At 42.0% G+C, this 70,727-nt stretch overlaps 5 protein-coding genes and 1 pseudogene across 6 annotated transcripts; 3 read left to right on the plus strand and 3 right to left on the minus strand.

The window, feature by feature from the left end:
• Positions 1-2,174: 2,174 nt before the first annotated feature.
• Positions 2,175-5,353, plus strand: LOC125220343 (cyclin-dependent kinase C-2 C-like). The gene is made up of 7 exons (XM_089066577.1): positions 2,175-2,816; positions 3,104-3,706; positions 3,904-4,131; positions 4,203-4,300; positions 4,377-4,440; positions 4,673-4,930; positions 5,003-5,353. Exons 1-7 carry the CDS (start codon positions 2,478-2,480, stop codon positions 5,051-5,053), a joined length of 1,641 nt encoding a protein of 546 aa, XP_088922703.1. The 5' UTR covers positions 2,175-2,477; the 3' UTR covers positions 5,054-5,353.
• An 18,887-nt stretch (positions 5,354-24,240) lies between these two features.
• Positions 24,241-25,623, minus strand: LOC148934175 (uncharacterized). Its single transcript, XM_089062220.1, has 2 exons — positions 25,516-25,623; positions 24,241-25,440 (listed from the first exon to the last, which is right to left on the minus strand). Exons 1-2 carry the CDS (start codon positions 25,621-25,623, stop codon positions 24,241-24,243), a joined length of 1,308 nt encoding a protein of 435 aa, XP_088918346.1.
• Positions 25,624-34,211: 8,588 nt separating this feature from the next.
• Positions 34,212-38,551, plus strand: LOC125220342 (SNF1-related protein kinase catalytic subunit alpha KIN10-like). The gene is made up of 11 exons (XM_089062842.1): positions 34,212-34,421; positions 34,824-35,014; positions 35,136-35,320; positions 35,400-35,582; positions 35,701-35,832; positions 36,654-36,839; positions 37,105-37,194; positions 37,310-37,393; positions 37,731-37,865; positions 37,930-38,172; positions 38,251-38,551. Exons 2-11 carry the CDS (start codon positions 34,828-34,830, stop codon positions 38,362-38,364), a joined length of 1,539 nt encoding a protein of 512 aa, XP_088918968.1. The 5' UTR covers positions 34,212-34,421; positions 34,824-34,827; the 3' UTR covers positions 38,365-38,551.
• Positions 38,552-43,422: 4,871 nt separating this feature from the next.
• Positions 43,423-46,303, plus strand: LOC125217532 (phosphate transporter PHO1 homolog 9-like; annotated as a pseudogene). Its single transcript, XR_016134679.1, has 11 exons — positions 43,423-43,693; positions 43,806-43,896; positions 43,977-44,025; positions 44,112-44,183; positions 44,249-44,378; positions 44,453-44,898; positions 44,986-45,090; positions 45,180-45,224; positions 45,295-45,723; positions 45,795-45,934; positions 46,052-46,303. The product of XR_016134679.1 is annotated as a phosphate transporter PHO1 homolog 9-like (transcript).
• Positions 46,304-49,453: 3,150 nt separating this feature from the next.
• On the minus strand, positions 49,454-52,043 carry LOC125217534 (SPX domain-containing protein 4-like). The gene is made up of 3 exons (XM_048119054.2): positions 51,519-52,043; positions 50,200-50,356; positions 49,454-50,091 (listed from the first exon to the last, which is right to left on the minus strand). Exons 1-3 carry the CDS (start codon positions 51,762-51,764, stop codon positions 49,625-49,627), a joined length of 870 nt encoding a protein of 289 aa, XP_047975011.1. The 5' UTR covers positions 51,765-52,043; the 3' UTR covers positions 49,454-49,624.
• Positions 52,044-66,630: 14,587 nt separating this feature from the next.
• On the minus strand, positions 66,631-68,211 carry LOC125220341 (amino acid transporter AVT1I-like). Its single transcript, XM_048122503.1, has 3 exons — positions 68,037-68,211; positions 67,348-67,955; positions 66,631-67,122 (listed from the first exon to the last, which is right to left on the minus strand). The coding sequence occupies exons 1-3, from the start codon at positions 68,209-68,211 to the stop codon at positions 66,631-66,633; spliced, it is 1,275 nt and encodes a 424-aa protein (XP_047978460.1).
• Between the last annotated feature and the right edge of the window lie 2,516 nt (positions 68,212-70,727).

Genomic DNA, 70,727 nt, shown 5'->3' on the forward strand with positions numbered 1-70,727 from the left:
CAGAGGCCCGATCGGCCAGCGATCGGCCAGCGCCGATTTTCGTTTTTTTTTTTTTTTTTTTTTTTAAATCATATATAAACGCGATTTTCGTTTCATTTTCATTTGCACCACTTGTTTTAACGAGTTTTCTCTCTCTCTAACTTTCTGTTCAAGAGCATCATCGAGTGATGGATCACAACAACGAGTCCAGTCCGGCGACGAGCGGCTCTCAGACTCCCACAGTACCCGTGGGATCTGGATGGGGGCAGATGGGCCCGGGATTTAACATCCCTTGGAATCAGATGATGGGGATGATGGCTGGTGCGCCGGGGGGGGCGATGGGGGGGAACCAGGCTGGTGCGCCGGGGGGTATGCCGTGGGGGATGCCGGGCGGCGGGCAGGGGAGCGGGGGGCAGTCAGCGCCCGGGTGGGGGGGTATGCCCCAGATGCAGCAGCAGATGATGTTGCAGCAGATGATGGGGATGATGTGGCAGGGGGGGATGCCGGGGGGGATGCTGCACGGCATGTATCCCGGGATGCCGGGGGGGGGGTGCAGGGGTCACCGGGAGGGGACGCGGTATATCGGCCCTCGCTTGATTTTTTGAATGCTTCGTCTCACACGTCGACCCCAGTGGAGACGCAGTTCTCTGGCGATGACCTTCTGTCATTGCACGATATGGGGATCGATCTCGGGGAAGATGATACTCCCGTTCCAGCGACGCGGGCCGCGCCGAAGAAGAAGACGAGGGGGAAGGGGAAGGGCAAGGCGGTCGGCGAGTCATCGCAGCCCGCTGCCCCTGGCCGGAGGAAGTGGACGGAGGATGAGTACGCCGGGGTGGCCAAGGGGTGGTTGGAGGTGTGCGACGATCCACTGGTTGCGAACAACCAGCGGGTCGTCAACATGTGGGTGAAGATCAGTGCTGCCTATAAGAGGCACTGCCCGCACGGTAAGGACTTCAGCAACGAGGAGGTCCGGAAGGGGTGGGAATGCACCAGGGCCGCAGTGGGCCGTTTTGCGAATTTGTACGCCAATGCCCTCCGTCAGCTCAAAAGTGGGCAGACTGAGGACGACGCCCGGAGGATAGCCGCAAGTCAGTTCCCCTTGGAGGGGAAGTATAAGGAGTTCACCTTTTGGGAGTGCTTCTTGTTGTTGAAGGACTCGGAGAAGTTCCGGGCGGGGTGCGACGCTGGGTGGCCGAAGAAGCAGCGACTTAACTATAGCGGCGACTACAGCGGCAGCAGCGGCGGATCCCACGACCTCCCCCCGGATGCTGAGGAGTTTCCATCCCCTCCTTCATTTACTGGTCGCCCCCGCCCGGTTGGACAGAAGCGGGCGCAGCGGGCTGCGAGGGGCGGATCCCCCCTATCGCCCCGCGAGGTCCAGTCCTCCACCCTCCCAGCCGCCCCACTCGCGTACACTCTCCATTCGCGTAACCAAACGCGGGCTCAGATGTTACAGGTCTTCCGAGAGTGGAAGAACGCCACTGACCCCACGGAGAAGAGGATTCTTTTCGAGATGCTCGAGAGCATGCGTGCTGATTTAGAGATCGCGACGAGGAGGCTGGGGGGTTCCGACGTGGGCTCAGATAACACGGGTGGCGGCAGCGGCGGCGGCGATGGCCACGAGGAGGGCGACGGCGACGGCGATGAGGAGTAGAGAGTGGCGGTGCTCGGGTGTTGAAGCCCTTTTTTTTTAAAAAAAAATCATGTACTTTTTTTTTAAAATCTTTGTACTTTTTTTTTAATGGAATGGATTATTTTTCCCGTATATGTGTCATAAATTTAATTCCGTATATCGCAATTTTAATTCCGTAAATGTAGTATATTTTGAATTGTTTTTATTGCGGCTGGCCTATGGCTAGCCTATGGCTGGCCTAAATCTGACGTGGCAGGTGGTTTTTTTAGTGTTGCTGACGTGGCAGAGGAGAGAATGGCTGGCCTATGGCTGGCCTATTAACCATTGCGGATGCTCTAATATGCTCCTTTCATTTCCTAAAAGTAAAATTTTTTGACAACAACCTATGTTTTAATATAAAATTAATAAAATAAGAAATAGATAAAACAGAAAAAAAATATGTTAGGTGGAAAATATAGATTACACGTCATGGATAAAAAGAAGTTTAATAAAAATGGAAAGTTCAATAATGATGAATTTCTCTTATAATAATGATGAATGTTACATTTCGTTAATTTGAAAATGAATGTCAAACACCAAAATATCGATTTCTCCAAACGTCCGTCCACATTCGAATCTAAAAAATTTCAGCATAACCAAAAATAGCATGAAATGATTTCGACCCACGAGCTGCAGTCTGCAGATGTGTGTCTTCCCCTCCTCTCTCGCAACAAATATATTCCACCCCTCTCTCTCTCTCCTCTTTCCCTTTTAAAACCTGTTGCGCCTTGGACTTCTACAGGGGTGTTCGCAAATCTCGCCCCTGCGGTATTCGACCCATTTCCCAACCTGGGTCGGGTCAACTTTCACCATTTTTCCGGCGATGGGTTGCGTCAGCTCCAAGAAAATAAGGTGCGATTCTCCGCCTTATGAGGATGTCCGCTCCATCTCCTGCATCGGCTCTAAGCGGCCTAAGCAGGAGGAGCTGGACGAGGCAGCCGCAGCGGTAGTGGTGAAAGCGGAGGCAGAGGAGGAATCAGAGAGGAAGAAGAGACGCGACCGCGAAGACACCTCCTCGGAGTTGAAGAAGCATGTTCACCGGAGGCAGTCCCAAGGGGAGCTGGTCGCAGCCGGGTGGCCCGTCTGGCTCACCGCCGTGGCATCCGAGGCTATCGATGGATGGGTGCCTTTGAGAGCCGATGCGTACGAGAGATTGGATAAGGTATATCACTACAACAAAAAAAAAAACGGCTAACAAGAATTTTGAACACTATTAAAGACGGAAATTTGTGTGTCCCCATCAACGCTTACTTTTGGTGTCCCAGACACAAAAATTAAGATAGACTCTTTTTTTTGCTTCCTAAATTATGGGTATTTATGAAAAGTATCAAGCACTAGTAATTGCATTTCAAATTTTTGTTTCCTTAAAATATTAGGTTTATGTAGTGTATCAATTTTGTTAGGTTGTGTTGTTTTGGTTAAAAAAATGATTTGGTGTAAAACATGTAGATTGGGCAAGGGACATATAGCAATGTGTACCGCGCTCGTGAGCTGAAAAGCAACAGGATCGTGGCAGTGAAGAAGGTTCGTTTCGACAATTTCCAAGCCGAGAGCGTGAGGTTCATGGCGCGCGAGATCATGATTTTACGCATGCTCGATCACCCAAACGTGATGAAGCTGGAGGGGATTATTACTTCCAGATTGTCGTCTACGATTTACCTAGTATTCGAGTACATGGAGCACGATCTCGCGGGCCTCTTGTCGTGTCCCGACATCACTTTCTCAGAGTCACAGGTGAAATGTCTGATGCGGCAGGTGTTGAGTGGGTTGGATCACTGCCATTCCCGGGGTATAATGCATCGGGACATCAAGTCATCTAATATATTGGTCAATAATCAAGGAGTGTTGAAGATTGCCGACTTTGGGCTCGCTTATTTCACCAGGCCTAAGACCCGGGACCCACTAACCAACCGCGTTGTCACTCTCTGGTACCGACCCCCTGAGCTCCTCCTAGGCTCCACCAACTACGGAGGCGAGGTCGATCTCTGGAGTGTGGGTTGTGTCTTCGCTGAGCTATTCATGGGAAGGCCTATTCTCAAGGGCCGAACTGAGGTTAGTTAAATACTTTTGTTCTTCTTGGTACGATGGAATGAAATCAGAATAGCAATAAATTGAAATTCCCACTGCAATTCCATTCCATGATGGCAAACAAATGACTAGAAAAAAAAGAAAAGAATTCAAATTCCATTCCATCGTACCACGAAGGGGGTAGTGAATCTTGAAATCATAAGTGGTGTTTGTGTGTTTAGGTGGAGCAACTGCACAAGATCTTCAGGCTATGCGGGACACCACCGGAGGAGTACTGGAGAACGTCCCGGCTGCCCCTGGCGAGTATGTTCAAGCCACAGCATCCATACGACAGCACGCTGAGAGAGAGGTGCAGCGAGCTTCCCAAAGGCGCTGTGGATCTCATAGAGTCACTGCTTGCCATACAGCCGGCCAAGCGCGGGACGGCTGCATCTGCTCTCGACTCTGAGGTTTCTGAAATCATAATTCGAAACTCGCTCTTGTTCATCAGTTTACTCACTCTCTTAATTTTCCGGTGCAGTATTTCAAGATGCGGCCGTACGCGTGTGATCCGTCTAGCATGCCGAAATTCCCCCCAAACAAAGAGATGGATGCTAAAGCCAGAGAAGACGAGAGAAGGTCCATGTCCTTTTATCAAAAATTCGAATTCTGATTCCAATTCAATTTATTTATCTAGCATGATTAAATTTTTCAGGATGAAAGGATTTTCATCAAACTCAAGGAGACTGCGAAAGGAATCTAGTGACTTGTGCAAAGCGGTATCGTACTTTTTAATTTACTCCATTCGTCCCGCTAAGATAATACACTTCTTATAATCCACATCTGAGTCAATATAGGACTATAATACTGAAAAGAGAGAGTACTCTTTTATTTCCAAACTAGGAATGTGTGAGACGGGCTAAAAAAAAAGCGTCATCTTAGTTGAGAAGGAGGAAGTATGTATTTGTGCGTCTTAACTTAAGAAAGAGAGTAATTTGATGGCACGTGCAGGTCGGGCGCAGGAACAATAACAAACAGGCATTGGACACGAAATCGGACGTCTCGGCAGCATCCAACAGCACGCAGGACTCAATCACCAGCACTAAATCCGTGCCCGTATCCATCGCTCAACACAGCATCTCCGTCTCAATATCCCAGAAATCGCTTGAACCTTCGCCCCTCCTATCCGCTCGGTCTCAAATAAGACTGCACCGCCCCGGAGGATCCTTGGACTCCGCTGAAATATCAGATATGCCCCAATTTTCCGAGGTAAAAACATCAGACTTAGCTTATTAGCTTCATTACAAATTCCATAACTTACTTCTCATGACATCTGCGCAGAATGATCAACCTCGTCTTACACTTCGTAGATCGCGTTTCCACAAAGATTAATTCTCTCTCCTCTCCATTCCAAATACGAACCCCCATTTTTTGCTGACAACTCACACAGAATGAACTTGTCCCTATTTTCATCTTCTGCATTTCCAACTCAACTGTATATTCATTCCTTTCATTTTTCTTCTTGTAATCACATAACATCAAATGTAGTTTAGCTGAGTCTTTTTAACTCAGTAATGGTTAGTGTCTCAGATAAATTTTTGGATACAACATGTATTTGTGAATTACTCCTGTATATGTATGCAAACATTATCTATATCGGTATTTTTGTTAATACTAAAAATACTTTGGAAATTAACTTTGGTTCACGGAGGAACACCACTTCTCAACCAAATAAACCAACTTTAACATCTTTTTAATATCAGCTTCTAGCGATCCTCATTCGATTAAGTGGTGTATCATCTCCCAAATCAAATAGTATAATCTTGTTTAATCATATCCTTATGAAAATGGGGAATGGAAGAAATCCTAGTAATAACAATAAAATTATATATTTATACTCCCCTCGTCAACTAAAAATAGAAACTTTCCTTTTTTAGAAATTTATTTTTTTCTAATGAGGTGAGATCCATTTTCCATTCACAAACTTTTCTTTCTATATCTCTCGTACTTTACAAATTTTGAATTAAACAAGTACAGTTTCAAATGTTTCTATTTTTGGGGGACGAAGATAGTACTATTTTTTTTGCGACGCACTCTCTATTAGCTTATAATATTATTCCAAGTGTACAATACTATAACATACATATGACAAACAAGAGTATCGTATGTAATAATAGACCGGGATAGTGGAATGTGAGGTCTATTTATTAAAAATATACCTCACCTTCTACTATTGTATATGCAAATGAGGCTTATGTCCACGAATAGGAGTACCAGTTCATTGTTACTATAAATGATAATATGGTCTCACATTCCACTTACATTTCATTTAACACTAATATATGCAAGTGAGCCTCATATTCTACTAACTTTTTTTCAATCACTTTTCTTAACAATTCTTAAAACATATGCCGCTAAGGATTGAGACTCCAAATGACGGACGGGGGGAGATTTAATAGAGACCGGTGAGAGTACTATCTAGTCTAAAGATGGTGATTAACTGGAATTAAATATTAAACTTGTGAAATTAATGAAATATTAAAAAGGACATATGAGATGTGCCATTTAATCATTGAATAATGATTTCGTTAACTTTATTAAATTAAGGGATATTGGTCTCTAAAATCATCAATTTTGGCCAAAATTTGGTATTTCACACAAACTTAAAAATTGGTTCAAAATATCATACAATTTACATTTTGTTTGTTATTTTCCATAGCAGGTCAATCACCATATCCGCCCAACTTCCATGCATTTTTTGTATTCTACCTGGCACTACTAAATCAACATGATTTTCTACGTAGCTTTTATCCTACTTGTCACGAACTTAAAAAGTTATCTAAAATATCATAAACATTTCACGGTTGCCCATGTATAATAAGATTTTTTCCGAAGATATCTTATTTGGGCTGGTTTGAAAAATAATAAACAAAATATAAAGTTTGTGATATTTTAGACCAATTTTAAAGTCCGTGAGAAATACTAAATTTTTGGCCAAAGTTCATTATTTTTGGGACCAATATCCCTTGAATTAACTAACGACTATTTCAATATTCATTTTTAGAGCTATCACTAAATTTACTGATAAGTGGATAGAGCATAATGTTGAAGATGTCATCCAACTCAAGTTTTATTAGAGCTATCACTAAATTTACTGATAAAATATACTCTCTCAGACTATTTCAATATTCATCCAACTCAAGTTTTAGGAGATTTTGTCACATATTAAGTGGAGAGAGAAAGTATAGTTTTTATATTAATAAGAAGAGAAAATTTTTCAAAAAATGGAAATATGACATCTTTAATGAGACAAACTAAATAAGAAAGTAAGACATCTTTTGTAGGATAGATGTCTCATAGATGGAGTAGTAGTAATACTCACTCCATTCGCGAATAGGAGTCCCCATTTTTTATTTTAGTTTGTCTGCGAGTAGGAGTCCCGGTCCTTTAACTCATCTCACTCATATTTCATTTAAAACTAATATATACTAGTGAGACTCATATTCCATTAACTTTTTTCATCCACTCTTCTTTATGTTTTTAAAAATTTGTGCTGCCAAGAAATGAGACTTCCAATAGCAGACGGATGGAGTATTTTTTCAGTAATTTGTTACTTTGTGTGGGACATATAGTATTAACAATATTATGCTACCCACATTATGTGTAACTACTGTTCTCGTTTAGTGTGTGTTTGTAGAATTATAGGCTTTGCTTTTACTAAGGCTTTAGCATTCGCCACATGATGATCTGGCACAGTGTTAGGGCTTTACCCCTAACTATGATCGAAGAATAGTTCTGTCGATCAAGAATTCTCTCCGGCGTCCAGTCGTAGGATCGGCGGAGGCTAGATTTGGTTGTGCGCGGAAGACTTTTCCGTCGGGCAACTTGCTATCTAGAGTTTTGAAGATAATCAAACGTATGCTTGGGCAAATTAATATTTCATTCATAACCGTATTAATGAACAAAAGCCCTATTTATAGACTAAGGACCCTAGGGTTGATTCGACCTAATCCTAATCATCTCGGGAAAAAATCAACAAAGAAAACCTGAAACGTGAAAGTAAAAATAAATGCCAAAAAATACTAATTACTCAAAAGGAAAGAAATAAAAGCAAAAATAATAAAAAGACTCAAAATAACTGAAAAGATGTCGATCTCTACTTGGGAACGTATTCGCCCAATCTTGCGGGCGGGCAAACGTTCCTTTTCCCTTTCGTTGTCGCGATCGACGGCAGCATCTCCGGTTGAGCGCGACCCTCCTCATGCCCCTGCTCCGGCTGAACGCTCGACTCCTTGCTAACGGCGCGTGCCCGATGTGGGTCCGTATCAACCCCCCCCTCGATAGCAACCTCCTTGTCCTCAAGGAGCACATTTGGGAATAAGCGTTGAACGACCTCCAGTGGTTCCCAAGTCGGTGACTCCGACCCATCCGACCAACGTACTAACACATGCTCCAATGGCCTATTCTCATGCCACAGCACGCGAGGATCGAGCACCCTTACCGGATACACAACCGGGCGATCTCCAAAAAATTCCGAGGGCAGCGAGACCTGTGATCCACAATCATCTCCATCCACAAACGGCTTAAGGAGGCTCACATGAAAAACATTGTGAATCTGACTTCTGAAAGGTTGGTTTTGTCTCTACGCGTGTTCAAATAGGAAATAGCAGGTTCCCTAGATCCAGCAAGTCCACCAGATCACTCGGTCTAGGAACTCGTGGGTCTCGAGGAATCCCGGTCGTCGGACACACAGAGCACTTTTTCTTTCAAAAACCCTCAACCACTTTACTAAACCTAGTATAGGGAAGTAGCGATCGATCCCACAGAGAAGAATGCGTAATACTCATGTTCAAGGATTTGGGAGTGTTTTTGGTGTTGGCTGCTGCCACGCATTTTCTTGGGTTGAGGAAAATCAAAATTAACTTGACTTGGGAACTTTTAAAAATTCTTAAACTAACAGCTAGACCTAGGAAATAAACCTACTGTGGGGACCATGTCTGAAAAAAGCAAAGTATGACTGAAAAGTTGGCAGAATAACTAACTCTCGTACCGACTGACAGTGACATCGTCTTCTACAACCAAAAGTGCGTAAAACTTCTTAAGAAAAACAGCATGAGCAAAATAAAAACAGAGCTACTGACTTGAAATCAAATTTATGCATAATAAGCGAAGAACTTAACAGATCTGCATACCCTAGACGAAGTAAAATAGAAACCAAGAAGAAAAAAACAAGATCTATCGAACTACTATCTTTTCACACGTCGAATCCAACCTCAGACGCTAAATCCACTCCGGATCCAAGCGTCCGACATAAACTCCAAACAGCAGAAACTCTCCATCACGTCAGATTTTTTTAAAAAAAGAACTCCGAATATTCAAACAACCACAGATCTGTCACCAAATTCCACATCAAACACCTCAACATCAAAATAAACAGAGATCGACATAACAATTGAAGAAATAAGCTAACAACAGAGAGATCTATGCAAAATGACTTGAAATTTAACCACTAAACGCAGATCCACGAACGGTAAAACAATTAAGCATCATCAACATCAAGGTCGACTCCCAAAAGTGAAGTTTGACGGTGAAAACAAGCAAAACAACTGAAATTAAAGGTAATTGTATCTTCGCCCTCACTCGGACGGTGTTGCCAAACACGAGATTTTCTAGAAAGTACCCTGCCGATCACGACCACCCCAGATCAATTCCCAAGTGTGTGTAAAGTGTGTGAGCTAAGAAGAGTGAAAAAAAACTATCTATCTCCTTTGCGTTGCATGCTCTTCTATATATATAGGCGTTTGAGTGGGCCCAGCGAGGTATAGATAAGACTTTGTTGCCCTCAGCTGTAGACTCCTCTGTCACGCCAATTTCCTTGTAAATATAATCCTGCTCACTTCGTTCCTCTCCCTCGCTAGACCATCTCCTTCATTACTTCCTTGATCTAGCGATTTTCTTCACACACCTGGCTTAGGAAACGTGTTAGACCCAGCAAATTATAACATTTTTCGCACATTACCGATGCATGAAATTAGCCTTATCAAACTGCTCACACTTAAACCATACTTGTCCTCAAGTATAAAGACAAGAAAAGAAAAAGAATAAGGCAAATTTCAAGCAAGGTTATCTCTTGACCGACTCCTAGACCTAGACAAAAAAGAAAAAACTAAGAAAATATATGAAAATCATACAAACACGTAAAACACATATACATGAGCTAGTTTCAATTTTAGGCATCTGTCCCCACAAGATTAAGGTCAATCCAATAGTTTGCACTCCTCCAAATAGGCCCTCTCCCTTCCTTTACCTAGCCAATCTGTCAGCTTGTCAAGATAGCTTTCTACTTACCCAATTGTTGGGTTCACTCGATCACTCATTCCTCACCAGGGATGTTAGGATCGATTCTCTCTTAAGTTAATGCTACACCACTGAAGCGTTGGGTTATGAGAGTTTCTCCTTCTTGGGTCAGGCTATTATCATTCCTGTTTTTAGACCATTTTCCCCCCCTGTACTTCGTCCAACTTATTCCTCCTCTTTTCTATTATATTTTTTTTTCTTCTCTTTTTTTTTTTTTAAAAAATTTTCCTCTGGACTTTGTCCAGCTTATTCCTCCATTTCTCCTTTCTTCTGGACTTTGTCCAGCTTATACCTTCATAACCCAATTCCCAATTTTTTTTCTCCTTCATAGCTCTTCTCTCTAAGCATTCAGTGGTGGCCCTTAAACATGTGTTAGCTCAAAGTTATCTGAGGTCTATAACTCACTATATAGTAGGGCTTCACAACTAAGTAAGTAGAGGCATTCTCCGTCGTTCTTGCTTCACTCAAATTAACTAGGCTTATTTAAGGAAAAAGCTTCTAAGTTGAAATGCCTCCTATCTTCAATTACTTTCACTAAGGGGATCATGCCGTATTATATCCACTGGCTCATATGACAACACTTAAGACTAACAGACTCTTAATATGCAATACGGGTAATGCATTGACTCCTCTCCCCCTCCCACTTCACTCAAGTTTGACCCTAAGCCATCGTCGTGAAGGGGGGAACAGAGAGATCAATGCAAAATAATAAAACAAAATAATAAAACTTCTCACACTTAGACCAAACAATGGGCTAAGTGGGAGAAGAAACACAGGAAACATAGGAAAACAAACACAACAACAGAAAACACAAACTTCTCACACTTAGACCACGCAGTGGGCTAAGTGGGAGAAGATATAACAAATATTAAACACATATATAACAGGTAAATGAAAAAAAAAAAAAACGAAAAGAACGGCATATTAAAAGTTACTTGGTCAAGAGATGATTGGTCATTTCTGGGGCTGGCTCCCTCGAGAGCCAGACTGGGGTGGGATTCCGGGTCGGGTCACTTTCACTTTTTTCTTGGCTGGCTGCTCCATCTCTTCTTCCTCCTGTGTTGTTTGTTTAGGTACTGGCTTTCTCACGATAGATTTTGATTTTGGTGGGGCTGGAACTTGCACGGGAATGGTCGGGGAGATCAACTGGAGCGACTGCTGTGGTCGCTTGACGGAGGGACTGCTCTGAGTGGGCTGCCTGACTTCACTGCTGGACCCAGGAGTTGTCCTCGACTGGGTCAAGGGGAGCGTCTGCTGCATCCACTTCAACATTTTCATTGAAAGCTCCACCGCTTCCGTCATCCTATCATTCTGTTTGGCACACTTCTCCGCCAAATCAGCAATATTTCCCCTCAGGGTCTGTACTTCCTCCCGATTTCCCATCAATTCCTTCCTTATCCCACCGAGCTCCTTTATCATTTCTCTCCTCATCATCTGCATCTCCTTTTTCACGTCCTGGACTTCCTTGCACAGCTCTTCAACCTCTTCACTCGGCATGGCTTCCTCGGCTTCCTCCGGCTCTGCCTTCACCTTGTCTCCCAACGAATAGAAGAGAGTCCTGGTGCCTTGAGTCTGCAGCAACCCCTTGTTGAAGAAATAATCAACACTAAACACCTCTGGGGGTTCGCACATGACTACTAGCGGAGCGGCCTTGGCAATTCTCATGTCTATATTTCTCTGGAGGTAAGCGCCGATGAGGTGGCAGGTGTACATATGACGCCCCGGGTTGCTCGTCATTTGGTGGCACGCCTGCGCCAACCAGTATCCGAGGTGTACCTTAACACCCTTCGCCATGCACCATGTGAAGTAGAGATCGGTAGTAGTGAGAGCTGAATTCGCAATGCCCATCAAATTATAGCTGACAAATGTTTGAGCAAAACGGAGGACCCGGTCTTCGATGTGGGAGGCTTTGGAGTAGCTGGATTTAAACGCCCCTGATTTAGGGTGCGTGACCAGTTCCCATGCTGTCTGTACTTTGAAACCAGGCGTGTTCTTTGGCATCCCGACCATCCTGTCATTCCACGCCCCCTCTTCATCTTCTGCCTGGGTGAACAACCCCATCCGCAAAGACCACTCCCTAATGCTCAACTCGTACTCCTGATTAAAAAGTCTGAATGTGATAGAATCCGCATCCAAGTCAGTGGTATTCTTCAACCGAAAAGTGGAGAAGAACTCCCTTGCTAAATCCACTGGTACCCTCTCCTGGCTGTGCTGCAACAGCCACTCGAACCCTATCGCTCGGATACAGGCGCGGAATTCTTTGTCACATGCGATCATTTTGAGCTCCCTTGAGCTGTACTGCCTTCCTGACTTAGCCATCTTCCCGGCGCTACACCTCTCCTTGTATACCGTGATCCTCTTTTGATCGTCGAACTGCCTCATCTCCTCTAGCAAACTTTTAGTCAGCCAAATTACCGGGCGTCCTAGAATCGGCTCTTCTTCAGCCTCCTCAGAGTTATAGCTGGGCTCAGGGATGGGCTCGTCGTGCTCCTCGATAGAGGTTTCCTCGGTCACAGGGGAAAGGTCTCCTCGACCTCCTGGACGGAGGGAGCTTTCCTGGACCGGGTGGATGTAGTCGCCGGCGCCTTCCCTTTTCTTGCCTTTTCCTTGGCCAAGCGCGCCTCTGCCTCTGTTGCGTCAGGCACTAAGTCATCGACTTCATCAAGGAGGCTTCTCCTGGTGCGCCTCCTTTCTGCCCTCTCATCAACCTTGGGCTCACTTTCTTCCTGGTCATCAACCAGGTCCACGATCCGTTTCAGCCCTTCTTCGGGCTCCGGTACTTCAGTTGAATGTAGATCTGACTCCGCCAAAAGCTTTTCTGGGGTTTCCCCCTCTCCAACCAACATTGGGGTTGCCCCCTCGATATAAATGGGGTTCTCCCCCCTGACATCTCCTGGGGTTTCCCCCTCCTCCACGAACTCAGGGGTTGTACCCATGAAATCAACCGGGGTCCCATCCCCCGTCTCCAGAATAGGGGTTTCCCCCTCAACGATTCTCTCCAAAGTAGGGGTTTCCCCCTCAGTAGTCTTTTCAAACATAGGGGTTTCCCCCTCAGCAGTCTTCTCAAACACAGGGGTTTCCCCCTCAGCCACTCTCTCCACCATAGGGGTTACCCCCTCCGCAACTTCATCTAACACAGGGATTTCCCCCTCACGAACTTCAACAGAATAGGGGTTTCCCCCTCACACATTTCCCTACCCTCAAGATTAGGGCTCTCAGTTCCTTTCCCTTCTGTCTCCACCAAGGTCTCGTCATGAGTCGGTTCACCATCCTCTGACTGTTTGTGTGATGCCTCCTCTTCTTCCGCCTCTTGCGAAGCGGTTTCTGCATGCGGTGGTGTAGTGACTCGTGATCCTTCTTCAGAGAGATTCGCCGATTTCGCAGTTGAATCTGCCGGAATTGTCAGTGACGGTGCAGTCAGCGCAGACGGCATTAGACTGGCGGCGAATAGGGCATACACCTCCTTTGCTTTCTCTATACTTCCCACCTTCTGCGTCAGTTCGGCCAACAAGGTTGGGTCATACTCAGTGCCCTTGGTAGAGTCCATCGGTGTAGATCTTAAAAAAATGAAAAGAACTGGGCAATTTTTGGTTAGGGTTTCATCCGTTTTTAGAGAGAGAAAATGAATTAAGAGAGAAGGAAGAGCAAACAAAAATTTTGTCTAATTAGGAATGACTGGAGAGAGAAGGACGACGGTTGCTTTTCTGGTGAAAAGATGGTGCGGTTCCAGGCGTGATGTAAGCAACCGTACGTCTCCCATAATTATCGGCCAGAATTTGAAATTCAAAATATCTTTTCCCTCCTTGACTCCTTCCTTCAGATTCTCCTCCTTGCTAATTCCCTCGACCATGCCCTACAAAATAAAGAAAATGAAGGTTCCAGACCCCTAGGTCGAGGTTAGGGCATAAAATATCGATTCCCCGTGGAGACTGGTGCTTCGAAAATATTTTTTTTTTTTTTTTTGAAAAGAAATCAATTAAACTATTTACATCTGTGTTGCATTTCCGAGATTCCCTGGTTTAGTTTTGAATTTTCAAAATTATTAACTTACTCCTTGACCCAGGAATTCATCGGAAATTACCCCCGTCCCTTTAGGCAATAATAGGGAGTGTGTGTAGTGGAATCTCGTCCACAACACACAACTCGGAATTATCCCTATAGACTTTCACTCTATGACCGTTTACAAGGAAAGGAACAGAGTTTGGAGTACTTCCCTGGATCTCCACTGCTCTATTTGCTCGGATGCCAACGATGGTGTATGGGCCGATCCACTTAGACTTCAGTTTCCCTGGCATTAGCTTAAGCCGAGACTGAAAAAGGAGCACCTTCTGTCCCACATGAAGTTCCTTGACCAGGAGGTTTTTATCATGCCATAACTTCGTTCTTTCTTTGTACCACATGGCAGACTCAAACGACTCCAGCCGAAGTTCCTCCAACTCTTGCAATTGTAACTTCCTCTCTTCTTCGCAAGCTATCGGCTTCATGTTCATTTCTTTCACTGCCCAGTACGCCTTGTGTTCAATACCCACAGGTAAGTGACACATCTTACCAAACACAAGTCTGTAAGGTGACATTCCAATAGGCGTTTTAAAAGCAGTTCTGTAGGCCCACAATGCGTCCCCGAGTCTTTTGCTCCAGTCCTTCCTTGACGGATTAACTATTTTCTCCACTATCGCCTTGATCTCGCGATTAGAAATCTCTGCCTGGCCATTAGACTGAGGATGGTAAGGAGTTGACACTCGATGATGTACATCATATTTTTTCATCAAAGCCTCGATGGTGCGATTACAGAAATGTGTTCCTTGGTCTGAGATGATGGCTCTAGGAACTCCGTATCTATTGAAAATATTATCCTTGAGAAATTTCGCCACCTCCTTCGATTCGCAAGTTGTGGTGGCCTTAGCTTCTATCCACTTAGATACATAATCCACTGCAACCAATATGTAAGTATTCCCACAGGATGATGTAAACGGTCCCATAAAGTCCATTCCCCACACATCAAAAATTTCGCACACGATCACTGGGATCAGAGGCATCTCATCTCTCCTTGAAATCCCTCCCGTCTGCTGGCATCTCTCACAACACTGGCAGAACTCAAAAGCATCCTTATTCAATGTTGGCCAATAAAATCCGCTGTCGAGAACCTTCCTCGCTGTTTTCCTTGGCCCAAAGTGGCCTCCACATGCTAACGTGTGGCAATGATTTAACACATCTCTTTGTTCCCATTCGGGAATGCAGCGCCTAATCACTTGATCTGAGCACATTTTCCACAGGTAAGGATCATCCCAAAAATAAAATTTGGATTCGCTTCTAATCTTCATCCTCTGGGCCCGGGAAACTTCTTCTGAAATTGGCATCTCTCCCGTGACCAAGTAGTTGGCTAGATCAGCAAACCACGGTTCTGCATTCAGCGTGCGCTTCCCCTTATCTGATTCCCCTAGACCGGTCAAGGCCAAAACTGCTTCCCAGTCAGGTGGTCTAGGAAATTTCTCCAAAAGGTACAAATGTTCCTCGGGAAAGGCATCGAGTATGGCCTCTTCTGTTTCTCCTTGGAAGATTCTACTCAAATGATCTGCTACCCTATTCTCCGTTCCTCTTTTATCTCGTACTTCCCAATCAAACTCCTGTAAAAGTAACACCCAACGGATTAACCTTGGCTTCGACTCCTTCTTAGCCAGTAAGTATTTTATCGCTGCGTGATCTGTGAAGACTATAACCCTTGACCCAAGAAGGTGGGGTCGGAAATTTTCAAAGGAATACACGATGGCTAATATTTTCTTCTCCGCGGTGTCATAATTCTTCTGAGCTTGATTTAGTGTTTTGGAAGCATAGAAAATCACATAGCTTTTTCCATCAATTTTTTGTCCTAAGACGGCTCCCACAGCGAAATCGCTTGCATCACACATTATCTCGAAAGGATGGTTCCAGTCTGGTGCCCTGATTATTGGTGCTGATACTAACCTGTACTTAAGCAGCTGGAACGCCCTCTCGCATCCTTCGTCAAAGACGAATTCCACATCATTTTGTAACAACCGAGTGAGTGGTTGAGCGATTTTTGCAAAATCCTTTATGAACCTCCTATAGAACCCTGCATGGCCTAGGAATCCTCTTACCTCTTTTTGGTTCGTGGGGTTTAGGGATACCCCTCTCAGAAACCACGTGACCCAGGACAATGCCTTCAGTCACCATGAAGTGGCACTTCTCGAAGTTCAACACTAAATGCTTTTCCTGGCATCTCTGCAACACTAAATCAAGGCTGGCTAAACAAGTATCAAATGAGTTCCCATAAATGGTGAAATCGTCCATGAATATCTCAATGCATACTTCCAACAGATCCGAAAAAATGCTCATCATACATCGTTGAAAAGTCCCCGGTGCATTACACAATCCAAATGGCATTCTTCGGTATGCATATGTACCAAAAGGGCACGTGAATGTGGTCTTCTCTTGATCCTCTGGATTAACGTAGATTTGGAAATAGCCGCTGTATCCATCAAGGAAACAAAAATACTGTTTGCCTGCCAATCTCTCCAGCATCTGATCAATGAAAGGTAAAGGAAAATGATCCTTCTTTGTGGCTTCGTTCAACTTCCTGTAGTCGATGCACATCCTCCATCCTGTCACTAATCTGGTGGGTACCAATTCATTCTTCTCATTTTTGACAAGTTGTATCCCATACTTCTTTGGCACCATATGGACATGGCTGACCCACTCACTGTCAGGAATGGAGTAAATGATTCCTATAGCAAGCAACTTCAATACCTCCTTTAGGACCTCCTCTCGCATATTCGGGTTCAGCTTCCGTTGTGCATCTCGATGAGCCTTTGCACTTTCGTCTAAACGGATGTGGTGCATGCAAAGATCCGGACTTATTCCCACCAAATCTGAGAGAGTCCATCCTATTGCCTTTTTGTTCCTTTTGATGACCTCCAACAATTCCTTCTCTTGTTCCTTGGTCAAGTTGTTGTTGACTATTACTGGAAATGTCTCGTCCTCCTCCAAGTAAGCGTACTTAAGGCCTAGTGGAAGTGTTTTCAGCTCTTTTTTCGTTCCATTCGTCTCCTGGGGCAAGGGATTTTTGTCTGAAATTTCCGGTAAAGTCTCTTTCCCCGACCCAGGAGGTTTTTCCAAGCTGGCCACATAAGCTGATCCCTTGGACCTAGCTGATTCCGGGCTTCTGCAAAATTCCATAATGGCCTCTGTGAGCTCTTCATCTGTCAATTCTTCTGTGTTCACTGCTGCACACCATCCCACAACTTCTTTGTCAATCGAATGGCTCAACTCCGAGTTGTCGATTTGTTCCTGTATCAATTCTGTCTCAAGATATTCTTGGACTAAAGGGTTAATAACATCAATAGCGTAGAGATTCTCAACATCTAAAGGTCTTTTCATCCCCTCATCTATGCTAAAGGTATATTTTTCCCCATTATAGTCCAAGCAAATTGTTCCATCAAACACATCGATAATGGTCTTAGCCGTACGCAAAAATGGCCTCCCTAAAAGTACCCCACTAGACTCAGCAGACTCATTATCATTCATCTTGATCACGTAAAAATCAGCAGGATATAGAAATTCATGCACTTTGACTATAATATTTTCCAACACTCCTTCAGGGCAAATGCAAGTTCTATCTGCTAGCTGGATCACTACCTTGGTATCAACCATTCTTACCCCAGTTAACTTCTTATAGATCGAAAGTGGCAAAACATTTATTGATGCCCCTAGATCACACATGGCATGCTCAACTTTGATATCCCCTAAAGAGATGGGTAATGTGAACATACCTGGGTCGGTGCATTTCGAGGGCATCCTTCTTTTCTGTATCACAGCAGACACAGTTTCTCCAATCACAATCTTCCCATCTAGCTTGGTTTTCCCTGCAATAAACTCCTTGATGAACTTACTGAAGGTGGGCATTTTCAAGGCCTGCAAGAATGGCAGATTGATTTCCAACTTGCTGAAAATCTCCATGAGATCCTATGTATCATCCTTTTTCTTCTTCGCCTCCCCACGGTATGGAAATGGTTTTGCCCGCTTTACTGCATTTGTGGAAGTCCCAGCCTAGGTTTCATCAGCTCCCTTGTTTCCTTCCTTACCTACTTCCTCAGGTTCGGGGTCTAGGAAGAACGGGTCCCTTGATCGAGGTAGAGATCCCCCTAAATCTTCCTTCTGGAGGTCTCTCTGAACAATGATCTCCCTCGGTCCAGCGCCTTCCTCTTGCTGTTTCTGACTCTGTTTCCCTTCTTTAGCTTGCATAGGCACTTCCTCATCAGTTTCCAACGTCGGCCCTTCGTAACCCCGCCCAGATCTCAAGGTGATTTGACTAATGTTTGCTCGGTCTAGCGGTTTGACGGTAGCAGGAAGTTTGCCTTCATTCCCTCGCATCTCATTCAAGGAAACTGCGATCTGGGAAAGTTGTTTTGCCATCATGTCCATGGCGGTGTTCAGGCTGAGCATCTTGTAACTTGTGCACCATGTCATTGTTGGAGTGTAGGTTACCTTGCATGAACTGCTGTGAATTTACCAGATCATGGACCATGTCATCCAAACTCTGCTGTGGTCTGAAGTGGAATTGACCAGAATTTTGTCCTTGACCTTGGTTCTGTCGATAGTTGCCTTGATGATTGTTGTATTGGTTACCCGACCCTTGATTCCCTTGATGATTCGGTTGGGAGTTCTGGTAGTTTCCTTGATTGTTTCTCTGATGAGGTGGCACATAGGAGCTTCCTGGGTTGTTCTGATTTTTGTTTCCCCAATTAGCTTGGTCCTGATTCCTATACCCCAGCTGTAATTGTCCTTCTTGACCTTTCCCTGACCAGTTGGACTTGCCTCTCCGGAGGGTGTGCAAAATTCGTGAGCTGAAAAGGAAGTGGCTGGCTTTGATCGTGGTCAGTCCATCTAAAGATTGGGTGAGTCCTCCATGGAGCGTCCCTCTGTCTTCCTTGATTCCAACTTCCATCGGGATTCCAACTTCCCATCGAATTTGCTTGAGCTTGACACTCCCCTTCGCAGGGCTGACTGTAGTATGGTTGCAGTTGCCTTTCCTCTTGACCAGGGGATTTCTCAATTTCCACTGGAGCATGCGGATTGTATTTCTCGATTGCATTTAGCAAGGCCTTTTCCAGTTTATCGATCCTATCTTCCACCTTCTTGTCTTCTTGATCCATCACTGCATTAGCTGATCCTCTCCTCAATATGCTTCGCGGGTTATCATAGGCCTTCTTTGCCTCGATCAGCCTCCCCAAGGTTTCCCGAGCTTCGCTTGCCTTATTCTTGGTAAAATTTCCCCCGCTCGAGGAGTTCATCAAGTCCTTCGATTCAGGGTTTGCACCTTCGTAGAACAGATAGTACGTCTCCGCTTCTATCATCCTGTGGTTTGGACAAGCATCCAGCAGCCCCTTGAAACGGGACCAATAAGAACTCAGAGACTCATCGTATTCTTGTTTGCACTCCTGAATCTCCTTCTTCAAGGCATTCGTCTTGTTGGATGGAAAAAAGTAGTCCAGAAATTCCAGTTTAAAATCCTTCCACGTGTTGATCGAGTCCGGTGGAAGCCTTAGTAGCCAAGTGTTCGCCTCCCCTTTTAGGGAAAACGGTATTGCACGCAGACGGTAGTCCTCCTCCGTCGCCTCATTAGGTCGCTTCTGAATGCTACACAATTTGCTAAATTCATTTAAAAACTCATAAGGGCATTCGTTCCTCCGTCCAGAGAACGTGGGCAGAACTCCGAGCACATTTGTTTTGATATCGATTGACCTCCGGCGTGGGTTTGAGACTATAGCGTGAGCGGGTTTACCATCAAGATGAGCGGTGAGCGACCCTATCTCCGGATCGGGATCTACTAGATGGGCCATATTCGGGTCTTCCTCCTCCTCGGTCTCGGAATGCTCTGGTTCTGTTGACGATCCTGGGTTCTCCTCGGTCGACGAATTCCACTCCTTTTCACTCTCTGACTCGAACGGGAATGGATCCTCCGTTCTCAATCCTGATCTAGTGGTGATGGTAGATGTAGATTCCTTGACTCGCCACTCGTACTGGCCACTCCCTGATCTAGATGAGCTTGCCCAACTTCCAGATTGGAAGCCTGTTCTCATAAACTGTCAAGGGAAAAGGAAATAACAAAAATTAAAATATTTACACCAAATCCTTAAATGAAATAACAACAAACGCCATCCATCCCCGGCAACGGCGCCACTTGAAAGGTTGGTTTTGTCTCTACGCGTGTTCAAATAGGAAATAGCAGGTTCCCTAGATCCAGCAAGTCCACCAGATCACTCGGTCTAGGAACTCGTGGGTCTCGAGCAATCCCGGTCGTCGGACACACAGAGCACTTTTTCTTTCAAAAACCCTCAACCACTTTACTAAACCTAGTATAGGGAAGTAGGGATCGATCCCGCAGAGAAGAATGCGTAATACTCATGTTCAAGGATTTGGGAGTGTTTTTGGTGTTGGCTGCTGCCACGCATTTTCTTGGGTTGAGGAAAATCAAAATTAACTTGACTTGGGAACTTTTAAAAATTCTTAAACTAACAGCTAGACCTAGGAAATAAACCTACTGTGGGGACCATGTCTGAAAAAAGCAAAGTACGACTGAAAAGTTGGCAGAATAACTAACTCTCGTACCGACTGACAGTGACATCGTCTTCTACAACCAAAAGTGCGTAAAACTTCTTAAGAAAAACAGCATGAGCAAAATAAAAACAGAGCTACTGACTTGAAATCAAATTTATGCATAATAAGCGAAGAACTTAACAGATCTGCATACCCTAGACGAAGTAAAATAGAAACCAAGAAGAAAAAAACAAGATCTATCGAACTACTATCTTTTCACACGTCGAATCCAACCTCAGACGCTAAATCCACTCCGGATCCAAGCGTCCGACATAAACTCCAAACAGCAGAAACTCTCCATCACGTCAGATTTTTTTAAAAAAAGAACTCCGAATATTCAAACAACCACAGATCTGTCACCAAATTCCACATCAAACACCTCAACATCAAAATAAACAGAGATCGACATAACAATTGAAGAAATAAGCTAACAACAGAGAGATCTATGCAAAATGACTTGAAATTTAACCACTAAACGCAGATCCACGAACGGTAAAACAATTAAGCATCATCAACATCAAGGTCGACTCCCAAAAGTGAAGTTTGACGGTGAAAACAAGCAAAACAACTGAAATTAAAGGTAATTGTATCTTCGCCCTCACTCGGACGGTGTTGCCAAACACGAGATTTTCTAGAAAGTACCCTGCCGATCACGACCACCCCAGATCAATTCCCAAGTGTGTGTAAAGTGTGTGAGCTAAGAAGAGTGAAAAAAAACTATCTATCTCCTTTGCGTTGCATGCTCTTCTATATATATAGGCGTTTGAGTGGGCCCAGCGAGGTATAGATAAGACTTTGTTGCCCTCAGCTGTAGACTCCTCTGTCACGCCAATTTCCTTGTAAATATAATCCTGCTCACTTCGTTCCTCTCCCTCGCTAGACCATCTCCTTCATTACTTCCTTGATCTAGCGATTTTCTTCACACACCTGGCTTAGGAAACGTGTTAGACCCAGCAAATTATAACATTTTTCGCACATTACCGATGCATGAAATTAGCCTTATCAACTTCCCTCCGGTAACTTTAACCTGTACGCCACTTGTCCTATACGCTCAATGACCATAAAAGGCCCATAAAAACGCCTAGCCAGCATGGCTGATAATGGTCTGGCGACGGAATGTTGTCTATAAGGCTGTAGCTTAAGCAGCACCTTATCGCCTTCCTTAAACTCCACATGGCGACGATGCTTATTTGCGGAATCTCTCATCCGCTGCTGTGCTCGCTCCAAGTTGTGACACAGCTGCACCAAAAATTCCCCACGCTCGCGGATCATCTCAGCTACGGACGGCGGCGTGGCTGCTGATGGCGGGGCGAAGATCAAACTCGGCGGTTCTCTACCATACAAAGCTTTGAACGGCGACGTGCCCAATCCGGCATGGTGAAAACAGTTAAAGGCCAGCTCTGCCCAAGGCAGAAAATTCGCCCACTTAGATGGCCGGTCTGACGTGAAAGCGCGCAAATACTGCTCAAGACCTCTATTTCGAACCTCCGTTTGTCCGTCCAATTGGGGGTGATATGCTGTGGAGAAATTCAACTTTGTCCCACTAAGGCGCAGCAAATCCTCCCAAACTTGATTCAGGAAGACCGAATCACGGTCTGACACCAAGGTTTTTGGAAAACCATGATGACGAACGACTGTGTTGATAAATAAATGGGCCACCCTAAAAGCGTCAAAACGAGTTGGTAACGTTGCAAAGTGCGCGTACTTGGACAAGCGATCTACCACCACCATAATGACCGTGTAGCCCCTTGACTGTGGAAGCCCAGTTATGAAGTCCATTGAAACATCCTCCCATACCTGAGTCGGTATAGGCAGGGGTTGCAGTAGTCCCGCAGGCTTTTGGGTACTATACTTCGTCGTCTGGCACACTATGCATGCGTCCACAAACCGCTTAACCTCCTTCTTTAGATTAGGCCAGAAAAAATTCGCTGACACCCGTCTAAGGGTTCTTTCGAATCCTGGGTGACCCGCCGATGGCGAACTATGGTACTCCGTTAAGATAGGCGCGCGTGCTGAGGACCTAGACCCCACAAAGATCCTCCGATGATAATATACCAGGCCGTCAACGAACGTTAAATGCGGCGGCGCATTGCCCTCCTTGATCGACTTAACAATCTCTCTCATTTCAGGCGAGGAGGCCGTCTCCCGCCGAAGCATCCCCAATAATTGCAGAACCGGATGTGCAACCACGGACAACAGGGAGCTGCACTGCTCCTCGCCGCGGTCCTGCGCCAAGGCAGCATCCATAACGGCCTCGGGACCTGTCACCGACGACCCTTCCCGCCGCGACAACGCGTCCGCTGCTTTGTTTTGGGCGCCCTTCTTGTACTCGATAACAAACTTGTAGCCCATTAATTTCCGCACATATAGTTCTTGATCCGGAGTCTGAATCACCTGTTGGAGCAGCTCCTTAAGGCTTTTCTGATCACTCCGAATAACGAACTCTCGACCCAGCAAATATTGCCGCCATTTCTGTACGGCTTCCACTATTGCGTATAACTCCTTATGGTACGTTGACGCCGCTCGACGTCGAGGGCCCAACTTCTTACTGAAGAAGGCGATTGGATGATTATCCTGGAGCAGTACCGCGCCAATTCCAGTGTCGGACGCATCCGTTTCTATGCAAAAGGGCTTATCAAAGTCCGGCAGGCGGAGGACTGGTGCACTCGTCATGGCCATCTTTAAATCGCCGAAACTAGAGTCCGCCGTTCCTGACCATTCGAAAGCATCCTTCTTCAGGAGGTCCGTTAACGGGGCCGCTATCAAGGCATAATTAGCAATAAATCATCGATAATACCCTGTTAAGCCGAGGAATCCCCTAAGCTGCTTCACATTTTTGGGTTTCGGCCATGCCGTCATAGCCTCAATTTTACTGGGGTCGGCCTTCAACATACCCTCCGTGATCAAATGGCCCAAATACTCGACCGATGTGCTACAGAAAGAGCATTTTGACAACTTCACAAAGAAACTGTGTTCCTTTAGGACAGAGAGTACTGCCGCCAAATGTTCACTATGTTCCTCCATAGTCGCGCTGTAAACCAGGATGTCATCAAAAAATACAATCACGAATTTCCGTAGCAACAGCTGGAATATCTCATCCATTGCTGCCTGAAAAGTAGACGGTGCATTAGTCAAACCGAAAGGCATGACGAGGAACTCGAAATGGCCATCATGCGTCCTAAATGCTGTTTTGAAAATGTCATCGTCATGCATCCGAATTTGGTGATACCCCGAACGGAGATCCAGCTTGGTGAATACCCTAGCCTTCCCCAGCTCGTCGAACAATTCATCTGCCGTTGGTATCGGAAAATGGTCGGGAACTGTCGCATTATTCAAAGCTCTGTAATCAATGCAAAAATGAAACGTTCCGTCTTTCTTGCGGATTAGTAGGACTGGCGATGAAAATGGACTGCTGCTCCGTTGAATTATACCTTGATCCAGCATCTCCCTGACCTGACGTTCAATTTCGTTTTTCTGAAAATATGGATAGCAGTATGGTCTCACATTGATGGGGCGTGAACCCGGTAGGAGGTGAACGCGATGGTCATAGGAACGCTTAGGAGGCATGCCCTCCGGTACTGTAAAAACCTGGCGAAACCCCTCCAAAACTGTCAACACTCCGGGGGCAAGGCTTGTGGGAAATCAGCCTGGATTGCGTCCGGCGGCGAAGATGGTGTTGGATCCAAAAGCAATATCTCATAACATTCCAAACTACCACCGGGGCTGATTAGGGAAGACAGCGACTGTAAGCTGACTCGGCTTGGCGGGGGAACAATCCCACGCAACGTGACCGGTTTCGATCCCTGTGTAAACTCGAGCGTCTTCCCGGCGAAGTCTGCCGTGACCTTTCCTAAGGACTCGAGCCAGTCCATCCCCAGAATAATGTCCGGGCCATGTATTGGTAAGATATAGAGGTCCACAACAAACTCATTCCCTTGGATAGTCAACTTTGTCTCTTTTGCCATATGCGTGCATAGTAACGCTTCGCCATTGCCCACATAAACCCTAAAAGGCCGAATAGGGGCTAAAGGTAGGTGTAATTTCTCGGCAATCCTTGGGTGAAGAAAATCCCTGTCACTGCCGGTATCGATGAGTATGCATACCTCCTTCTCCTGAATGAGACCTACCACTTTTAAGGGTCGTGATCTACGGTCTCCGTTCATGGAGTGTATATGAGAGATATCAGCTGCGATTAACTGGTCTGGCGTTCCTCCTTCGAAAGCTTCGGACTCGAAGTCATCATCATCATCCGCATAACGAAGCAGACGCTGTTTACACACGTGTCCAATGATCCACTTCTCCGGGCAATGCCAACAAAGGCCCAGTCGAGATCGCTCTGCCTTCTCTGCCTGCGAGACCAGGATCGTGGATCCCCTCTTCTCCTGCCCACGGCTCTGTGACGTGGATGGCTGGCCCATGCCCGCCGGGGGCTGAGGAGTTGGTGTCACAGCTGTGGCCGCCAATGAACCACGCCCGTCCCGATTCTGCCATTGGCGACGTGGGTATGATGAGTTTTGATTATGTGTGGGCTGGTGTGCTTGCGAATCTGCCAATTCCAAGGCCAACGCCATGGCCTCTGCGAGTGACTCCGGCCTGTGGAGGCGGAGTCGTTCCTGCATGTCGGGTTTAAGGCCCGCGACGAACAGGGTAAATAATTCAGACTCCGGGATCCCATGGACTCTGTTTAGGTACTTTTCAAACGTATCGTGATACTCCAAGACCGTCGCCGTTTGAGTTAGTTTTGCAATTAACCCAAAATAATTTTTAAAGCTCTGTCTGTCAAAACGATGGCGTACATCTACCAAGAAATCCTGCCATGTGACAAAGTCGGTGTTCGCACAATAGTTGAAAACCCATTCTGATGCCGGTGGGTCAAATAGCATTACCGCATAATGGAGGCGTTGTGCTTCCGGCAACATGAGGTGGTCGAAGTAGTACTGAACCCTCGATACCCAATTAGTCGCGTCCGTACCGTCGAATCGTGGTGGGCTCATCTTTACGGCCCGCGGCTTTTCATAACCCGGTACCTGGGGCTGATAGCGCTGGGGCGGGTCCGAACACGAAGCAGGCCGCTCAAATTGTTGGCGGGTGCCTGGCTGCTCCCAACCTGCACCGTATCGCCCTCTCCCGTCGCGACGACCCCTGTCCTCCGGTGGAGTCTCGCGGAACCCAAAAGTAGGGTTTCGATAACAAGGACCCCTGTCCCCAAGCCTTCGGCGACGGGGATCGCCATAATCGACGTCCTCCTCGTCGAATCCGAACGGGATGTCGGTCTCGCGCGTCGTAGTCGGGCCAAGATTGTCAATCTTGCGCTCGGCCTCGTCCCTCCAAACATCGAATTTGTCGAATCTGTCCAATAAACGATCCAGTTTGCTGTTCGTAAGATCGTCGTTGGCGTTGTCCTGGAATGGGCGGCCCTCGATGTCGCCCTCGTCTGCCGGCGTGCGGATGTGGCCGCTGCCATTGCCACGCCCCGCTGTAGTCTGGCGGCCCCCGAACCGATTCGTCGGGTAGGCATCGGGGCGCGGGCCTCCCCACACTGCCTTGCCGTTGTTGTAATTGTTTCGTCGCATGAGTACACGGATGAAAGCACCAGTTGTTAGGGATTTACCCCTAACTATGATCGAAGAATAGTTCTGTCGATCAAGAATTCTCTCCGGCGTCCAGTCGTAGGATCGGCGGAGGCTAGATTTGGTTGTGCGCGGAAGACTTTTCCGTTGGGCAACTTGCTAACTAGAGTTTTGAAGATAATCAAACGTATGCTTGGGCAAATTAATATTTCATTCATAACCGTATTAATGAACAAAAGCCCTATTTATAGACTAAGGACCCTAGGGTTGATTCGACCTAATCCTAATCATCTCGGGAAAGAATCAACAAAGAAAACCCGAAACGTGAAAGTAAAAATAAATGCCAAAAAATACTAATTACTCAAAAGGAAAGAAATAAAAGCAAAAATAATAAAAAAGACTCAAAATAACTGAAAAGATGTCGATCTCTACTTGGGAACGTATTCGCCCAATCTTGCGGGCGGGCGAACGTTCCTTTTCCCTTTCGTTGTCACGATCGACGGCAGCATCTCCGGTTGAGCGCGACCCTCCTCATGCCCCTGCTCCGGCTGAACGCTCGACTCCTTGCTAACGGCGCGTGCCCGATGTGGGTCCGTATCACACAGTTCGCAGAAGAGGGAATGGGAAGAGGGGGAAAGAGCATGGGAGAAGGCGACCATGGTGGGTGAGGGGGAAGAGAAGGAGGACAGGTGGAGGAGCTGATGGCAGTAGAGGAAGGATGGGAGGCGGTGAAAGAGGTTGCACTAGGGAAGAAGAGGCGTGTGGAAATATGCGCTCCTAGTAGTGGCGGACAAAATAACTGAAAATCAAATATCCGATCCGAATCAAAATGAAAATTTCAATTTTGTTATTTGATTTCTCAATTTGATTGAGTTCAGTTTAAACTTTTAATTAATTTTGATTTTTTAATTTATTCGGATAAAAAAATTGAAAAATCAAATTTCTTTTAATATTATTAGTACATGTGTACTCACTAAAATCAAACTCTATTTGCATTTATTTAGGTTAGTTAATAAATAATGATTTGATTTTATAAAGATGGTAGTTGTGTGTATATGTTAATTGGTTAATCTATACGGGGAGTTTTGAGAATATTCACAAGATCGCCGTTATGAAATTTTTGTAATATTAATGAAAAAAAAATACAGTTGGGTCATGGGGAGTCTTTGCCTCTTCACCTCTTTTGTAATTCTCATTCCATTACCATCATTTTGGGAATATTCAATAACCTAATTAATTATAGTATTAATATTAGATAAGTTGTTGTGTAGTAGGCGAGCCCATATTACACGTTCTTTTAGTTATAATTAACATTATTATCTATACAATATAGAAGAAACTGTATGGTGGATGGTGGAACTGAAGGATTTAAGGGTCATGCCATGATTATAATTCTAGGAACAATCCCATGTTTTGAGTGTACCATTCGGCTATTCCCACCACAAGTGAAATTCCCTTTATCATGCACTTTCAGAAACTCTAAGGAATGCTGCTCATTCTATTGAATATGCCCATTTGATCAAATGGAATGAGGTAAGCATATTACTTAATATTTGTCTATATTTTCCTGATGGGCTGGTGCTTTTGCATATACATTTTTCATCAGGATAATATTTTATCAGGTCCATGGTAGCAAAAGCTTTGATCCAGATAATCCCATAGACATGCTATGGGTTTATTCGGTGGTAATAAACAGTAGGAGTAGTAGTCTATCTTTCAATTGAACAAATTGAATATTTTGTTTGTTTTCTTATTTTTCCTATTTTTTGATTTATCTGTATCTCAATAGGCTGTCAAGAAGGCTGAACTTTTCAGAATTCCTAGTGTTACATATTATTTGCGTCTTCACCTCTTTTGTAACTCCCATTCCATTACCATAATTTTGTGGTTCACGGTATATTAATTTTACGACCGCCCATGTCTTTGTTTTAAAGGTATAAAAGACATAGAGTTGTAGATGAATTATACACCAATAAAATCATACTCATTTTTGGAGCTTTATAAAGTTTATCGGTGCCCAGCGGGTTTGAGATGCTTCAACACGAAGTCGTTTTATATTTGTGAACAATACATCAATCAGAGAGCACTAGATGTGGCGTAATTTTTCATGTTGATAGATGGTTTTTCTCGACTTGACTTATAGTTTGATTTGCCTTAATTGCATTCATGGTAATTTTCATTTCATTTATTGTTCATTTTTCTACTATTATAGTAATAGTTAAAGTACCATTTGTGCATGGTTCGAAAATTTTATCTCAATATTTTATCAATTGAAATGTGTGATTAAGTGGAGCGAGTGAGAGGTTTTACTATGTCACGTGTGATTAAGTGGAGTGAGTGGGAGATGTTAACTAACATTGATTCTAATTTTGTTAAATTAATTTAGAATTGAAATTAATGTTTTAAAAATATATTAATATGTAGGCTAATTTGATATAATTAGGGATGTCAATCGGGCCGGTCCGTCGGGTTTCGGGCCAACCCTACTCGGGTTGCGGGTCAATCGGGCGCGGGTTAATCGGGTTGTGATTTCTTTCGGGTTATAATTCAACCCTAACCCAAAAAGCTTGGGTTTTGGGCTAGCCCATCGGGTTAATCGGGTTGCTACCGATAATATTAACATGCAATCAATCCAATAAATAATGATTAAAATTACTAATATTCATACAATGTAAAATATTTAATTATTATATATTTGAGATATATGCTTAAACTCAATCATAAACATGATCAAATACTAATATTTGAGATATTTCGTGGAATTTTAATGCATGTTTTTTATATTTAAATAATTTTTTAGTGAATTTGAAGTTTTTAATTTATTTATTAATTATTATATTAATAAAAAATTCAATATATAATTTGTATATGTAATATAAAATTAAAAGTTATTTTTTAGTTAAAATTAATCAATGAAGTGTCGAATTAGGTGTAAAAAAATAGAATAGTAGAAATTTTATCGGGTTTTCGGGTCAGCCCATCGGATTTTCGGGTATGGCCCTAACGGGTTATGGGTTAATCGGGTGCGGGCTAATCGAATTTTAATTTTATCGAGCTAGAAAATTTCAGCCCTAACCCTATAAATTTGGCGGGCTTTTCGGCCCAGCCCACGGGTTACGGGCTACTTTGACATCCCTAGTTTGAGATAATTATAAGAAATTAATTTTTTGATTATTGAATTTTTTTTATATATTGTGCAATTTTGGTTTATCGGGTTTGGTTATGTAGTTTGGATTTCATTTTTTTTTTAATATATTTATATGTTTAGATTTGGATTTTTATTTTATCAAAAATTCGATTTTTTTGTTCGGTTTAGTTTGACAAAAACAAAGTTTAAACCGAATGCTCGCCCCTAGCATAGTGCACATATTATGATGTGTGCCGTGTGCGTCTAAGGTTTTACTATAACTTTTGTTCCAAATAGTGTGCAATGTTGTTTTTGTCCACGGATCAAGAATCAAGATGCATAACTAGAAAGTTTATCCGGCGCTTTCCTATTCAGGGCTAAAATCCCAGAAATAAAAAAATGCTAAAATAGGAATAAGACTTGATATTATTAGAAATGCCCAAAAAATATCATATTCGTAAAGCAAAATCATAGACGCACTCCTATGAACGTGGAAAATATACCGGATTGGTTGAGTCGAATTGAAGTTGTAAAGTCATCGATAACTGGTTAGTCAAAACAAGAATTCATTTTGACGAAAGTGTCTAGTTTCCTTTGATTATTGTAGGGCATATCTCATTTCAAGATTTATCGACTGACTTGATGGGGATCCTATTTCAAGTCTACTTCATTTTTTTAGTTCAATTTTATTTAATTGCTTTAGTTAGTATAACTCTAGATGTTACACTTAGACAAATTTTCTTGTTTTCGCCCAAGATTCTTCCTATAAAGAAAGCAAATAGAATTATTATTTTGTGTTTAAGATTATCGAATTTCTTATTCTTTTGATTATTTTAATTTTCTTTATCAAAAGGTGAGTTTGATATTTTAATTTTTGCATTTTTTAGGAATAGAGTCGGGGTTTTTTTCTTAGTAATTTAGAATAGAACAAGTATTCAAATGTACGAGAATGGGTAGGTATTTCCATCTCAGGATTTCAAATATCTTAATCTTAGTGTTGGTATATTCCGTCTATTAGATCTGGGTGAGGTTTTCTCTTGATTGAATACAGAAAAAGAAGACCACCCTCCTTTTTTGTTTTGGTCTGCTTCGCCGGGTATTGGTAAGGTATACCAAAGGAAAGGAGTATCACTGGCTTAACCCCTTGATTGTCGGCTTTGGTTTCGATGAACCAACCGGTTAGTTATAAGCAACAAACAAGAATGAAGAAATCAAAATTATACAATTTTTTATTTCAAATGAAAATATGAATTTTATTCATTTTTTTATAGGGCTCTAGGGCTATACGGACTCGAACCATAGACCTTCTCGGTAAAGCAGACCAAACTTATTATTATCAAAATGATATGAACTGTTTCAAAGACCCAACATGCATTTTTTTTGCATTGGGCTCTTTCATTAACTGATAGAAATATCAGTCAATCCGCCATATTTTTTTCTTGACAGAAAAAATAAGGAGATGGCTCCATGTGCTCTGATTCATTATTTTGGATTCTAATTCAGGAGCACTACCAAAGTGTTTCAAAGGTGAAGTTATTTTGACGTAGGTCTGCCTTTGGCCTCGAATTTGAAGTTAAATGAAGTCTCTATCGTTCGGCTTAAAAAATCCAATATGAAACTTCATACACCTTCAAGTTCATAGGACGAAAAGAGATTTTTTGAGGGCCTTATACTCATTATGCCTGGCATTGAATATACGGGTATTCACGTTATCAATATCTCAAGATGGGGTCTGTTTGATACCTAAAAGGGCACTCAAATAGGACCGAACCTCTCGTGAAGCTATTGTTCTCTTAAAGTTATTATAGAGTAAGACGTCGATTTTGAAATAAGATCCATTTTTTGGATTGGATGGTGGATTCCCCTGAAAAAACATTGGCGCGCGTGTAAACGAGGTGCTCTACCAACTGAGCTATAGCCCTTAGTGCTTGTGATGCATATTTTATCATGTATATAATTTGTTGTCAAGATGAATATTCTATGATTCAACATCCTAAATGTTTGAGTGGTATTGGTTCGATTATTATTGCTTATAAAGAATATGATATTTATAATCCATCGACGGGATGGGTTCCATTTTGTTCTTTTGGGGATGATAAATGACCTACTTAACTCAGTGGTTAGAGTATTGCTTTCATGCGGCGGGAGTCATTGGTTCAAATTCAATAGTAGGTAGAACTTATTAGATACCGGAGTCGATGGTATCTAATAAGTTTTTTGCCCCACCCTTTTCTCTTTTTATAGATTTTATAGTTTTATTTATTTCATTTTTGAATTGCGTTGTATCAAATTTGGATTATGTCGAGTGAATGCAATCAAAATAGGGTTTAGAAACTCTTTTGATTATTTGAGCGCACCAACTAGTTATGAAATTGCACTGACAGCCTCGACTCTTGTCCTAGCTCGTCGGAGAGCTAGATTTGCCTCAATTATTTGTCTCTTTCCTTCAGCTTTTCTCAAACTAGCTTCTGCTATTTTAAGAGTTTCCTGAGCTTCTTGTGGATCAATATCACTACCCTTTTCCGCATCATTTACTAAAACAGTGATCTCATTATTGCCTATTCTAGCAAAACCGCCCATCAGAGCCATCGTTAACCATTGGTCCTTAAGGCGTATTCTCAAAATCCCTATATCTACAGCTGTAGCAATAGGAGCATGATTTGGTAATACGCCAATTTGACCACTATTTGTAGATAAAATGATTTCTTTCACTTCTGAATCCCAAACAATTCGATTAGGGGTTAGTACACAAAGATTTAAAGTCATTTCTTCAAATTGCTCTCCATTTCTAAGTTGATAGCCTTCGCAATAGCTTCATCGATATTCCCTACTAAATAAAAGGCCTGTTCAGGAAGACCATCTAATTCTCCGGAAAGGATCAATTGAAACCCTTTAATGGTTTCTGCTAGACCAACATATTTCCCCGGAGAACCGGTAAATACTTCGGCTACAAAAAAGGGTTGTGATAAGAAACGCTCAATTTTTCGCGCTCTTGCTACGGTTAAACGATCCTCTTCGGATAATTCGTCGAACCCAAGGATAGCTATAATGTCCTGAAGCTCTTTATAACGTTGTAAAGTTTGCTTAACTCTTTGCGCAGTTTCATAATGTTCCTCACCAACGATCCGAGGTTGAAGCATGGTTGAGGTTGAATCTAAAGGATCTACTGCCGGATGGATCCCTTTGGCAGCTAATCTTCTTGATAGTACGGTAGTAGCATCTAAATGTGCAAATGTGGTAGCAGGGGCAGGATCAGTCAAATCGTCTGCAGGTACATAAACCGCTTGAATAGAAGTTATAGATCCTTCTTTGGTAGAAGTAATTCTTTCTTGTAAAGAGCCCATTTCAGTACTCAGGGTGGGTTGATAACCGACAGCGGAAGGCATTCTACCTAATAAGGCCGATACTTCGGATCCGGCTTGAACGAAATGGAAGATATTATCGATAAATAGAAGTGCGTCTTGTTCATTAACATCTCGGAAATACTCTGCCATCGTTAGAGCAGTCAAACCAACTCTCATACGAGCTCCCGGCGGTTCATTCATCTGGCCATAAACTAAAGCCACTTTTGATTCTGCAATATTTTCTTCATTAATTACTCCAAATTCTTTCATTTACATGTAAAGATCATTTCCTTCACGAGTACGTTCACCCACTCCGCCAAATACGGATACCCCCCATGGGCTTTGGCAATATTGTTAATCAATTCCGTAATGAGTACCGTTTTACCAACCCCAGCTCCACCAAATAGTCCGATTTTCCCCCTGCGTCGATAAGGAGCAAAAGATCTACTACTTTAATTCCTGTTTCAAAAATAGATAATTTTGTATCTAACTGTATAAAGGCAGGCGCAGATCGATGAATAGGGAATGTTGTACGAGTATCTACAGGACCTAAATTATCAACATGCTCTCCAAGCACATTAAAAATGCGTCCTAGAGTAGCTCCACCGACTGGAACACTTAGAGGAGCTCCCGTATCAATCACTTCCATTCCTCTCATCAGACCATCTGTAGCACTCATAGCTACAGCTCTAACTCGATTATTTCCTAATAATTGTTGTACCTCACAAGTCACATTAATTGGTTGACCAACAGTATCTTGGCCTTTAACTACCAGAGCGTTATAAATATTAGGCATCTGGCCTGGCGGAAAGGCCGCATCTAGTACCGGACCAATGATTTGGATAATACGCCCCAGGTTTTTTTTTTCAAGCATGGAAACCCCAGAACCAGAAGTAGTAGGATTCATTCTCATAATATAATAAATAAATAAATATGTCGAAATTTTTTTGTGAAAATTATCGAATTCAAAATAAATGTCCGATAGTATGTCGATCGGTTAATTCAATAACAAATGGGAGTTAGCACTCAATTTTGGTGGTGCCCTCCAATCGAATCCAATTCAATCGTTTACTCTTCAATGATTCAATGAGTTAATTTTCAAACTCAAGCAAGCTATTTTAAAAATTTCAAGTGGATGAATAAAGATCTTGAGAACGTTTTTCATTTGTCTATTATTATAGACAATCCCATCTATATTATATAAAATATTCTATGGAATTCGAACCCGTACTCTATTTACATTACGATGCATCAGTTCAAGTCTTTCTCACTATTCAGAACAGTGGAGCTTTCGATCAATATCTTCTCGCCTCCCCCGTTTGAGCTCTCGCTCGAACCGGAACCTTTATGCGTTGGTAGGCTTTCGACTCAATCTAATAGCCTACCTATCGCTATCGGGCGCCAATAAAATAAAAGAGAAAGTTTTCGCATGGGCTCATCATCTGATGCAGAACCGATGCGAGCACGTACGATGGTATTTATACTACTCAAGTATACTAATATTAGAAGATTTGTTGCCTCACAGTAATTGGATCTTCCCTCCCACCCAACTAAACTTCATTTGTGGAACTGAATTTTCAATAAAATAATCTCAGCAATCAAATTAATATAATATGTATTTAAATTTATTCTTTCCATTTTCATAGCATCATCTTCATCATCAACCACGCACACAATTCGTTCATACTGAATCAAATCTCCTCAAAAATTTTATTCGCAGTTTCTGGACATTGTTGCGGCGCACTTTCTGTGTAAGTTTCTCTGTCATGATTTCTGAGCCTATTAGAGGGAATTCCATTGATTTAGAATTCAATATCCTTCTGTTAATTTGAAGAATCTGGTCTTGTTTTTAATATTTGAGTATATATATATATATATCTTCTCTCTTTCCTGGAGATCTTCGTTGGAAAGAAGCATTGCGAGTTATCGTGATTTTTAGTTTGTTTTATGAAATTGCATTGCCAATGTTGATAAGAAATTGTAATTTAAGTTGTTTGAATAGAGGAAATGAGGTAAAATGGAAAATCTGCATTGCGAGATTTTTAGTTTGTTTTTCGAATTTGCATTGCCAAATTGTGTTTTGTTTTAATTTGAATAGAGGAAATGAGGTAAAATGGAAACTCTGGTTTGTGACTTGAATTATGTCCTTTTAGGAATATGGATGGATTAAACCAAGATGGCAATAGTGTAGATTCATTCTTACGGAACTACAAACTTGGGAAGACTCTTGGGATTGGTTCATTTGGCAAAGTTAAAATTGCTGAACATGCACTCACCGGCCACAAAGTTGCTGTCAAGATTCTAAATCGTAAGAAGATTAAGAATATGGATATGGAAGAAAAAGGTTAGGCAAACCATCTTCACTACTCCATACGTTTATAATACATCTTCTCAAATTACTAATGCATAAAGTTAATCAAATCAAGCTTACACTGGATCTTTTAACAGTTGGTTGCCTCTTGCAGTCAGAAGAGAAATCAAAATACTGAGGTTGTTTATGCATCCCCACATCATACGTCTCTATGAGGTTGTGGAGACAAATTCTGACATATATGTTGTGATGGAATTTGTCAAGTCTGGTGAACTGTTTGATTACATTGTGGAGAAAGGTAGGTTACAAGAAGAGGAGGCTCGCACGTTCTTTCAACAGGTTAGATGCTTCTTTTCAGACTCACCGAGATACTATGATAAGTAGTGTATCAATGTCTCTGTGGTGCTGATGATTGCAGATAATATCTGGAGTGGAGTACTGCCACAGGAATATGGTGGTTCATAGAGATCTGAAGCCAGAAAACTTGCTTTTGGATTCCAAACACAACGTGAAGATTGCTGATTTTGGTCTGAGTAACATTATGCGCGATGGTCATTTTCTGAAGACCAGTTGTGGAAGCCCCAACTACGCTGCTCCAGAGGTACACTTTACAAATTCATGAGCTAGGTAGAATCTAAACAAAGTGACTGGAACTGTGGAGACATGTAATGTTTCAGAAACGTGCAATTCGAAGAGTCTGATATGTGTTTCTACCATAGGTTATCTCAGGTAAATTGTATGCTGGGCCCGAGGTGGACGTATGGAGCTGCGGTGTAATTCTTTATGCACTTCTCTGTGGCACCCTCCCATTTGATGATGAGAATATTCCAAACCTGTTTAAAAAAATAAAGGTGCATCCATGTAAATTCATGTTATTATGTTTATTAGTTCGTCTTCAAATACATTCATGCTTGGAAGTTTACTGATAAATGTAGCATAGAGCCACTGCATCTCTTATGGCAATGTTCATCGCTACAATTTAACCTCATAATGTTCAGATATTATTTCTGAGCTTCCTATAGACCATGTATCATTTTCCTTCTGAAGTGAAGGTTTGAAAATGGCGATTAAGAACAAAACAGAATGAAATGAACACCGGGAATTTACGTGGTTCGACGTAAGTCTACATCCACGGAAGAACGAGCACACACAATCTTTATTTCGACCTTGGTGAATACTGAATGTTACAACTGGAAACGAAAAGAACAATACAAGAATCTAGAACAAGAAACCAACAATCGCAGGCTGATTCTTCGCAGCTAAGATGAACTCTCAAGGATCGATTTAGCTGATCTATTTTCTCTTGCGAACTGAACTCCTCTCTTTTTTCCCCTTTCTGTTTTGTATTGAATAATAATCAGATCCAGCAATCCACGGCCCAGATTGAATCTTATCTCTCCGCGAATGTCAGCCGTTGGATCAAAACATTTAACTCAATACTCCACATATCTGTTGGTCTCAGGTTCGATTCATTTTGAGGCCACCAAAACCCAACATGAAGCTTTATAATGTTCTACGAGATTGTCTGATGGCAAACTTAGGCATTAATTCATATGTACTCCATGGAGCATAATTTAAGCCTATTCAGAGCATTAGTACGTAGCTGTAAATGGAAGGAAAACTTTCACATATCATGATATGCTTAATGGTAATCTGTTTAATATGTCTCTAGGGTGGAATATACACTCTTCCCAGCCATTTATCTGCTTGTGCAAGAGATTTGATTCCCAGGATGCTTATAGTTGATCCGATGAAACGAATGAGCATTCCAGAGATACGTACCCACCCTTGGTTCCAAGCTCATCTCCCACGTTATCTGGCTGTGCCACCACCGGATACAACACAACAAGCTAAAAAGGTAACTGGAGTTTCAAATCATCAAATGTATTCAATAACTCTTTCCAAATGATCATAGATGTAGCAGAACGAACACTGAGAAATTTCTACAATATTCCTAATGTCTGTCCAATAAACACCAAGAAATGAGAGTAGAATTTTAAGCATCTTTCCAATTCTTTGTATCACTGCCCAACGGTTTTCTGGCACTAGGCCTTTATATTATCGGAGCTTTGCCTATTACATGACCCCGAAAATTTAATGATCAGAAACTTCATAATGTGCAGATTGATGAAGATATTCTTCAGGAAGTGATTAAGATGGGATTTGACCGTGCTGCACTTGTTGAATCTATTGGAAACAGGGTTCAAAATGAGGTAACTTTGTTACTCCATGTTGTTAATATTGTCAAGGTAACATGTTTTTTTTTTTATCATGACTTTTAAACCATTGCACGTTATTGATGTTGTATTAATTCTAACTGTTTCTCAGGGAACTGTTTCATACTATCTGCTGCTAGACAATCGATTTCGCGTTGCCAATGGCTACCTTGGAGCTGAATTCCAAGAGACCGTGGTATGTTTTTTGGTTAATAAATAAGATGTACTCTTCTATTTATTTAAGGAAATAAGAGCTTTATGTGCTACTTACTATCGAGTTGTGATCAAAATAGAACTAAATCCCGGTGCATTACTAAAGAACAAATTTAGACCACATGATCTTGTAATCAAAAGGCTGAACTTAATCACTACTAATTATTTACTGATCGTTGTTAATCACCACTTAACGGTATCATATGTTATCGTTGTGGCTGATTTCCTTTTCAAAGCTTCATATGCATTCTACTTTCAAGTTCTTTCACACTCACAAGTTTCTGCTGACATCCTTGCATGAATTTTGTATATACCAATAGGAATTTGGGTATGACCGCAATCCAAGTGAGCCCGTAGCATCTCCTGTCAGGGAACGTCTTCCTGGAGTTAACGATCATCAACAATTTGGAGCAAGGCAACTTCCCTCTGACAGGAAATGGGCTCTCGGACTCCAGGTTGGTTCACTGCTTTCTTATGCATTGATGGTATTTACTCTTATTCATTTGACTTCTGTGAAAGTCTCAAGCCCATCCTCGTGAGATCATGACGGAAGTTCTCAAAGCTCTTCAAGAACTGAAGGTTTTCTGGAAAAAGATTGGACATTACAACATGAAATGCAGATGGGCTTCCGATGCTCCTGGCCACCATGAAGGGACCCTTAACGATTCCATGCATGACACCAATTATTTCGGTGATGGATCTGCCGTTATTGAACATCAAGGGAGTAGTGTAACCCGACATGTTGTTAAGTTTGAAGTGCAGGTAAGTTCATAGTCTGTTGATTTCTATACATATTAATTGTGTCGAGAATATGCACACTCGTTGTTTGTTTCATTTCAGCTATACAAAACTCGTGAAGACAAGTATCTGCTTGATCTGCAGAGAGTTCAGGGGCCGCCGTTGCTCTTCCTTGATCTTTGCGCAGCTTTTCTCGCCCAGCTTCGTGTACATTGAAATCCACAAATTCTTTGTTGATGCTGTACATAATTATTGCCAAATCTCCTCAAGATGAATGCTGTACCGAGCCAAGCCGCCAATTGGAGTGGGTCTACGCTAGGAGTTCTCTCTTCTAGTACAATTTTGATATATTATTATTTCTAGTCTTAGATTTCATAATATCATATTATTGATTGGGTTTTAATTGTTCTCATTTCCTCCTTTTCCAATCATCCAACTAACAGTATTAAACAAAAAATAAGTGAATATTACATGTATTTGAGAATGCAGTTAATTAGCTATTGAAAAGCTGTACCAGCTGCAGTTAGAAGAGTAGTTAGTTAGTTAGGGAGGTGGTTAATCTGAAATAGACTGAATAGCTATCGATATTCCTCTATAAATAGCATTGTAATACTCTTCTACATCAGAACTTCTTAGCCTATCATGCACTCTATGTGCAATCTGCAACTGAGCACTTAAGCTCTCGGAAGCTGATCTATTCCCGTCATCAGTGAAGGGGTATGATACACAAAATGATTAAAGTGCAATTCTTAGCTCAACTGAACCGCTTGGATTATGAACCCCACATGATTTTGATCAAATTTTGCCTTCGTTTAGCATGATCATTTCTATTTCTTTATTATATCGACAATGTGACCATTTTGTAAAAAATAAGAAAAATGGTTAAAAACAGGTATTAAAGGCAAAAGGGTCAGCGAGTCACTAAATTCCAGCGACCTGCCAGAAAGCTACGGGATTCCAGTGACAAATTGGCGCCTCGACGAGTTCGCGAAACCAACAACTCGTCGGAATGCTACTCACAAAAGAATAAGAGGCACTTTCCCACAAAAAGTGAACCTAAAGTGGATATATGATGAAAAGATTAAGAAGACGCTAGGATTATGAAACCTAGACATGCCCACGGTTCGTAAACCGGCGGTTCCGTTTCGGGAAATGTGGAACCGGAACCGAACCGTGAGGCTATTTCACGGTTCCGGTTTCGGTTTGAAAACCGGCGGTTCCGGTTCCGGTTTGGAACCGCCGGTTATCCGGCGATTTTTTACGGTTCCGAACCTCCGGTTTCCGGCGATTTTTCGCCGTTCCGGCTCAGTTTCATGGTTTTCCCGACGGTTTTTCACGGTTCCGGTTTGGAACCGTCCGGAACCGACGGTTCCGGCACTGTTTCGGTTTGTAAAATTTGAAACCGAAATCGGCCCACGGTTCAAAATATGGCGGTTCTTGTTCAAGAAAAAAGTCACGGTTCCGGTTCTGAACCGGAACCGGCGGTTACAGTTCTGCGGTTAACCGCCGAAACCGAAAACCTTGGGCATCTCTAATGAAACCTCTTTGGGACTAGGACAACTCACGTACAATGACTCTACCAGCTAGCAACACTGAGCTAGCCCAAGAAGAAGAAAACCCTTGACAACATTCATCAAAGGCAACTCACCTACGATGAAAACAACCCTCAACAACTTTTACCAAAACAGTTTACATACAATGACTCTACTAACTAGCAACACTAACCTAGCAAGCATATTGTTCAAGAAACTTTACAAGTTTCTACTAGCCTATTATCGAATTCGAATCATTCTTATCCTTTGGTGAATTATTTCATAATTTTACTTTAGGTATGTTTTAATGGTCTTTTGATAAATATAGGTATTGAGAATATGGGGAGTGATCAATTGCTAACTCATCATTTAATTGCTAACTACAACTAATTTAAGGCCATAGGATTTTAGAAAACGTGTGGTCTACAATTTGCCACGTGTAGTTTTCGTTTTTATTAATAAAATAAAAAAAGATAAAAAAAAACGCCAAATTAGGGTTTTAGATGAAAATGTCAATATAGTGTTTCGGAAATATCAACACAATGCTTTGAGAATGTCAACACGACGCTTTAAGAATGTTAACCCATTGCTTATATTGACATTCTACATGTATTATATTGACATATTTTATATAGTATGTTGACACTTCTGCTTTACGAAAAAATTGAAAATTTTTTGAATTTTTTTTCAAATTTTGACGTCGGAACATATGCATATATGATATCGTTGGAATCCTTATAAAATTATCTTTAATTTGATATATGTTATATGAATTTAAAGTTTTGAGATTTCTTTTAAAAGTTAGTTATAACTAAACATGTAGTTAATTGACATTAATACCCCTATTGATATTTTATGGAATTAATCCTATGGCTTTATTGACGTTTTTTGTTGATCGTATTGATATTTCTTGGTTGATGATCTAGGCCCTTAACTTGAATATCTAATGGCTATTATTTAGTTGTAGTTAGCAATTAGGTATTGAGTTAGCAATATAACACTCCCATTGAGAATATAGTGTGAAATTTCGCTAACAACTCGGTTTTCTTTTATTATGTAAATGTTATGCATTCTAGTTAAGCAATTTTGAGCAATTTAATACTACAAGTGAAATGTTATGCACTCTATTATGTTATTTGAGCATTTTAATACAATATTATTTAGTTGAAAAATTAGAGAATATCGAATGAAATATTAGGTAATGTGTTGTAGAGATGCTAAAATTAGGTAATGTTGAGTAATTTAGTGACGTAATTTGAAATATTAGGCAATTTGGTTAGGTAGTATTGAGCAATTTCAAATGAAATGCAATTGAATTATTTTTAGCATTCGGCTAATTAAAGTTAAACAATTTGATTTGTTTGAATGGAGTATATTTTAAATCAGTCCGTTGTTACCTTAATTGTGGATAGTGTACATCTATATATATAATGATGACTACATCATAAACAACAAGTGAATTATATTATGGTCCAATCGATTCTTCAGTTTTGTTTCTCTATTCTCTATTCTCTAAGAAGGAGAAACTGATCTTGGTGATGCCACGGTTGAAACTCGAGATTGATTTTCGTATGTAGAAGAATTTGAGGTGACACTTCTGATCTCTAGTGAGGTAATATTCATATTTATGCCCCTTAATGTTAAAACTTAAAAGATTTTGTTGACTTTTATAAGAAAATTTTGAAATCTCTTAAGAGTTTGAAGAAAATTTACACAGGTACATGTAAACATGTATAACTTATCTCGTATGTGGATTCCCTTAATTAATGACATATATGATAGTTCACGAGTTACATTAATGCTTAATAATATTTGCATAGACATGAAAATCAATTAAGAATACATATAAAATTAATATGTTTAAGTCAAGTTTTATTGAGTTAATTAATGCGAGTTGACCCATTAAGAATATGATTTTAATAGTGCAATATCAATTTTAATAATGTAACATCAAGTTTTAATTGTGCAAATCAGGTTTGTGTCGTTATCATATCGTGTCAATCCAATTGTATTATGCAATATCAAGTTCATGACGTATTCGAGTCATGTTCAGGTTTGAGGGTAGTAAGTCGAGTTTGTGCTCAAATTGAGAGTTGTTGGAATCTATGCCCGGTCAATGAACTTTGACCAATTATAATTTCAACGAGACATTTAATTTTGTAAAATTAAATGAGATAGCGTCGATCTAAATTCGGAGTAGATGACCGTGGTATATTCATTTTCTCAAATCCGATTCCCGGTGAGTGAGAAATAAGGGATTAAAGTTGTGCAAAATTGCAAACTTAATGAGCTATGAGAGAAGCTTAGGGAATAATTAAGAGAGTTAATTATCCCACATTGGAAGTTACAACCTTATTAAACTAGTACTCCCTCCGTTCCATAGTAATAGAGACATTTTATTTTGCTCACTCGTTATGAAAAAATAATTATAAATAGTTAAAGTGGAGAAAAAGTAAAGTAAGAGAGAGAATATTATAGATAAGACTCTTCTCTACATTATTTTTTCTCTTACTATACTTTTTCTCCACTTTAACTATTTATAGTTAATTTTTCAAAACGAGTGCGCAAAATGAAACGCCTCTATTACTATGGAACGAAGGGAGTATTTAATAAGAATGATTATTACATGGAATAATTATAGTAGACTAAGATGGGCTGTAGAGCCCACACGCGCGCGCCGCCCCCCGCCGCGAGCCGCGAGCCCTTGCCCTTGGATCTTGGCAATTGGTCTTTGGGCTTAGTGCTTGGGCCTAGTTGCGGGCTTGGCCCAAGTCTAGTGGGATCTTGGCAATTGGTCTTTGGGCTTGGTGCTTGGGCCTAGTTGCGGGCTTGGCCCAAGTCTAGTGGGTCTAGTTCTTTTTAGACCACCACCGTTTCCACGTCAGCAAGCCAAGCGGGATGTCACCTCGTCAGTATGACGCGGTAAGCCAACGTGGCTGACACGTGATAGTCCACGTCATGAATGAATCTAGAAGCTTCTAGATTCAGACTCTCAGCTCTGTAACGTTTTGTAACGCTTCGTAACCGACGACCGTTACCGTCTAGCATTGATGACGGTCATTATGGCCGTTGACCCCCTGCAGTGGACCGAGCCTATAAGCCATTCTAGCATTCTAAACACACAGAAACTAGAATCCACTCTGCATCATACACTCTCTCCTCCCTCTGCATTGTTCTTCTGTCGAAGCTCTGCCATCTCCTCCATCCAGTTCGTCGGAGCTCTGTTGATAGCGGTGCTGCTTCACCAGAGACGCAGCCGTTTTATCTTTGGGGACGAAACGCCAATCCGAAGAGCACTACCGGGGCGTATCTCGTCTTGCGGAAAGAGGCCTCCTCGACTCGGCTATTTCCTTTTCCAGTTTATTTGTTTCGAATCTTCTTTTGTAATTTCGATTCAGTTAGCTCTTTATATTCCTTCTTGTAAATCCAGAAACCAACAAGAGTTACCTTAACATAGCGGGTTTGAGTTAGGTCTTATTGGATTGAATCGATATCAAGTTAATTCGATAACTACCCACCATACACACCACTAAGTGACAGTATATAATTGTTAACGTGTCAAGACCCATTGTGTCGTCAACGTCAACGGTTCTATGACTAATTACTGACAACTAAGTATTTAATACTTTAATTAGTGTTTGTTTCCAAAATTGTAGGGTGCATGCCAATGTTCACGTGAGTGCAAATGTACCTAATTTCAGCCATTTTAATCATGTTCAATTGTGACAGAGTGATTAAGGAGATGAAGTTTGCAGATGAACTTGCTTCGCAAATGGTGCAAGAATGGCAGGCTGCATACATGGACTACAACACCCTCAAACATTCTCTCCAAAATCTGCTGAAGCCAACAAGTGTATCAACAAACAATGACGATGACCAAAATTATTACCACGGATTGGAGCTCGAATTTTTCACCAAACTCGAGGACGAGTTCAACAAGGTGGTGAATTTCTACAAGGATAAGCTGCAACAGCTGAAGGTGGAGGCAAATGATCTCACCTTGAAGAACCAAGGTTAGAAGATTTTCATCTTTGGAATTTGGTTGTTTGACCCCATTTTTTTGGGTACTAGTTTTGCAGTTCACTCAAAATTATTAAAATTTGTGTGGTGTTTTTTAATATTAAGTTGGACTGCATTTGGACATAAGTCAAGAAGTGGAATTGAGACAGGACTACATCAAAATTTACAAACAGGTTCGACATTTGAGAAGCTTCTGGTAAGAAACTACTACTTGTTTTTTTCTTGCTGTGATTGGAGTAGTTCAATTGTGCTGAGCTAAATGCTAAATGTATGCAGTTCGTCAAATATTCTTGCCTTCTCGAAAATAATGAACAAGTACGACAAGGTACATCCACACGAGATAAGTGATTCTTAATGTTTATCCTTCTTTGCTTCGTATGCTCTCAAAGACGTCAGCTCATTATGTTTCAGATCGCTTCAAGGAGTGCTTCAAATGTTTACTTACAGATGCTTGATAATTCATTTCGTGCCAACTCTAATGAGGTATGCATTTTTAGGTTTACGAGCTTTTTCATTGAAGATTGTTCCGATCCTCTTCTTGGTCTAAGGTGTATGAGCTCATGGAAAGACTAGAGGCCGCATTCATCGAGCAGTTTGCACAAGGAAATCGTGGAAAAGGGAAGAAATCGTTGAGGCTAGGAGAAAAAAGGGAGAAGCACAGAACAACATTCCTCCTTGGTAAGTTTGTATGATAATGCAAACACTTGAAATTGTTGTTGGAAACTGATGTATCTTCACTTGCAGCCTTGCAGGTCTGTTCACAGGCTGCTCGGTAGCACTAGTGATAGCCGTTATTGTCTCAATGCATGCTCGGGATCTTCTCAATCACACTGGACGAGATGAGTACATGGAGAGCATATTTCCACTCTACAGGTATGCCTACAAAACACAAACTCCGCAGCCTTCTCGCTCTTCATTTCTTGATCATCATTGATACAGCTTGTTTGGATTCATCGTCCTACACTTGCTCATGTACGGGTCGAATGCCTATCTTTGGAGGCGATTTCGTGTGAACTACCCTTCTATTTTTGGATTCACAGAAGAAACAGATCTTAGCTTTAGAAAAGTGCTCCTTCTTGCTTCTGCACTATCCGTGCTCTCGTTGGCGGCTGTGCTTTCAAACCTTGACATGGAGATGGATCTCAGAACAATGAAGTATAGTACAGTTACAGAACTAGTTCCATTAACATTACTCCTTGTAAGATTCTTGAAAAAAATAAAAATTCCACTCATCAATCTTCTTGATTAACAAGATTTTGGCTTATAAATGGTGCATTATTTGCAGCTGGTACTTCTTGTCACCTTCTGCCCTTTCAATATTCTTTATCATTCGAGCCGATTCTTCTTCCTCCGCCACGCGTGGCACTGTGCTTCTGCTCCACTTCATAAGGTGCTTAGATTCCAAAACAATACAATGTTTCAATCAAACTTCAATTCCTTTTCCCCATTCTCATTTCTCTGTTTTTAAATGGTTTTTAGGGAACTTTTACTGATTTCTTCTTGGCAGATCAGCTAACAAGCCAGGTTTGAATCTATTTTACACAATACCACAATTGAATAACACATTAATCTAAATTAATATTCATGTGATAAGGTTCAAGCAATCAGAAGCTTGCTTTTCTATCTCTTCTACTACACGATGGGAGATTTCACCACGAGATCAAATGCGTTTCTTAACCAGAAATTATACAAGGCTTTGTACATTGTTGTTGCAATCATCCCATCATGGTGGCGTCTTCTTCAGTGCCTTCGTCGTTTGTATGAGGAGAAAGAGAAAAAGCAAGGTCTCAACGCGCTCAAGTACTTGTCAACCATCTTGGCTCTAGTAATGAGGACAATGTATGATTATAAGAAGGGTAGCTTTTGGAAAATCATGGCTGCATCAGCATCGGGAGTCACAACTATCTACAGCACATATTGGGACATTGTTTACGACTGGGGCCTTCTTCAGAGGAACTCAACAAATCCATGGCTGAGAGAAGAGCTTCTCATCTCAAACAAGGCTGTCTATTTTGGAGCTATAGTGAGTACTAGGACTTTTCTTGTAATAACATCGAAACCACGTGGTTTTAAATAAGTGGTGAATTGCTGCAGGTGATAAACATGCTTCTGAGACTTGTTTGGATGCAGTCAGTTCTTGATTTCAATGAAACTGAATTTCTTCATAAGCGAGCTGTGGTGGCGCTCGTTGCCTGCTTGGAGATCATTCGTCGTGGCATTTGGAACTTCTGCAGGTTCGTTACTCGATTGTGTGTAGAATAACTGTAGTAGATGAGGTTTCAATCGATGTGAATCTTCCAAAAATCAGCCAAAACTAGTGATTCCAACAATGGTGTTGTTTGATTGTGTAGGTTGGAAAAAGAGCACTTCCACCAAGTTGGGCACGAAACACTACTATTGCCATCTTGAGACCAAGGTTAAAATATGATCACATGATCAACAAAACTAAATCAAGTCAATTATCCAAATTTTCTTTATAAAATTTGCGTGATAGGGAGACTTTTGGATCATCAGAAAATGGAAGAAAAACTTTGAAATTGTTGAGACTTTTGGTTGAGTCAATTTGACTGAAAGTCAATGTATTGCATCAATTTATGATTGTATCAGCAGCTTTATTACATTGGTGCATTACAATAGGCAATCCTTTATTTATAAAATCAAAGAAATTATAATTAGCAGTTGGAAACTTTGGTGGATATGCACACAAATGAACATAATGATTTTATTGACAAGTGGCAAAGCCAAGTTTAATTCACAAGCAAAAGAAGATTGCATTGCATCAGCAGCTTTATTACATTACTGTATTATTGTATCAGCAGCTTTATTAATTTACAAACTGTACTTCTTAAACATGATTCTTGTAACTATATATGCATGCACCAAAACTGTAATTTGTGTTTTAACAAATTATTGATTCGATAAGTCGTACGTGTTGGTCAATGCGTACGACAAAACGTTGTCTAAATAGTTGTCGGGGATGAGCCATAATTCTCGACAAAAATATGAAGGTTCGTCGAAAAAGTTGAGTACTAATACTCCCTCTATCCCAATTAAGTTTTCCAATAAAGTTGAGTCTATTCATTTTTGAGATGATCCAACAAAGTTGAGTCATTTTTCTTTTTGACAAAAAAATAAAACATTCAATCACTCATACTTTATTTTTTCATCTACTTCACTCTCTCTTTATTTCTCCAATTTTTTTCTCTTTCCTATTTTATTTTAGTTTCATTTAATCTATTCAACACAATTTCTTAATCTCTGTGCCCAAAAGTTTTCTACCAATTTAGTTGGGTAGAGGGAGTAGAATTTTCGTGATTTTTTGTTTTGTTATTTATTTTGATTAAGTTGTTAGGATTTTTAGTTTTAGGATTTTAGTTATGTAAGGATTTTTATTTTATACTCTCTCATTCCTTAAAAAACAGAAAATATTTGAAATGACACCGGTTGTAATACATAATTGGTAAACGTGGTCTATTTTTAGGCTAGCTTAAAATGACAAACATGGTCTATTTTTAAGAGATGGAGTATTTATTAATTTTGACTAGATTTGACTGTTAACTTTAAATGAGGTGTTAACTTTGGACCAAAACAGAATATTTGGGACGAAAACGTAACAAACTTAGTATAAGGGACCTTTAAGGTAAATGTAAAGAACCAGGACTTTAGTCTTAATTTTAATTATGTACTCCCTCCATCTCACTTAAATGTCCACCTTTTCATTTTAGTTTGTCTTAGTTAAGATGTCCACTTTTTATATTTGGAAATAAATATCTCTTTCATCTCTCCTAATTAAAATTTTCAACTACCTTTTACTTATTCCACCTACTAACTCCATCTAAAATCTCGTGCCACTTAAGAATGTAGGCATTTGGAGTGGGACGAATGGAGTATTTTGTAAATAAATTATTATAATTTAAAAATATTACTCCCTCTATTTGTGAAGACTTAGCGCGTTGTTATTTTGGGATGTCTATCATTTAAAGACATATTTACTCTTTTTTTCATTATACCTCAAAATCTAGTAACTCATTAAACCACATATAAAATTTATATTTAAAAATAAAATTCAAATTCTATTAATCTTTTCACTCATTTATTTTATAAAAACAAATAATTTAAACTCCTGTTAAGTAAAATATGTTTTTAAATGGTGGGAGAAGAAAGAAGTAAAATTTAAATAAATACTGTTAATTGTAAATGTTGAGATATGAATCAAGGATCATTGTTAATTAATTGGTAATGTTTGGTTGTCAGGATTCTATCTGGAAAAGTAATCTGATTCCTTAAATTTTAAATTTCTGCGTTTGTTTCAGTTTTTAATCAAACTGGGAAAGTAATCAAAATCCGGGAACAAGGAAAGTTAGTACAACTTTCCAGGATTCTGAATCCTAACTTTTCTTAGGTATTCTTTTTCCTAGTTTTAGGATTCTTACATATTTAAGCAATATAGTATATTTTTAATAATAATAATAATAATAATAATAACAACAATTACAACGTTTAAAAAATAATTTAAAGTTATAAATCATACTTAATTTCACTATAATAAATACTATAATTAAAATTATCATAATTATATTTATATTTTATAATTATTCATAATAGTAATAATAATTTATTAAATAATTAAAATATAATTATATAACATAAATCTTATAATAAATAATAACTATTAGTATATTTTATAAATTAATAATTAATCAATAAAGTCATAGTGCAATTTTAATTTATAAAATTTATTCAATTATAATATTCATAAATATTATAATTATAATATAATAATTATTATATTTATTATTATAATAAATGAGTATTATAATGCTCCATGTAACTATAGTTATATTTATATTATTATATATTACGATGGATAATCCATATTTAAACTATCCATCGTAATTATAAATATAATTATATAATTATTATTATTTGTAATTAATAATTTGTTTAAAATTTTACAATATTTTTTTTTATAAATAAAAAAATAATAAGTATATTTCTAGTTTGGTGTTTAAATTAAATATAAATTTAAAATCTTGATATTTTCCAAATACAGGAAAGTAAAGTTACTAGGAATCATATTCCTGGAATTTATTTTCCTTGCCAACTTTACTATCTCGCCAACCAAACATGGCCATGAGTTTTGTAAAACAAAGATTTTAAAATTTGCCATTATTTTTGGCGGTATCACATTGTATTGTCCTTTGCTTAAATACACGGGATTTGCTTTTTGGTTACGTTCTACTACTATTAGTATTATCTCGTGCACCATTTAAAGAACTATTTTATTACATTAGATTGTCCATGAATTTTACTTTATTCCATTTTTTATATGCGTATTCCATATTTTACTAACTTTTTACACTCACATTCCATTATTAAACTAATACTCCCTCCATCACAAGATAGTTGAGTAGTATTCTTTTTTGAGTTGTCCAAAAGTAGTTGATTCATTTCTTCTTTTATACTTTACTCTCCCTCTTACTTTATTTCCTCATTTTACTTTTACTCTCTTCTTTTAACTTTTAACACCTCAATTTCTTAATTCTCATCCATACAAAAATCACCTCAACTACTTTAGGACATAGAGTATTAAAAATGGATCTCACATTACATTTACTTTTTTTCACGAAGTCAAATAATTTCTTAAAACCCGTGCTGAGTATAAATGATTCCTTAAATGGTGGACGGGGGCGTAAATTGCTAACAATTCCAAAACAATCACGGATAACCCAATTCAAATTTGAACAATGTACTGAAAAAACAAGAACTTTTATTTCACCAGTAGCAACATTCTATCAAAAGGTTATTGCATTACTATGTATTCACACATAATTTCTGAGAACTCAGTTGACTGATATGGATACAGTCAATTTCTGGTAGGATCAGCTAACTGTGTGTAAACCAAAACAAAAAAGGTTAGAACTTTATTGAGGGAAACGGACATCTTCTGCTTCCTTTTCATCTTCTTCATCTACAAAAGAGTTGCATGGCGAGTTTTCTGCAGTTACATCACCTGCACTTTCATCATTGCGTTTCCCAAAGAGATACGACATGGATAAATCATTGTATGTGGAGCTCGGCTTTCTAAGGCCCTCTATAGTGTTTATTGCAGAAAGGGTGCTCCGGTATACATCTACAGTTTCTTCCACGAGCAGCAACGTCGTCTCTAAAGAAGCATTTGTGCCTGCATGGTCCACTGCAACTTCAGTCGATGGTTCCACCACCTCTGCTTCGAGAGGGAACAGAGACTCGAGTTTTGCCTCACACTCGTGGATTAACCTTGTTAGAGGTTCGGTTATGAAGAATGGCTGATGGAAAGCAAGCTGAGTGAAAGGCATGCTTAGCATTGCCCCAGTTCGTTTATCATATTTCTTCAATATCTTGATAAGGCCTATTGAAAAGGGCAGGAGGCAGTCCAGTTAACTACGTTACCCGCATCAAGAAAGAGAGCCATAGATAATACTTATACTTTTAATGGTAACAAAAGAGCCTTGTTTACCTGCAAAGTTAAGAGAGCTGTAGCTTTTGAGAAGAACCATCTTTCCATGAATCGCAACCAAGTCTTTGTGTATCTCTGTCATAATCTCAATTCCAGTCTCTGAGGTAAACAATGAATGATCTCTCACCTGCACTCGCTCAATTGTCTCCTTGAGGGCCTGATATACCGGTTAATCAGAAATCACATTAAAAGAATTAAATGTGTCCGTTGCAATCATGACAATAAGTAACAGGACACCTGACGCTGACACAGCAGTAAAGCTTGAATGATCACAACAATAACTCGAGGTGTGATAGAAAGCCATGCTTAATTGGCTAGATTAATTTTATATCACCCCAAACATTTAGTACTCGCGTGCACACATAAGTACCACGTTTTTATCAGTAAGTAATTCTTCCAACAGATTCTCCAAAAGAGGCATTATCGAAACAATAGCTCCATAACTATAAGCATTAATGATTATAACCAAAAGAGCTGAAATCTTGAACCATCTGAGAGGGGCGAACATAATATAAAAGTCTACTTTGTTTCTACAGATTTCAAGATAATTCAATCAATCCAAATTCAGTTCACTACATTGATTTTTATAGTGTTAGACCTTTTAAGTCCTGGCCTTTGCTTTAAGTAGAATCTGAGAGCATTTAGCTTTATTTTCCTTTTTTATTTTTTTTCTTCAGCTAAGAACCTTTATGAAGAAACCCATCAACAAAAAAAAAGAAATCATCTTTACAAGCTTTTGCCAAGAAATCAGTGTGGCCTAAAAGGATTTATTGTTTAAAACTAAATCAGCACATCTGGAGCCCATTTTAAGACGTGCTGTTGGCCAATTCTTGTTAGTTCAAATAAAGCAGTCTCCTCAGGAATCGGAATAAACCATGGACATACTTTTATACCATCCAATATCATAGAATAAGGTGTTCGAATTCATATTATATAAACACCATGTTCACAAGAAAATTACTCAAGTCTCATATCACACAATGACACCATTGCATTGCTAACTTGCACTTCCTCAAAAGGATATTGGGGTCATCTCCTCTTGCAGGTTTGATTTCTCGGACGAGAAATGTTCGACGATTTCTACGTTGATAAGGAGAAAGTTTTACTTACAGGCACACACATTGAATTAAGCCATTTATCTACTCAAAGTTTCCTCCTTTCAATTTACAAACCATAAGTTATAAGCTACCTCAGTTTTCTACATAATTGGGCTTATTTTTTCCGTTTCTTTTACCATCAAACCAAAATTTCAACTTGAACAAGATGAATAAATAAATTAGATAAACAATAGTGATTTAAAAATATAAAAGTATTGATACCTGGAAACGGATGATGAGATCCTCCTCCTTGCCGACGTAGAAATCGTTGAACTTTTCAATTTCCCCGGTGAGAATCGCAACAAACCAGACCTGAAACTCCGGTAACGGAAGGCGCGGCGGCAGATAAGCGGCGGCGGGAGCAATACTATTCAGCAGCTTTTTCAACAGCTTGTAGCGCAAGAATTTGTCCCTCCACTCCGGTAGGGTTTGCTCAAGGTGAATCCTAAATTCCCTCCCAAATTTCATTGCTTGTTTCAATATTACGAGGTCGATTTCAGGCTAATTTGAGAAATTTGGTGGAGAAGATATTGGGAATGGAATCAAACGTGGAAGAAAATTACACGAAAAAGGTAAAGGATTGAAAAGAGAATTTGGGTTTAGGAATATAATCTGATCCGACGATACCAATTTATACAAATTGTCAGCATCAAATTTATGCATACACTAAAATTTGGGGATATTCTTTTGCAGTGTATTGGTGGAAGAAATTATGAAATCAACATATTAAATACCTAAATTAGGAAAAGAAAAAACAACAACGCCTTGAAATTATAAGGAATATGCCATTAAGATCTCGTACTACAAAACGAGAATAGATCCTGCACATATAACTCCAGTTATAACTTAGGAGTATAATAATCGACAAATTTAATATTGTAAACTGATCAATTTTTTTAACACAAAATTTAAGCAAATAATAGCACATACGTGTAAATATATGGGGTTGTAATCACAGGGCCACACTATGGTGCCATCATAAATAGAGTAACACCGTACCACCAATATCAATTCTAGGATCTGGAAATCCAATGCCCAAGATTTAATTACGCAAAAAGAATACATATTGATGTCTAATGTATTACGAATTACTGTCGGGGGCATTATAGTCATTTCATAATTTAAAATCGAATTAGATTTGGGAAATCCCAAAAAATCGCGCGACTCTATACCTCTCTCATTCTCTCTTTCTCCATGCCACCATTACTACCTTCAACCCTTCAACCAACCTCTGCCTTTTTAATTAACAATTGAGATACCCTAACTTCACAAAATCCCGCCGCCTCCATCTCTACACCCTGAATCTGGGTTTCCCAGCCACCACTACTTCAAGAATAGGCAATTTCCAGCCAAGCCAATCCATATGTCGTCCCAAAAGTAAAATTTCCCTTCCCCAACTAGCCACCGGATGTGCGGTTGCGCATAGGGACGGGCTCTTAATATCCTCCTCCATGTTGGGCTGGCACGAATCGAGGCACCATGCGTGAGCGGCGAAGAATTGGAGCGGTATTTAGCCATCATATATCTTGCCCAAAGGGAGTTTTGCTCCCGGAACAGCCACCACAACTTGATAGTGAAGGCTCGTAGTACCTCTTTGAAATTCCGAATTCCAAGCCCTCCTTCGGCGGTTGGGCGGCAAATCTGGTCCCAACTGATCCAATGGGTCCTTTTCCTCTCGTTTGATGAGCCCCAAAAGAACCGAGCCATGAGCTGGTCCAGTTGGTTAAGTGCGCTGATCGTCGGCTCAATGGCTTGGAAGATGTGGATCGGGACCGCTTCAAGGGTGCTTTTGATGAGCGTGAGCCTTCCCCCAAAGGACAGATGTCGGTGGGCCCACCCCGAGATTCTGTTGGTGATTTTTTCTCGAAGAAACAGGAACATCTCTGTGCGTTTGGCACCACGATAGATAGGCACACCCAAATAGGTACAAGGAAACGAACCTGGTGAGAAACCTCCTTCCCCCTGAATAGAGCTGGACCATCCCACGTGCGCCTCCGCAATGTAGAAATTGCTTTTGCCGAGATTAATTTGTTGACCGGAATCCGCCTCATACTCGGTGAGGCAGCTTCTGAGTTGGCGCAAGGCGGGTGTAGCTGCTTGCGTGAAAATAATGATGTCATCGGCATAGGCAAGGTGGCTGATCTCCATGCACCGATGAGCCGCCTTGAATGTCATTTCTTTCTTGCCCAAAATAAGCTTATCAATGGCTTTCGACAGATATTCCGCTGCAATCACAAACAGAGCCGGGGAGATAGGGTCACCTTGTCTAAGCCCCCGCGTGGATTTGAAGAAGCCCGAGGGGGCACCATTAATGAGGATAGAAAACCAGCACGACCCCACACATCTGTTAATAAAGGACAACCAAGCTTCCGGGAAGCCCATGCACCTAAGGACTTGAATAAGGAACGGCCATTGAAAGCGATCGTAGGCCTTAGCCATATCAATTTTAATCGCAACATTTGGGGCCGGTGAACATCTGTGGAGCTCATGGAACATCTCTTGGGCCAGGAGGACATTGTCGTGGAGGAGACGCCCTTTCACAAAACCGCTCTGGTTTGGAGAGATAACCAACGGGAGGAGGGGGGGTGATTCTCGCTGTAAGGATCTTGGTGATGATTTTGTTGATGACGTTGCAAAGACTAATGGGGCGATAATCAGCCCACATCTCTGGGAGGGTCTTCTTTGGATGAGGACGATGCTTGTTGCCGTGATGCTACGAGGCAAGAAGGCCCTGTTAAAGAACTGTTGAACTGCCTCAATAACATCCGGTCCAATAATGCTCCAACAAGATTGGTAGAAGATAGCCGAAAAACCATCCGGCCCAGGTGTGCTATCCCCCGAGATATCAAAGACCGCTCTCTTCACTTCATCCACATCCGGGGGTTCGGAGAGTGCCTCGAGCTGGGCCGAATGGGGAAGTGGCTGGATAAGAGACGGGTCCATCTCGGCAAGGGCTGGGGCATCCAGGGCAAGAAGGTCTTTAAAGAAATCAACAGCAGAGCTTTTAATCTCCAAATCATCTGTAAGCTCTTGCCCGTTCACCTGGATTTTATGGATGCGAAGCCGAGTCCTTTTTTGCGTCACCCAGCTTTGATAGAATCTAGTGTTTTTGTCACCCTCCGCCAGCCATTTTCATGGCTGCTTTTTGTCGCCAGAAATCCTCTTCCATCTTTAGGCAAAGAATATAGGTAGCAATGGCTTTGTTGATCGTCGTTCTGTTCGTGGGCGAGGGGTCAACTTCAAAGTTCTCCCTCCATAACCTTAATGTTGGCTTGAATGTTCCCAAACAACTCTCTATTCCACCACTTGAGGGTCGTTTCACTCTGGCAAGTTTGAATTGGAGACCAAGGAGACCATGCGCTCCCGCAGGCTGATCCCACACCTCCCGAACCACATCCAAGAAACCTTCATGTCGTGTCCACATATTTTGGAATCGGAAGGCACTACCTGTTGTCGGAGTGTTCGCCAATTTGCATCGAACAAGGACCGGCCCATGATCCGAGGACACCCGGGGCAGGTTTGTCACCCTTGAGGCCTCATATGTCCTAGCCCACATCTCGCTGACCAAGACCCTATCTAGCCTCTCAAAAAGCCCGTTCTTAGCCCAAGTATACTCCGAGCCATCAAAGCCTGGATCCAGAAGTCTGTAATCCTCAATAGTTTCTGCAAAGTCAACCATTTCGGCTTGCCGGTTGGAATCGCTACTAGCCCTATCCCCCGGGGTTAAAATGGTGTTGAAATCCCCCCCGATCATCCATGGTGCTCCATCTGAGCTGTTTGTGAGTTCCCTCATTTTATCCAATAGCACGTACCTTTCCACCCTAGCACACTTTTCATAGACGGCCATGTAGGATCTGCTCCGAGTCACCCTCAACAACAAAATCAGCCCCTTCTTTCACAAAAATCCAAATCTTTCCGTTGGTGTTGGAACCTTTGAAGACCAGCCCCAAAGCCTTGGAGTATCGATCCGGATTGGGGGTCGTGAGCGGTTCCATTATTGCAAGGAAAACAATGTTATAGTTGTTAATTATTCGTTTAAGGATGTTTTGGGTAGGCGCGTTAGCGATTCCCCTAACGTTCCAAAACAAAAAATTGAGAGACATAATTAACAAGGAAGGTTCATACCCGGAGGGGAAGAAGACCCCCTTTGGTATTCGATGCCTTAAATATCGCTTCCTCCTTCGATGCACAAGGGGGTGCTAGCATTTGCTTTGGACGACGGCTGCACCTCCATTTCCGAAGGCTCATTCTCCCCACAACCATCAACATCATACTCGTCTTTTCCCATGAGGGAGTAATATTGATTGTAGCTCATATAGTTGGCCCGATGTATCGTTACCACGTCCCCGCGTCACCGAATGGCGTCCCGCCCCTCTTGAACCACCTCGGCTGTTGGGGAAAGTTCCTCGTCGAACATGGTTGTATCCCCTAACCTTGCTCGGGTGTCCGCTCTCTTGTGGGTTGGTGGCTAGGTCTAAGCTAGTATTGTATCCCGGCCCTTCAGCCACGTCCCACCCTCCTCGCTCTCCATGGATCCGGGCTTCCCTACCATGTGCATCACCTTGTTCTCCCATGATATCCGGGCTCCGCCACCCCGAAGATGTGTCATCCATCCCATGAACCCTGGGATTAGAGGCATTCCCAGCCCCTTCCCTACCCGCACGCCCATTCCTTTCCGAGGCGATCCTTGATCCTGGTTCTTCCCTTTCGAGCCTCTTTCATTTTCTCTTGGCTTTTGGGGTGGTTGCTCTTGTTTTCCTTTAGAACTTTGATTCCCATAGTGTTTCTGTTTAGGGGCAGCCGTGTTATAATTTCTCTTTTCCGGTCTTTCCATCTTCCACGAAGCATAGCACACATCACTTGTATGGCCCACATGCTTACACTCTCGGCAATAAGCCGGGATTTTCCCCCATCTAACTTGTTGCACTGTCTCGCGGCCACATATATCTAGGATGATTTCCTCCGGGGGTGGCTTTGTAATATCGATCTCAATGCACAACCTCGCGAAGGATAGCCGTGACTTGTCGGCTGTGGCACGATCAACTTGGATCGGCGTGCCTAGGAGCTTCCCAATGGCAAATAAGGCGGATTGGTCGTAAAGATGGATAGGCAACCCAATTAAGTTACACCAAATTGCCACAATCGGAGACTCACAATAGGCATCGAAGTCCGGAGTCAACTTGAAGACCCTCATGGGATGGCGGTCGATATACCATACTGGAGTGCCCTTCGGGCCACTTAGCAACCGCGCATAGTCCGTCATGTCCTCGAATTGAACAAGGATGTGTTTGGCGTTAATATATTTCCAAGAAAAGCTATTGCCGAATTTGATATTATCAAGCGCCTTTTGAATATGATGGGAAGATGGAATAGAGTGAGAGAACTTACCGACAATCGCATGCCCAACATTATCCGCTAGCTTCTGGATTTCAGCTCTGGAAAAGTAGATTGTCGGCACGCCTTTTGATGTAGTTGCAAATCCAATATTAGTGATCTTCTCCGGCACGAACACTTTTGGACCATTGGGGTCTGGCCTCTCCCGGAGAATTTCGGCCATAGTCCTTGGTTTGATCACGTGGCCCCCGAGATTCTCGGTTCCTCCATCAAGGCTGGTGCTTGCCGCGTTAAGAGCGGTTTTGACCCCATTCCCATTGGAAGAGCCTGACATACTAGCGTGACTCGGTCCTGCCCCAAAACGGCATGGTTGGTAGGGGTTGGCTGAGTCATCGGGAGCTGGGGGCACGGGCGCCACCTCACCCTCGGGAGTAAAGGTGACTCGTGGTGCTTGACCAGCCGAGGCAACTCTCGGCCACACCAATCTAGACTCCTGGTGCAGCTTCCCGGCTTCAAAAGATTCTCGGAGTTTTAGAGTCCTGCCCTTCTCGAGGGGAGGGAATTCCTCGAAGGATGGAGCGTAGGGAACCCTGTTGTCTAGCGGCCTAGCTGAGTTCGGCACTTGGTTGAGGTGTGGCTCGACTACCAGCTGTCCTTCCTCCGGTCGACCCTCGGATGGCAATGGCTGGGTATCCATTGCATTTTCCATCTCATTTGAATTTGGAGTTGTAGCCGTGAGGGTCAGCATGTGATGATCGGCTTCCAGGAGGGATCAGTATGTAAGCCGACGGCCATTTGAGCTTCCTCCGGCTTGCCGCCGGCGAGAAGAGGCTGAGCCACCGTTGTGTCTAGCATATCAGCTGAATTTGGATTAGCTAGAAGAAGGATATTGTCTTTTTTTGGCTGGACATAGCACTCAACGACTAATTCCCTATGTGATTTATCAAGTTGGCAAGGCACCAAGGCACTTTCCAAAAGTGGTTTTGTCTCCATAACCATTTTAGGCAAGTTGACTAGTTCACCAACCAAGATTCCTTTTGCACCAGCTGGTGTATCTCCCATTGGTCGAAGTTGAGATGGTAGTTTGTCTTCTACTTCATCAACTACCTTCTCATCGCCGGCGCCGGCGGCCTGGCCGGAATCCGGCGCAATCTCAACCACGTTGTTGTAGGCAGCGCAATAGAGACCCATTTCTTTGTCCTTTTTGATGAGGTCATTCTCGGCAGCTACGATTTGAAGGTTCTCCCCCATACCGTCGTGAGGTTTCGTCGGGAAGATAGTTCCTTTGTATTTTGGAGGGGCCGAGGGGAGACCTTCTTCTTCTCCAAAATCAATCCTCTTTCGGAGTGGGTTGTCCTCCGGGAAGGGAGAAAGGACGTAGCGTTTCCGGCCATTTCCTTTAGTAGGGGGTGCCGGAGTGTCTCTCCTCAGCTTGAGCCTATTCAAAGCTTCTTTTTTGTTCGATTTCCTTAGAGGTGGTGCGTCCGTTGAGCGGAAGACCATTTGCCGGTCTGAGATGGAAAGAGCAACCATTTGGTCCGGCTGGATGCTTGATGTTGGGGCTGACATGGTCGGCCTTTTCGAGAGAATTAAAAGGTGATGGCGGGGGGGAAGGTGCGAGGATGGATGGGGCAGCGGTGAGGAGATCACCGGAGCACCATGTTGTCGCAAAAAAAGGGGGGGAAAAGCTGGTCGGAGAAGAGGACGGGGGTGGCGGGGGGGGGGGGGGAGACAGCGGGCGGTGGGGTCGGGGGGGGGGGGGGGACGGTGAGGAAGTCACCGGCTTACCATTGCACCTAGAGAGAGAAAGTTAGAGAGAAGGGAGAGCTTTTTTATTTTAATTCAATTTATTTTGAATGAGGATACGATAATGACACCATTGACCAATGTGGTTTGCATCTTTTTGATGATATTTATAGTGGAGTGCAAGAAGAAGTTTCTCAAGATCAACTTAAACAAATATCCAATGAAGTAGATAAGTACCTAGCTGATGAGATGGAGCAGCGGTCTAATCTTTCTTTTAATCTTTTGGATTGGTGGAAAGTAAATGGAACTAAGTATCCAATCCTTTCACTCATCGCAAAAGATATCTTTGCAATTCCAAGCTCAACAGTTGGTAGTGAATCTGCTTTTAGCTTGGGTAAAAGGGTTGTGGATCCTTTTAGAACTAGTTTGAGTCCAAAAATGGTGGAGGCATTGGTGTGTACCAATGATTGGCTCAAGGCAGATGATTTCAGCTTATATAAGGATCCAACTGACGATGATCTTGATTTGTACCGTGAAATTGAAGATATTGAAAAGAGTAAGTGTTTCTTTAATATACTGTATTAAATTTTTTGTCTTACATATATATTATATATATAAAAACACAATGATGTTTTTTTTAGATGCAAACTTGAGCCAAGAAGATGAACAGTTGTTGGGGGGGTCCACTTTTATCTTCTAATTGATCCAACACACAATAATATACAATGAACGGAGGTCAAAATTTAATCTTTACTAAATACGTATATATGTTAAAGCTCTTTAACTTGTCATTCTTGAATTGGATCTATGTAATTTTATTCGCTATAGTTAAAAATTGTGAATCATGATCACTCATCTTGATCACAAAAAAGTCAGCAGGATAAGTAAAATCCTGCACTCTTACCAACACGTTTTCTAACACACCCTCAGGGTTTATACATGACCTAGTAGCTAGTTGGATTAACACCCTAGTGTTTGACAACTTTAACCCCTTCAACCGATTATAAATAGACAAAGGCATAACATTGATAAATGCTCCCAGATCACACATTGCATGCTCGATTTTGACATCTCCAGTTGTTATGGGTAAAGTGAACACACATGGGACGGCTCTCTTGGGTGGTAGTTTCTCCTGCACAATAGCTGACGCTATCCCTTCCACCATGATTTTTCCATCCTCCTGGGCCTTCCCTGCTATGAATTCCTTGATGAACTTCCCCAGCGGGGGTAGTCTCACGGCTTGGAGAAATGGTATGGTAACATCCAGCTTCCCAAAGATTGATAGGAAATCCACACGGTTTTCCTTCTGACTTCGTAACAAACCGATAAGGAAACAATTTCTCCCCCTTAGCTTCCCTAGCAAGCTTTTCTGGATTTTCCTTGGATGCCTCCTTGGTTTGAGGCTCCGACGTGGGTACTGTTTCTTCAGGATACTCGTTCCCAGGCGGTGCTTCTTTCGTCTTTCCTTCCCCAGTGGGCTCTTTGTCTAGGAAAAACGGTTCCTCCATCTAAGGCAGAGGCCTCTTGGGTTCTTCCACTGAGATGGTGTCGCTCAGCACCCTTGCTCCACTAGACTTTCCATTATAGGCAGTTCTGGACCGCAAAGTGATTTTACTCACATTTGCCTTTTCAGGTACATGGACTATATAGGTGGGAGTTTCCGTGAGTTCCCTTTCATTTTACCCATCGAGTTCGCGAGCTGGGCTAGGCTAACTGCTTGTTCATCATATCCATGTTCGCCCTATGCTCTTTCTGGGCATTTTGCATCCGTTGCACTGCTTCATTATTCGACTGCAAATCACTTTTGATACTCTGCTGCGAAGCGAGCATCTCTCCCATCATATCCTCCATAGACCCCCTCAACCTGTTTGGGTGATGGAATTGATTTGAAACTTGGTGCTGGTTGTACAGGGGTGGTGGATTTTGCTGGTAGTTCTGGAAATTTTGTTGGTTTTGGTTCGGTGGGTATTGGTTATACTGGGCAGAAGGGTTGTGTACTGGTCTTGGTTGTGTTGGTTCTGGTTCTGGTTTTGGTATTGATTTTGGCCTTGAAACTGATTTTGGTTTTGGTTATGGAACTGGTTTTGGTTCTGGTTTTGATGTTGGTTTTGATAGTTTTGGTAGTTTCACTGATGGGGTGGCACATAAACAGGGTTCGGGTTTTGGTTTTGAGGGTTTTGGTTCTGAGGTTGCTGGTTCTTTACTGCCCAGTTAGACCGTAGGTCAGGATTTTTGGGGCCACGGTTGGGGTTTTGGTTCTGGTGGGGGTTTGTGCTGATTCTAACCTTGATCTTGGTTCTGAATCTGATTTCCATCTCCCCATCGGAAATTTTGGTGATCCCTCCATGGTGTGTCCCTCTTCTTCCCCGGAATCCAATTCCCATTAGAATTGTAGTACCCTGCGGCATTGGCTTGCTCCACATCAGGCAGGTCGTTTGGTTGATCATATGGCAGCTCTGGAGCCTCGTTGCCACCAGTTGGAGAAGGTGGTGGTGTATTCTGCTTGATTGCACTCCTTCTTCATTTCTTTCATTTTTAGATCCATCATTTATTCCTGGTCAGTAGCCGAAGCACTTGCTACTCTCTCTGTGTTGTACCCGTCCCTTGCGTGGTCGTACGTCTTCTTTGCGTTCAACAGTTTGCATAAGACCTTCTTTGCTACTCTCTCTGTGCTGTACCAGAATGAGATTAGGCGGGCTCAGCCGCCAGCCTTGTCGATCAAATGGAGTCCTCCCGACCAGCCATGGATTAAGCTTAACACTGATGGAGCGTTCATCGAAACAACAAGAAAAGCAGGGGGAGGAGGGGTCATCCGAGATCATTCAGGCAAGTTGATTACAACCTTTGCCACTCCTCTAGACGCGGGCTCAGCCCTTGAGGCCGAACTACTAGCGGTTCACTTCGACCTGAATATTGCTAGGGAGTATGGGCAGCAAATCTGGATTGAATTGGATGCTAGCCAAGCCTTTAGTTTAATCATGGGCTCAACACTTAACCAAAACCGACTAACTTTTGCCCGGATTTGTATTGAGATTGATATCTCGACGCCTCCACCGGAAGAGATCATCCTCAACATTCTAGGCAAGGACACTAGGTACAAGGTGATGTGGGAGCGTATCCCTTTGTATTGTGCGGAATGCAAGCATGTTGGGCACGTCAAGGAAGCATGCTTCACATTGAGGAAGAACAAGGAGGAGCAGCCCACGAAGGAGCCTCTCATACCCGTCGACCCAATCTCGGGTCGGATTCCACCCGACGGGCTTGGAGTCTTGGAGCCGCTCACGTCGCCTAATCCGGAGCGATATTCAAAGGCGTTAGGGCTGGTCTTCAAAGGAGCAAATACCAACGGTAAAATCTGGATCTTTGCAGAAGAAGGGTCTAATTTTGAGATTGAAACAGATTCGGAACAGGTCCTACATGGCCGCTTCTCTTCCCCCCGGCTAGTGAGAGATATTGCCATCTCCGCTGTCTATGCTAAGTGCACAAGACCCGGAAGATATTGGTTGTGGGACAAGATGAGGGAACTCTCGGGCATGATTGAAGACTCGCCGTGGGTGATTGAAGGCGATTTCATACTATTCTGACCCCGGAAGATAGGGCCGGTAGTGATACAAACCGGCAAGCTGAGATGATTGATTTTGCGGAAACTATTGAAGATTGCAAACTTCTTGACCCGGGCTTTGATGGCTTGTATTTCACATGGGCCAAGAATGGCTTGTTTGAGAGACTCGATAGAGTCTTGGTCAGCGAGACGTGGGCTAGGCTCTTTGAGGCCACAAGAGTCACGAACCTCCCACGGGTCGCTTCGGATCATGGCCCGGTCCTTGTTCGTTGCAAGCCGGCAAATTCTTCCCCCGGAGGGAGAGCTTTCAGATTTCAAATTATGTGGATTCGGCATGAAGGCTTCCTTGACTTGGTGCGAGAGGACTGGAATCAACCCGTGGAAGCTCATGGTCTGCTTGGCCTTCAAATCAAACTTGCTAGAATTAAAAGGACCCTCAAGAGGTGGAATAGAGAGGTATTTGGGAACATCCACGCCAACGTCACTCATATGGAGGAGGTGATTGCGGAGGCCCAAACTAACTTTGAAGTAATTCCGTCGCCTACGAATAGGATTGCGATCAACAAAGCCATTGCTAACTACATCCTTCTCCTTAAGATGGAGGGAAGACTTTTGGAGACAAAAAGCGGCCCTGCGTTGGTTTGCGGAGGAGACAAAAACACTAGGTTCTACCAAAGTTGGGTCAAACAGAAGCGAATCCGGCTCCATATCCATTCAATCCACGTGAATGGGCGTGAGATTACGGAGGACACGGAGATCAAAAGTTCAGCAGTTGACTTCTTCAAGAACCTCCTTGCACCCGACAATATGGAGCTGGCCGATATGGATCCAGCCTTGACCCAACAACTCCCCCCCTCGGCACAACTAGCTGAAATGGCTGATCCACCAGAGCCTAATGAAGTTAAGCGGGCGGTTTTCGACATCTCAGGGGATAGTGCACCAGGGCCGGATGGCTTTTCGGCTGTTTTCTACCAGGCTTGTTGGGAAATTGTCGGGCAGGACGTAGTCGCGGCGATTAAGCAGTTCTTTGACGGAGCCTTCCTCCCCCGAAGCATCACGGCAAAAAGCATCCTCCTCATTCCTAAGAAGGCAACACCGGTTACCAGGGCTGATTATAGACCCATTAGCCTATGTAACGTCATCAATAAAGTCATCACCAAAATCCTAACGGCTAGAATATCCCCCTTCCTTCCCCGGGCTATCTCCCCGAACCAGAGCGGATTCGTGAAGGGTCGTCTCCTTAATGATAATGTCCTACTCGCCCAAGAGATGTTCCATAAGTTGTCAAAAAGCTCACCTGCCCCGAACGTCGCGATTAAGATTGACATGGCAAAGGCCTATGACCGGGTCCAATGGCCTTTCCTCCTCAAGGTGTATGGGATTTCCGGACGCATGGGTGTGTCCCTAATTGAGCGATGCGTGGGGACTTGCTGGTTCTCGGTCCTTGTTAACGGGATCCCGTCGGGTTTCTTCAGATCTACCCGAGGGCTTAGGCAAGGGGATCCTATCTCCCCGGATTTGTTTATTATTGCGGCGGACTACCTCTCGAAGGCCCTTGATAGGCTCATTCTTGGCCAGAAAGATATGCTTTTCAAGGCAACACGACGATGCATGGAAATCAGTCATCTCGCATATGCGGATGACATAATCATCTTCACTCAAGTGGCTCCAACCGCCTTGCGCCGACTTAGAGCTTGCCTGGATGAGTATGCGGAGGTCTCGGGCCAGCTGATCAATCTTCACAAGAGCAACTTCTACATTGATGAGGCTCACGAAGGATGGGCCAGCTCAATCCAAACTGAAGGTGGATTCTCTCGAGGTACCTTCCCCTTCTTATACCTCGGGGTCCCCATCTATCGGGGGGTCAAAAGAACAGATATGTTTATGTTCCTTAGGGAGAAGATTGCTAGCAGGATCTCAGGATGGGCTCACCCGCACCTCTTCTTTGGGGGGAGACTGACGCTTATCAAGAGCACCCTTGAGGCGGTCCCGATTCATATCTTCCAAGCTATTGAACCAACTTCTGGGTCTCTCAAACAACTTGATCAGCAAATGGCGAGATTCTTTTAGGGTACAACTAATGAAAGGAAGAGGACCCATTGGATTAGTTGGGAACAAGTGTGCCTTCACACTGCTGAGGGAGGCCTCAGAATTCGCAAGTTCAAAGAAGTCCTTAGAGCCTTTAATATCGAACTTTGGTGGCGGTTCAGAGAGCAAACCTCCCTTTGGGCGCGATACATGATGAGTAAGTACTGTCGCACCTCCTCTCCGCTATCTAATAGAGCCTCGGGAAGGAACAGCCCAACATGGAGGAGGCTTGCAAAAGCCTGGGTCCAAGCGCAACCGTACATTCGGTGGCTAGAGGAACAAGGTAAAATTTACTTCTGGGACGACATTTGGCTTGGCAACACCACTCTGAGGGAGCTTAGCCTAGATGATAGGAGCAGCCCTATGGATCTCGTTTCGAATTTCATCGAGAATGGTGCGTGGAACGAGCCGAAACTCCAGCTCCTACACGACCAGACAGGTCTCCCAATGCAAGTAATCGGCAACATCCTTGATACCCCAATCATTCACGGAGAACCCGACATTCCATGGTGGACGCTATCACGGTTTGGGGAGTTTTCACTCTCCTCGACCTGGGAGGCTACACGCTCTCCAAGGCCAATCATCCAGGGGCTGGACGAGGTGTGGACAACCGGCCTCCCCTCATCGGTCTCTATCTTCATTTGGAGGCTGCTTTCTAACCGAGTCCCAGTTGACACAAAACATCAATGGCGTAAGATTGAGTTAGCCTCTAAGTGTCAATGCTCTCCTCTCTCACCAGCTACCGAATCCCTCCAACACCTCTTCATCCAAGGCGTAGGTGCCACAAATGTGTGGAGAGAATTTGATTCGTGGTTCGTGGGCGCCCCCTCGCATCTACATATCAATGATACAATAGGCGCCCCCTCGCATCTACAGAATTTGAGTTTAGGCTCGAAGATTCAAACAACCGAGCAAGAAACATCTTAGTCGATCAATGCCCCTCAACATTTTGTGGTTCTTGTGGGCAGAACGGAATAGGTGCCGGCATCAAGATGGCCAGTTCAAAGCTTTCAACGTGTTCTGGCGGGTTCAAATGCATATCCGGAACAGTATGGCTAATGGAAACATTAAGCCGAAATATTGGAAAGGTGTTAAACCTAGGATTCAACATCCCTAGCCAGGACGAGTCTAGCTGAACTCAACCGCTTGTTATGCCGATTAAATGGATTCCTCCTGACCAGGCCTGGGATTAAGCTTAATACAGACGGCCCTGTAAATCTTGCTGTAATGAGCCTGAATTTGAATCCTACACATCTCTCGGGCAAGTGTGAGGCCTTAGGAGATGGACTTTTGGCAGCCAATGGGTTAAAGTATCCCTCTTAACGAGCTACTGTATATCCTGATTGAATCCTTTTACATGATGACAGACCGGAGTGTGAGGGCCGCAAAGGTGACGGGATCGCCTTTTGCTGCAGTATAAAGATAGCTACCACAAAATAAGTATGCATATTCATAGTTAGTTTATTTCCGTATTTAAATCTTATGCAATTTTTCATACATTTTTGTTGTGCATATATATCTAGTTAGGTTGTTTCAGTTGTAAAAAAATTATTAATTGGATATACTAGTCTCACTTTGATATGACTGGACTTATAAATTTCTTATCCAGCTGTGCCAGTCCCTGCACCATTAATCTATTATGCGTAGAAAAGAGCATAAAAACTTTTTAACAAAGGCCTAAAATCACCATCATCCTATACATTAGAAGAGCGATAAAAATCTAATCTTGACCATTTTTTTGCACTCGCTCTGCAATAACTTCTTCTTTTACCTTGACCAATATACGACTGAATCCTTCCCGTTTTCTTGAATTTATTTTCAAGGTTTTATTCCCTTTCCCCATTTTTGAACATATTGAGAGGCTCTCTCTTCATTCTCTTATAATTGAGTCATTTTTCTATTTTGTAAAACTTTTCGTAGTTTAGCCATTTCTATATATAAATACTTTTTCTTTCTCTTATTTTATTCTCTCTATTTTTTTTCTCACTTATTTGTTTAGATATCTACTTAACAAACTAAAGTCCATCTCCTAAGGCCTCACACTTGCCCGAGAGATGTGTGGGATTCAAATTCAGGCTCATTACAGCAAGATTTACAGGGCCGTCTGTATTAAGCTTAATCCCAGGCCTGGTCAGGAGGAATCCATTTAATCGGCATAACAAGCGGTTGAGTTCAGCTAGACTCGTCCTGGCTAGGGATGTTGAATCCTAGGTTAACACCTTTCCAATGTTTCGGCTTAATGTTTCCATTAGCCATACTGTTCCGGATATGCATTTTTCTCACTTATTTTTTTAGATATCTACTTAACAAACTAAATATCTATTTTTCAAACTGTATGCCGAAAGTTTTACATCAACTGCGAGAGAAAGAAGGGAGTACTAGTATGCCCAATTTCATAGCATAACTGCATCACTCAAAACTGTGTCGCAACAAACAACTTTTATCCAAAATCGTGTACCCACGACATACCTTCTTCTTTAAATCACCAATGGAGAAATGAGAACATTAACATCGATTGAGTAATGTGTTTGCTGAAGGAGAAGAGGCAGGTCTTCTGCTAATAATTCTACAAAAATGCTACAGTTCTAAAATACTAAAATGGAGCTAAACATTGTCCACAATTTGAAGCAAAGATGTGTAAGTGCCTACAACAAACACTAGGAGCCCCAACGCCACTATAAATGCTATGACTACCAATTCCCAACCCAACTTGGATTTCCCACATATCTTCAAGTAGCAAAAACATGGGAGCAGTATAGAAGCGGTGACGCTCAAAAACGCCCCCACCAGCGACATTAGGTATCCGAAAAACGGCACCGTCACTGCCACAAACACGCTGCCGCTGATCAACGCAACTCGCGTCAACGACCGGCAAACCCTTCCTCCCTCAACCGAATCAACAATAGGCTTCATCATCAGCGCGTATTTGGCTATGGGGTTGAGCAGCGCAGTGAAGATCGCCACTTTCGAGCTTAATCTATCTGTCGGAAGGTTCAACGTGATCTGCGATTGCAGCTCCGACCCGAACATTGTGTACCCTAACACCGCCATCGATGTGTAGGTCACCGTGCACAACGAGAAACACACCAGTAGAACCTGCAACAAGATAGTACTAACATATAACTCCAGCAAAAAATCAGATAAGGACATTTTTTAATGCTATTAAGGATGCTAATTTGTGTGTCTAATTATACTACCACCAATACTTCATAAAATGTCCTTATTATTAATGTCCCAACTAAATTTAGAAGAAACGAATAGAAACTCCTAAAAAAGTAAAAGATTAAGATAATTTGTGCCAAGCTTAGTGCTACAACGTACCGATGAAAACTGGCTCCTATCTGTAATAGAAGTATACAGAGTGGGGAAAACAGGATGCGCACAGTAGCAGAACGCGTACAAGCTTAAAGCAGTAGGCAAGCCGCCCCAATTCAAAAGCTCTCCCTTCTGCGAGAATCCGATGCCTTCGGTTATCCCGGACCACAAGACGGACCCGAGTATCACAACCGAAGCTGCAACTCCCGTGGCCGAAACATAGGCAAGGCTCCTCATGTTGTCTATCCAAATAGTCGGCGCTATCATGGCCGCCACCGCCAGCACCAGAGCCGCTCTCCCACCGATAACGGCGCCGCACAAGTGCAGCTCCACGTCCGGAAGCAAGGTGGACAGATTGTCTCCGGCGAGGATGAGGAAGCCAGTGGCCACCATGAAGAGCTCCACGTTCATGAACATAGAGACCACTGCTCTCCCTTTACCTCCGAAAGCCCTCTCCCCGACATCCGGGTAGCTTCTGATCTTGTCGTCGGCGTCCATGCACCGTTTGATCAGCAATCCGGTGTAGAACGTCGCTGACGCTATGATCAGCAGCAGGATCAGGCTCAACCATCCGCCCAAGGATAGGGCGAATGGAATCGACAAAATTCCAACTCCTGAAACATTAAAAAAAAACAATATATAAACGGTTCATTTCTAAATTAATTGGAGTTTGAGATTTAAAAAAAAAAAAAGACCTGAGAGAGAGTTCAATCCGTTGAAAGTTGTCTTGAAGAAGGAGGTTGTTCTTGGAATAATGGGATCGATTTCTTCTCCTTTTGGGAGATGGCAGTATTGGTTTGTGTCTGTGTAGTAATCCACCAACAAAGGTATGTTTAGAGAAACCTCAGTTGGTTGTTTGGCTTCCTGCATTTTTGGTGTTTGAAAAATGGGATAGGATGTTCGTATCTTCTTCGTATATATACACAATTTTTTTGCGTGTTGATTACATTAGTTGTTGTAATTTCGTTTGAAAAGTAAGACGAAGCATAACTTAATTTTCCACGTTTTTCTTTTTCTTCTTTCTCATTGGGCACTAATAAACCTCACGTTTTCCTTTCTCAGTGGGACCAAATATAACTAGTGCCATCCACGAAAATAAATTTAATCCAAGTCGAGACTAGCTTGAATTTAGACCTCACGTTTTGAATTTATATCAACCTAAATGTGTTATTATATCGATGTCCCAACATAAGTATAATAAAATTTGTTATAGGAGCATACACTATCGTGATCACCGCGAGGCTGACTCTTACTGTAACATCCCGCTTTTTCAAACCCTAATTTTTGTGACGTGGAAATTTTTGCATTAAATGATTTTAATGTTATGATATATGTAGATTAAATGATGAGTAATTAATTGCGATATGAAGTTGAGTTTGAGTTGAATAGTCAAACTTGTTGAATATGTGACGTGGCTATTGAATAGTCAATATTGTGGAAAATATGACGTGGTCGTGGAATGGTCAAAGTCGTTGGAAAATGTGAAGTGGAGGTGGAAATTCGAATATGTGGATATTTTAATGTGGGGAGAAATAATTATTGTGGCGAATTATTTTCCTAAGGGATGAGTGAGAATTAAATAGGAACATTATTTAATTATGTGGAATTTTCGACCCCTCCTATTTATTGGAAAGAAATCCTATTTTTCTTGGATTTAATTATTGTTTGGGATAATTATCCAAATTAAATCCAAAGTCCGGATATTCCTATTTATTCCATGAAGAATTCGAAACCCCTATTATTTCTTGGAGATTTTTGAAAATCTCTTATTATGGGAGAAGGAATTATTTTTATTATATTATTTGATACCTTATTTATTCTCTTCCATAAATAAATTCAAATATCCTAGCATATCTTGCCAAATCTAAGAAGTTCTTACCATATCCTAATTTAAATAGGATTTTTATTAAATCCCTTTTGAGGAATTGAAACTACACGCCACTTTCCATATATTTTGGGGAGATTTATTATTATTTTTCTTGCTCCGTGATATTTTATTCTACTTCGTGAAATATTCAAATTAAATCATAGGCTAATTAAATAGCATAGAAATTCGAAATTTCCTATTTTTCCTCTTCAAATTTTCGGCCACTTCAACAAACAAATCTACTCCAAATCTTTTATTATTTAATTGTTGGTTTATATCTTAACCTCTATAAATAGGAGAGAAATCCTAAACCCTAGCACTACAGAAAAATCGCCCCCCCTACTTCACGTCACTCTCTCTTTCTCCACACTCTCTCAAATTTTTCTTCTACCTTCTCCATTATTTCTTCATCTTGTGTGAAGAATCGAAGCTGAAATTCAAGAATTCGTTGAAGAATCAAGATCCTACTTGTTTCCTACCGATCGTTCTTTTGAAAAAGTATTTTTATTTTGATCTTCTCTTCTTCTACCGATCAATCGGTGTTCTTGAGTCCACATGCATTTAGATCGAGTGAAGGGGGAAATTAATCGGTGATTTTGGGATGCATGTGTATGTGTGTGTGACCGTGTGTGTGTGTGTGCACGCCTCGGTAGGCGTGTACATGTGTTGGGTGTGTGTGCGTGTGTTGTGTGTGGAAAACACTCATGCGTGTCATGATTTGATGATAAATCTGGAGTTGTTGTGTGAATAAAAACGATATGATAATCGTACTTTGATTTTTGAATGGGAATATTGAATATAATTGATGGGAAAGGGAAACGTGAGAACATGCATGATTTTGATCCATGATTGAGACTTATTTGAAATACATGAACAAAAGGTGATAGCTCGCGTTCCCGGTGCGATAACAAGAAGAAGTACGTATTTGAAATCGAAGGAAATCGAGGTGGGCTTTATTCTTAAACTCTCTCTTATGTTGCATATTTATGAAAGTGGAGCAATAAGGGTGGATTATACTGTTATGCCATGCCTATGATTATTTTGGATATTGTGTGTGCCTGATGCCTAGTTTGTGAGTGCGCTCCATTAGGCTATAGGGCTATATAAACGAATTCGGGTCTGAGTAGGGACGCAAACCCTATCTGGCTAGTGTACACTGGAGATCGGGAGCCGTCCTTGCTAGTCGGCCGGTCTCGTGGGCGAAAGTGTGGCCACACTTCATCGCACCATATGAATTGTTGATTGATGAGAAAATGGGAGGTATTATTTGACTGGCCAGTCCATGAAATTTTTTTGTGATACTCGATGTCATCTTTTAAATTAAATGTTAAACCTCGAGTTCACTATGGTAAGGGTGGCATAACTATTAAAACGTTTTGGCATGAGTCCACTGAGTATGCTTAAAATACTCAGCCCTGCATGTGTTTTCCCTATGTGCAGGTTGAGCAGCGATGGGCGGTCGGTGGTGTTGATGTTGAGATAGTTGAATCAAATAATATGGATGGTTGGGAGTTTGAGT

Source organism: Salvia hispanica, chromosome 1 (genome assembly GCF_029641045.1).
Source record: "Salvia hispanica isolate PSC_SH4W2 chromosome 1, Shi_PSC_v1, whole genome shotgun sequence".
Classification (NCBI taxonomy): Eukaryota; Viridiplantae; Streptophyta; class Magnoliopsida; order Lamiales; family Lamiaceae; genus Salvia; species Salvia hispanica.

What these genes read in the sequence shown, in the direction of transcription:
- LOC125217534 (XM_048119054.2), bottom strand. Translation starts at nt 51,764, where the DNA reads ATGAAATTTGGGAGGGAATTTAGGATTCACCTTGAGCAAACCCTACCG. An exon ending in ATCTCATCATCCGTTTCCAG is followed by an intron (nt 50,357 to 51,518) that starts GTATCAATACTT and finishes CCGGTATATCAG; the next exon opens with GCCCTCAAGGAGACAATTGA. An exon ending in CAGCTCTCTTAACTTTGCAG is followed by an intron (nt 50,092 to 50,199) that starts GTAAACAAGGCT and finishes CCTTTTCAATAG; the next exon opens with GCCTTATCAAGATATTGAAG.
- LOC148934175 (XM_089062220.1), bottom strand. Translation starts at nt 25,623, where the DNA reads ATGAGCCCACCACGATTCGACGGTACGGACGCGACTAATTGGGTATCG. An exon ending in CACAACGCCTCCATTATGCG is followed by an intron (nt 25,441 to 25,515) that starts GTAATGCTATTT and finishes GTCACATGGCAG; the next exon opens with GATTTCTTGGTAGATGTACG.
- LOC125220343 (XM_089066577.1), top strand. Translation starts at nt 2,478, where the DNA reads ATGGGTTGCGTCAGCTCCAAGAAAATAAGGTGCGATTCTCCGCCTTAT. An exon ending in TTCTCAAGGGCCGAACTGAG is followed by an intron (nt 3,707 to 3,903) that starts GTTAGTTAAATA and finishes TTGTGTGTTTAG; the next exon opens with GTGGAGCAACTGCACAAGAT. An exon ending in CTAGTGACTTGTGCAAAGCG is followed by an intron (nt 4,441 to 4,672) that starts GTATCGTACTTT and finishes TGGCACGTGCAG; the next exon opens with GTCGGGCGCAGGAACAATAA.
- LOC125220342 (XM_089062842.1), top strand. Translation starts at nt 34,828, where the DNA reads ATGGATGGATTAAACCAAGATGGCAATAGTGTAGATTCATTCTTACGG. An exon ending in CCAACTACGCTGCTCCAGAG is followed by an intron (nt 35,583 to 35,700) that starts GTACACTTTACA and finishes TTTCTACCATAG; the next exon opens with GTTATCTCAGGTAAATTGTA. An exon ending in GAAACAGGGTTCAAAATGAG is followed by an intron (nt 37,195 to 37,309) that starts GTAACTTTGTTA and finishes ACTGTTTCTCAG; the next exon opens with GGAACTGTTTCATACTATCT.
- LOC125220341 (XM_048122503.1), bottom strand. Translation starts at nt 68,211, where the DNA reads ATGCAGGAAGCCAAACAACCAACTGAGGTTTCTCTAAACATACCTTTG. An exon ending in CGGATTGAACTCTCTCTCAG is followed by an intron (nt 67,956 to 68,036) that starts GTCTTTTTTTTT and finishes TTAATGTTTCAG; the next exon opens with GAGTTGGAATTTTGTCGATT. An exon ending in ATAGGAGCCAGTTTTCATCG is followed by an intron (nt 67,123 to 67,347) that starts GTACGTTGTAGC and finishes ATCTTGTTGCAG; the next exon opens with GTTCTACTGGTGTGTTTCTC.